This window comes from Lathamus discolor, chromosome 6 (genome assembly GCF_037157495.1).
Source record: "Lathamus discolor isolate bLatDis1 chromosome 6, bLatDis1.hap1, whole genome shotgun sequence".
Lineage (NCBI taxonomy): Eukaryota > Metazoa > Chordata > Aves > Psittaciformes > Psittacidae > Lathamus > Lathamus discolor.
This window is the reverse complement of record NC_088889.1, coordinates 3118290-3188416: the sequence shown is the minus strand read 5'-3', so window position 1 is coordinate 3188416 and position 70127 is coordinate 3118290. Positions and strand designations below refer to the sequence as shown.

The 70127-nt window shown below is 47.6% G+C and overlaps 6 protein-coding genes and 2 long non-coding RNA genes across 8 annotated transcripts; 4 read left to right on the top strand and 4 right to left on the bottom strand.

Annotated features, from left to right (window-relative positions):
• Positions 1-2208: 2208 nt before the first annotated feature.
• Positions 2209-3216, bottom strand: LOC136016859 (olfactory receptor-like protein COR4). The gene has a single exon (XM_065684559.1). It carries the CDS (start codon positions 3124-3126, stop codon positions 2209-2211), a length of 918 nt encoding a protein of 305 aa, XP_065540631.1. The 5' UTR covers positions 3127-3216.
• A 14902-nt stretch (positions 3217-18118) lies between these two features.
• LOC136016816 (olfactory receptor 8U3-like) lies at positions 18119-19078 on the top strand. Its single transcript, XM_065684486.1, has one exon. It carries the CDS (start codon positions 18119-18121, stop codon positions 19076-19078), a length of 960 nt encoding a protein of 319 aa, XP_065540558.1.
• A 7955-nt stretch (positions 19079-27033) lies between these two features.
• Positions 27034-30641, top strand: LOC136016813 (olfactory receptor 9G19-like). The gene is made up of 2 exons (XM_065684480.1): positions 27034-28028; positions 30599-30641. Exons 1-2 carry the CDS (start codon positions 27034-27036, stop codon positions 30639-30641), a joined length of 1038 nt encoding a protein of 345 aa, XP_065540552.1.
• A 1809-nt stretch (positions 30642-32450) lies between these two features.
• On the bottom strand, positions 32451-34318 carry LOC136016823 (uncharacterized). Its single transcript, XR_010613719.1, has 3 exons — positions 34157-34318; positions 33079-33181; positions 32451-32497 (listed from the first exon to the last, which is right to left on the bottom strand). It is a non-coding gene; the product is annotated as an uncharacterized LOC136016823 (long non-coding RNA).
• Positions 34319-36464: 2146 nt separating this feature from the next.
• Positions 36465-37424, top strand: LOC136016806 (olfactory receptor 5AP2-like). The gene has a single exon (XM_065684476.1). It carries the CDS (start codon positions 36465-36467, stop codon positions 37422-37424), a length of 960 nt encoding a protein of 319 aa, XP_065540548.1.
• A 3926-nt stretch (positions 37425-41350) lies between these two features.
• On the bottom strand, positions 41351-42301 carry LOC136016804 (olfactory receptor 8I2-like). Its single transcript, XM_065684474.1, has one exon. The coding sequence runs from the start codon at positions 42299-42301 to the stop codon at positions 41351-41353; it is 951 nt and encodes a 316-aa protein (XP_065540546.1).
• Positions 42302-57647: 15346 nt separating this feature from the next.
• Positions 57648-58607, top strand: LOC136016803 (olfactory receptor 5AP2-like). The gene has a single exon (XM_065684473.1). It carries the CDS (start codon positions 57648-57650, stop codon positions 58605-58607), a length of 960 nt encoding a protein of 319 aa, XP_065540545.1.
• A 5524-nt stretch (positions 58608-64131) lies between these two features.
• Positions 64132-65526, bottom strand: LOC136017845 (uncharacterized). The gene is made up of 3 exons (XR_010614113.1): positions 65311-65526; positions 65069-65215; positions 64132-64306 (listed from the first exon to the last, which is right to left on the bottom strand). It is a non-coding gene; the product is annotated as an uncharacterized LOC136017845 (long non-coding RNA).
• Between the last annotated feature and the right edge of the window lie 4601 nt (positions 65527-70127).

Sequence of the window (70127 nt, the reverse complement as noted above, 5' to 3'; positions counted from 1 at the left end):
GATGAGGTGTATCTTTGGTAAGAAGCTGTGAGGGCTGGAGCAGCTCTGCTCTGGAGCCAGGCTGAGAGGGCTGGGCTCAGTCAGCCTGGAGAAGAAAAAGCTGCTTAAGGGGAGACCTTAGAGCAGCTCCAGTGCCTAAAGGGGCTGCAGAAAGCTGGAGAGGGGCTTGGGACAAGGGTCTGTAGGGACAGGCCAAGGGGAATGGCTTGAACCTGCCCGAGGGGAGATGGAGATGAGCTCTCAGGCAGAAGCTCTTCCCTGTGAGGGTGCTGAGGCGCTGGCACAGGGTGCCCAGAGAAGCTGTGGCTGCCCCATCCCTGGCAGTGCTCAAGGCCAGGTTGGACACAGGGGCTTGGAGCAAGCTGCTCCAGTGGAAGGGGTCCCTGCCCATGGCAGGGCTTGGAGCTGGAGGAGCTTTAAGCTCCCTTCATCCCAAACCATTCCATGATTCTATGATTTCAGGGATAAAGGATGCATGAAAGAATTAATGGTGTCACTTTCTTTTTGACTTGATGCCACCAACAAGTGCTCTGTGTCTTTCATATTGCAGCTGAGGGTAAATCTGAGATTTGCTTTTGGGAATTTGCAGCATGGGAAATGCCAGTTAGAAACAGAGGGAGGGGGAAAACCCCACTGTAAGAGCAGTCAAACACTGACATAGGGGCCAGGGAGGGTGTGAAACCTCTGTCCTTGTTTGTCCCCAAGGCTCAGCAGGAAAGCAACCATTGGCTGGGTTAAACAATAACCAGGGAATTATCAGGAGGCTTTGGGAACAAAGCAGGGTTCAGCTGATTGACCCTGGGTGCCTGTTAGTTGTGTGCTGTTAAGAAGTCAGCAATCACTTTGATCCTGGCTTGATTCAATTCAACCATGGAGCTTCTCCCTCCAGCCCAGGTTATTTCATGTCTCTAGGATAGCCCTTAGGCTCTGCCATGGCTCCAGGTTTCACCATGGTCTTGGCAGAGGCAGCAGCTCTCTGGGCTCAGGTAATGCACACATTGAAGTATTTTGGGGTGTTTTAAGTATACAATGATTGCCCGTCACGCAGCAGCTCTCTGTGCAGGAAGGCAGCAGGAGAAAAATGAGGGCAGGCAAAGTCATTGCTCCAGGCTGCCATGGGCTGCCATGTATCACGTCTGAAGGCTGCTGAACAGCACCATAGCTCGTATACTCTGTTCTGGTCAGGCTGCCACGGAGATCATGGCTTTTATTGCTGTCAATAGGGGGATGGCAAGCAAAGGTGTGGAGCAGTGGACAGGGGTTCCTTGACAGTATCTGCCCTTTGGTGGGGATTCATCACTTCCACATATTAAAACTCTTTCAAAGCGTCTTCATTCATAATAAAGGTCACACAATTAACATATTTCACTTAATTTCTTTGCTGTCTGAAATGAAATGAGGTGAATGGTGCTGGAAATCATTGAATGAGGTTTGTACATCAAAACCTATAACTACTTCCTGCATGGCATCACACTTATTTGCTGTCATCTCTATTTCTCTTGCTAAAGGTGTTTTTGTCCTTTTCTTAAGGCCCTTAATCTATTTAACAACACTGTTTAGAAATGGGCTTTGATTTAGTGGAATGGTAGAATTCACTCTCTGTCTATTCTCATTTGCCATGCAAAATGGAGAGCAAAAAGAAAAAGCCCTTCAAGCTCATGCAGTACAACCATTCTCCATCACTGCCAAGGCCACCCCTAACCCATGGCACTGAGGCCTCGTCTCCACGGTGTGTGAGCACTTGCAGGGCCGATGCCTGCAGCCCTGCCCTGGGCAGCCTGTTCCAATGCCTGAGCACCCTCTGGGGCAGGAATTGTTCCTCAGCTCCATCTAAACCTGCCCTGGTGCAGCTTGAGGCCGGTTCCTCTTGTCCTATCCCTTGTTCCTAGGGAGCAGAGCCCAGCCCCTCCTGGCTCCATTCTCCTGTCAGGCAGTTGGAGGGAGTGATAACGTCCCCCCTCATCCTCAGATGAAGAGAAGTGCATGCTCGTAGTTGTCTGCCTGTGTCTTCGTTATGTGAAATTAACTACTAAACATAATTATCAAAGTTTGGAGAGTGAAATTATTTGCATTCTCAATCACATCAACCAGTGCATTATGTAAGTCTGGGGGCAGAAGACCACCAACATGTTGTCCATGCTTAACAAAAACCTGAGCATCTCCCCCACATCTCCATTCTATCTGGCCCTAAACTTAAAACATGCAAGATCATTTTATTTTCAAGAGTCTCCTCAATGCCTCCTTCACCTCCTTATTCCTCAGGCTGTAGATCAAGGGGTTCAGCATGGGAGTCACCATGGTGTAGAGCACCACAGCCCATTTATCTGCTCCTCTTGAGCTGTCTGAGCTGGGGAATAAATACATAAAAAAGGATGCCCCATAGAAGATGCTGACAGTGGTGAGGTGGGAGGTGCAGGTGGAGAAGGCTTTGCACTTGCCCTCTGCTGAATTGATGCTCAGGATGGTGGCGATGATGTCCATGTAGGACACCAGGACAACCAGGATGCTGGACACACCAAAGAGAGATGCTGCAGTGGTCAGGATGATGCGGCTGAGGGTGGTGTTGGAGGTGGAGAGAGAGATGAGAGGGGAAGTGTCACAGAAGAAGAGGTTGATGGCGCTGGAGCTGCAGAAGGACAGGGTGGACATGCTGATGGTCTGTCCCATGCCATTGGTCAGACCCATGAGGTACGAGCCAGACACCAGCTGGAAACAGCACTTTGGGGCCATGACAAGGGGGTAGAGCAGGGGATGGCAAATGGCCACGTAACGGTCATAGGCCATCGAAGCCAGCAGGAAGCATTCTGTTATCCCAAAGAGATCAAGGAGGAAGACCTGAGCCACGCACCCAACATAAGCAATGCTCTTCTTCTCTGACATCAAGTCAACCAACATCTTGGGGGTGATGATGGTGGAGAAACAGAGGTCTACAAAGGCCAGGTTGGCCAGGAAATAATACATGGGGGAGTGGAGGTGGGGGCTGGCCCTGATTAAGATGATGATGCCCACGATGGTGACAAGGTAGGTGAGCAGGAAGAGCAGGAACAAGTTGCCCTGAGTCACCGTGTCCTCTGTGAAGCCCGCCAGGCTGAACTCGGTCACTTGGGTGCAATTGCTTTGTGCCATGGGCTGGATGGTGCTTTCTGTGTGAGCTCCTGCCTGCAGGTTTCTTCTCCAACAGGCAGGGATGTCCCAGGTGGAAAAGCCTCTGTGTGGTGGGAGCTGCTCAGAGAGAGCCCTGCAGGATGTAAAGGGAGAGTTCAGGCACAGACCAATGAGGAAGAGCTTGGTGAAAGTCCTGTCCCAGCACAGGCAGAACAAAGGGGTGCTCAAGCAGTTAAACACCATGGCACAACGTGGTGCCTGCTGCTCTGGCTCTCCTTGAGATGTTGAGCAATGACCTCTGTGGAAACCAATGGGGAGGCTGCACACCCGAGTAGCTTTACCTTAGTGCTGCACTTCATCGCCTGTGTTAGTGCTCAGTCTGGGGCTTGGAGTTCATCCGGCTCAACCTGGAACACAGGGAAATGTGGTGCTTTCACAGTGCAGAGATCATCCTTCATCCCCTCATGGCCATTTGCCAACCACCCGCTTCTTCCCTCTCTGCTTGGGTTTCTTCCAAACTGGAATGAATTCCTGACCTATGGAAAGCCCAGGTTGGACAGGGCAACCTGCTCTAGTAGATTTTGTCCCTGCCAATCCCAGGTGGTTAGAACTGAGTGAGATTTAAGGTCCCTTCCAACACAAGCCATACTATGATCCTATGCAACCTTACACAATGGTTAATATTGGTTTCCCCTCCCTCCTGACACACTCTTTCAGATCTAAAACCTTTTCATGGTTCTTCAACCTGTTCCTTGAGTCTCCAATAGAAATGGACAAACCGCTGAGCTCCCCAATCTTTTCCTGAACACATGTTTTGGGGGAAAAAAGTCACTTTTGGACCTGTCTCATCTCAGCAATGGGGAGCACCCTGAGTGTCCTGTACAGGAAAGCTCTGTACAGGAGGGTGTTCCCCATGAGGGTGATCTCCAAAGCTGCCTTCTCAGCAGCAGCGTGGGGAGGACACAGCACAAGCAGCTCCCTGGGAAGCCCAGAGCATCATCAAGAAGCCCAGGACCCTGCAGTAGGGCAGGAGATGGAGACAGGAGCTGCTGCTTGTTGGCAAGAGAGAACCACAGCAGAATGATGGGCTGAAAGATGCTGCCCCCTCACTTACCTCTCAGCTCTGTCTCTGCTGCCCTCCTGATGCTCTCAGAGATGGATGTGAAGATGAACGTGCCTGGAGCTGTGCAGGGAGCCTGGGAATGAACCAGCATCAGCAACTCCCTATTTCATGTGATGTGGGGATGTGGGACTGTGAATGTCTTTGGGCCCCAGGAGGTGACAAAGCCCACAGCAGGTCATTATCTCTTCTCTGTGCTGCTTGGTTTGGAGAAGTGTACCCAGAGGAGATGACCTCAGCTTGAGTGAGCAACAGGGCTTTGGGCTCCCTTAGAGCAAACCACAGAACAACCCCACCTTTCACATCCACTTCTGGAGCATTTCTGAGGCAGTTACAGCTGCACAAGGGGCATGGTTGACGTTATTATGGCAGGGAGCTGAGGGGGCACCTCACCAATGGTAGCTGGTACCAGAGTCATCAGCAATGTCAGGCACTGCAGGCAACGAGTCAGCTTTCCACCCGTCTTCAGCTCCTTGTACTCAAAGCATAGCTCACAAGTTTGGCTGCAAAGAGCCAACAGAAGATCGTGGTAACCTTGCTATTGGTGAGGTAAATGCTGTCCACTACTTCCTGTCCAAGCAAACATCAATGCTCACATCACCCAAGGCACTCAGGTTGGCCAGGCTTAACTTACCCTTAGTACATCCATACTGGTTACTCATGGTCACTCTCCTGTCCTTCCTCTGCCTGGAGACGGCTTCCTGAGAAATTTGGTTCTTAATCTCATGGGGGACCGAGGTAGCCCCAGTCCTTGTCCTCTCCTGGATGATGACATTCACCTTCTTCTACCCATCATGCTGGAAGCACAAGAGACAAAGGAGAGCCTGAGGGAGAGGTGCCCAAATGTAGAAGGAAGGAGATGTGAAGGAAGAGATGAGGAGTGTGGTAAAGGAGTGAAGTGGGCAGCAACAGGGGAAAAGGGCCCTTCTGAAGGGATGCTTTAGGGTTGCCCCTGTCGCTGGTGGCTCTAATGGATGCTCCCAAGCCCATCACAGAATCCCAGAGAGGTTTGTGTTGGAAGGGACCTTAAAGCTCCTCCATTTCCAAGTCCTGCCACGGGCAGGGACCCCTTCCACTGGAGCACCTTGCTCCAAGCCCCTGTGTCCAACCTGGCCTTGAGCACTGCCAGGGATGGGGCAGCCACAGCTTCTCTGGGCACCCTGTGCCAGCGCCTCAGCACCCTCCCAGGGAAGAGCTTCTGCCTAAGAGCTCATCTCAGTCTCCCCTCTGGCAGGTTAAAGCCTTCTTGAGGGTTGTGAGGAAACTCCTTCTACACCCAAATATGAAAGCAAAGTGCATGCTTACAGCGGGAGATGGATGGGACCAAGCTGGCTCTGCAAGGCATGGGATATGTGATGGACACAGCTGGGTGTGCACAGAGATGATCCCTCCTTTGCATGAGTCCTGGTCCCAAATCCTTTAGTGCTCACACAGCCCCCATGGCCACCCTGCAGCACATGGGGGAGTGAGGGTCTCCTCTCTGCTATGATGGCCATAGGAAGGATTTAAGCACTGATCCCTAAGAAGTGAAAGCTGAGTCCCAGTTTGGAGCCAGCTCCATGCAGAGCAGGGAGGAATTTCAGTCCAGTGCCTCCATCACCAGGGTACCAGCAGGGCAGAAGCCACCAGCATCCCCATGAGAATGTCCCCTGTTTTCTGCAGAGCCCCAGGATCCTTCATCCTGCCCCATGGTGTGCAGTGAGGTGGTGGAGTTTGCAGTTTGAAGGGGACTATGGAGCAGCCCCTTTGCTCTCTGCCCCCTCCAGCCTTTATCCCTGTGTCAATGACCTCCCTGCACACATCCCTTGTTCCGGAGGTGACAGCTTCTCCCCATCCATCTCTTGCTGTCAGGCTGGGATTGAGCATGGAGATGGGATTTGAGGGACAAGATGAGAGATTCCTGGTGCCAGCACAGAGACAGGACCAGCATTTGGGATGGGTGCAAGGGAAAGGGGACCACATTCCACATTTCTTTTCCCTATTCCTTAGCTATACAGGTTTTGCACGATCAGCCACAACACTGCGGATGCTTCAACACCTCCTTGTGCTTTTTAAGATAAAGTGTTGATGGCTGAGCTGATGGTACCCAGAGGGGCTTTGACCAGGGGAGGGGGCGACAGCAACCCCTATGTCCCTTCAATCAGATGTATGACATCACATTTTCATTCCTTGTAAGGAAACCAAGAGGAGAAGGAGCCTCAAACTTCATTGCAATTCACAGTCACCAACCTGGAGGAAGAAATTACTCTCAATTATCCCAGGCCTCTTTCCCTCACAGCAAACACCAATTAACTTCATTGAGTTATAGCCTTGGTCACTGATAACTATCTATTATTCTTGCAAGATTCCTGACCTTGTCCCTCAGCTCCAAGAAAATTTTCTCACTCTTACCTGCGAGCTCTTTATTAAAGCTGCTGGGGTGGGAGGGAAGAGGAAGTGCAGTTTTACATTTGCTTGCTGAAAAAGAGTCAGAGAAAAGGATTCAAAAGCTTCATTGCATTTGTTTGTGCCTTTCAAAGAGCAGAAGCTGGTGGGAATCAAGGTCTCAAGCTGCATTTGGAATATCGAGGGGAATCCCTCCCCAGGCTGCAGCTTCACAAGGGATTTCACTTCAAAGAATGGAATTGGAGACAATACAATTCTTAATACAGAATGATGAACTGTGCTGAGACCACCCAGTGGTTAAGAGAATTTGGGCATATCAGGGGCTCGTTCCATTCATATTAAGGGGAGTTTTACTTTCATCTTAAGTCCTATCTACTTTAATGGTGAGATAAATGGAAATAAGCTGGCAATAAGCACCCATATCCCATGTCCATGCCCAGCTCATGCTAAAGCACACCAGGGAAAACCAAATTGTCTATGTCACTTACAAATTAAGCCTGTTGATGGTGACTTAGGTCTGGGGCAAAAGTGTCTTTTACTTGTGGTCAACGAAGGAGCCATGATCAATGCAATTAAATGTTGAAAAGTTAGGAAAGACAGAGGCCTTTGAAATCGGACCAGGAGATAACACTTGAATGTAATGTTCAATTTCTCACTCTAATTTCCCTCCCTGAATAGACTATCTCCTAAGTTGCCCATGTAGTGATATGGTCTGGATGGAGAGGGACTGGCAGAACAGTGAGCACTGTTCTGTTCTGGCTGTTGGGTGCAGAGGGTGAGGGATTCTAGTCTGCAGGAGCCTAGACACTGCCACAGAGGTTTGTCTCCTAAATCTATGTAAACAGAACCAAAGGAGAACACCATGGGGTGCAGGACCCATCCCACAGTACCTGAGCAAGAGCAATAGGGCAGGAACAGAGACCTGGGCTAAATTCAACCAAGACTGCAGAGCATCAAGCAAGTGGGGGATTATGAGGCAGATCCAAGACCAAGCCAAACCAAGCCAACACAGGTCAAATCAATGCCCTGATCAGGGTCAGGTCCAGCAATTGCTAGGAAGATACATGAGCAAGCTTTGCTCACCATCAAAGGATTCCATAGATGTGCACAACTCCTCCTAAACTGGAAACCAAAACACAAAAATAGCCTAATATCCCTGGGCTGAGATTAAATAGAGGTGGGGGACAAATGGGCAGAGGGTGGGGATGGAGCCCCAGCTGAGGCTGCTCAGGGGGATAAAGGCCTATTAGTTCACCCTGGGACAATTCATTAATGCCTCAAATGCCCATTTCTCACCCTTGAATACAGTGGAAACCCTAAAGCACCAGCTCAGGTGTTGGACATCCAGGCACTATATGTGGATAATCCCACTGGAGATGGAAAACTGGGCATGCAAGGCTTCACAGAAGGATATCAGCAAGTCCAGAGAAAGAGTCACTTGTGCTTCATGTCGCATTTAGGGACTCTCTGCAAGATCTGAAATGTCTCTAAACCCATTCTCATTCTGTTGCCAAGGTGAGCTGAAAACCTTTGCATGGTCCACAAGTATGTCAGAAGCATCCTATGAGCTGCTCATCACTGCTGCTGTGTATCTGTGCTCAGGTTTGGCTCATTCACACCGTGCCTCTCAGATGCAAAAGCACCACAATGCCTTTCAGAGGTGATTTCACACCCTTTCCTTTGTTTTCCTCTGGTAAAGCATAAGCAGCCCTGGAGGCTTCCTCCCAGGAGAGCACATGCAGCTGTATTTACAGCCCCAGCACCACAAGCTGGGCTCTTGGAGTCTGGCAGGAGCTCATCTCTCTTCACATCAGGTGCTTCACAGAGGTGATGCCGATACATAGATGCTCTCTGCTGCACTGGGGATAAACCTTTGGCTCCCATCTCTCGGTGGCAGAAGGAAGGCACAGGAGGTAACACAACAAAAAAGCAGAGCCTCACCTGCATTGAAGCAGTCGGCTTTATTCTCCATGTCCTCAGGAAGTCTTTTTTCTGTCTTTGTCAGAGAACAGCCTTATCAATGTGGGTTTTCTTTGTAAGAAGGGGGAGCAATGTCTGATGCAGGTTGTGTTTCTTTTACATAGGCAGCTAAAGCAAGATGCGCTGATTTACTCAAGAGTTAAATGAGCATGAATCTTACATTCTTATGAAGAAATTCAACATTCCAGATTGTCAGAAGAATATAGTCAGTAACAAATCGGCCTTTGGAATTAGGCTGGTATAACATCAACTCCTTTGTAGAGCAAGCAACTTAAAGCTCATGGGTTTAGGATGGTTCAGCGTGCTGTAGCTCAAAAAAGTTAGAAATCATTAATTTACCAGTGTGAGTGCTATCTATTGTGAATAAGCTCAAACAGTTTGATAAATGTGGTTTGGTGACCGAATGAGAATCAAAACCCAAGGGAAAATGCCTGGAGGTCATTCATCTGTAAGCTGTGGTTTGACTGGGACTGGGACTGGGTCTTGCTCCACATTTATGTGCTATCCTATGAGGTTCCTCTGAGGTGTCTTCTGACACAAATTTCCTTCAAACTGGAAGTGAATAAAGATCTGATTCTTTGCTCAAACCGGAAAACACGTGTGCTTGACTAAATACAGAGTTTTAATTGTTCCAGCATAGAAAAAAATAATGCCATTTGCTGCTTCACCAAACTGCCTGATATTCTCTAAATACCTTATTGGGAAAACATAAGATACATATAATTTAGGTAAGAAAATATCTTGGAATATTCTAAAATGTGGCAGTTAAAATGGTCATTGATTGGCGTTAGATACATTCCGAAAGTGGATCTTTATTCTTGATCAGTTTGATGTTTCTCTTCTTTTTGCCTCAGCGGGGAACACCTGGTCATGGCAGGAAATCACACCCAGACTGAATTCATCCTGTTGGGAATCACAGACAGCCCATTTGCGCAGACTCCTCCTTTTGTCGTCGTTCCCCCCCCCCCCCCCCCCCCCCCCCGAAGGGGAATGTGCCGCCGGAATGGAGCCCAGCGGAGCCGAAGCTAGCCGAAGGGGGCGGGTACCCCGAAGAGCCCGAGCGGCTCCGAGGGGGTCCCAGAGGAGCCGACACCTAACATTGCACACCTATCACGCTCCATTTCCTCCCATTACCCTCCATGTGCTCATGGCCAGGTTGGATGGGGCTTGGAGCAAGTTGCTGTAGTGGGAGGTGTGCCTGCCCCTGCCTGCGGGACTGGAACCTGCTGAAGAGAGAGCCTCTGCCCTCCTTGTAGCTATCCTTTAAGGACTGGAATGCTGTGAAGAGCTCCCCCAGCTTTTTTAACGCATGCTCAGACATATTCCACTCCACTCCATTCCATTCCGTTCCATTCCATTCCATTCCATTCCGTTCCATTCCATGCCGTCACCTGGCAACGCAGCAGTCACAATGTCCCGGGACAGTATAAAAGGGAGCAGGCTCCTGTCTCCTCTGGCCTCCTGTGCCCTACTGGGTCAGGGAAGCCCAGGACTTCCTACAGGAAGTCCTTGAGGAGCTGCTGCAGTTCCTTGTTTGGAGGTTCTAGCAGGAGAGCGCAGCTACTGTATAGCCGTGAGTGAGGAAGGGGAGCGCAGCTACTGTATAGCCGTGAGTGAGGAAGGGGAGCGCCTGTGTCGGGGAAGGTTGTCCTCTTGCCGAGCATGCAGTCTGGGGAGGGACGCGTGTGGAGTGCCAAGGGAGGAAGGGGACACGTGCGTAGCCCGCCAGATGAGCTGAATCAAGCCCAGCGATCAACAGGGTGACAGATATCGCAGGCAGACGGCCCTGAAATGCAGGCAGAGCTAGAGGCTGGGCAGAGAAGAGCTTCAGAATTGTGCGCTGCAAGGCCAGCTCCTGGCAGGGCCAGCTTCTTAGCTGGCGGCAGGGATAGCAGTCCTTTTCAGCTGGATAGGCAGGGCTAGATGCTGGGAATGCCTTTTTGAGGAGCACCGCAGAGCTCCCCATTCTCATCCCCCACGGAGCCGGGGGCAGCAGCCATAAGCAATGGGATGCAGAGGTGCTTCCAGAGATGCCAGCGCTTTGGAGCAGCCACTGATGCCCTGCCACGTGTAGGAAGGATGGATTCTCGCCCCCAGGCTGGATGGGGCCGGGGGCCTTTGGCCACTCTCAGCAGCCCCTGAGGTGGCTCCAGATTGAGGGAGAATACGGCTTGGGCATCTGCGGGGAGGCGCGAGCAGCCTGTGGACCAGGAGCAGGTCCTGCTGCCATGCTCAGGGATAGCTGATTGCCAGTGCTGGGGTCAGGAAGGAATTTTCCCCCGGGCCATATTGGCACTGGTCCCGGGGGTTTTTTGCCTTCCTCTGAGCATGGAGCAGGACCACTTGCCAGGGCTCCTCTGCTCCATTCTGGCTGCGGTACTGCCTGCTGCTCATGCACCATGAAGGTGGCCCCTGGTGTCCTGCAGCTGGGGGGGGAAGGCCTTTTTTCCCCCATGGAGGGCCTGCCAGTGTCCCCGCGGGTTTTTTGCCTTCCTCTGCAGTGGTGAGCCAGCCCCTTGACAGGGCTCCTTTGGGCTCTTGTGGCCCAAAGGCTGCTGCTCCTGCTCCACGCAGGTGGCCCCTCATGCCCCCATGCGGGGGGAGGAAGCTCTCACGACTCCCGGGGTAGCCCCTGGACGTTGCTGCTTGTCCTCTGTAGCACTGAGCACAGCCCCTTGACAGGGCTCCCCTTTGGGCTCGCTTCTTGCCCGCTGCTCAAGCTCGCAGAGGGAGCCACTTCTGCTCTTCCCTCGGCTCCATGTCCCCAGGGGCTCTGGCTTCTGCACAGCAGCCTGTGCTTGAAGGGCTTGATGCTTGTGAGCACCCGCTCTGAAACCAACCCAAAACAAGACCCCATGACATCATGGAAAATTCGGTAAAAAGAAGATAAAGTAAGGCAAAAGATAAGAAACCAAACTAAAATCAAACGGAATCCTAAAATAAAACCTTTTTTGCACTGTAAGCTTTGTGTTTCGTGTCCTTGAAAGTGGTTTTGGAGCTGAAAAGCCCTGGCATTGCAGGGGAATAGCAGTGCCACTGTTATTCAGGTTGGGGTGGGTGTAGGGAATGGAATGGCATGGGATGGGAGGGAATGGATTGGCATGGAATGGAGGTTGCTACTTTTCATCTTTAGTATTGATCACCTCCCCATGTCAGGGCTCGTCTTTGGGTTTCCTTCTTGCCTGCTGCTCTCGCATCTACAGGGCCCTTGAGTAAAAAATTATGTTCATCTAGAATCTTCAAGCATGACCTGGTTCTAGAGCTGGGTCACAGCTACTGGCTACCTGCAGATGTAGGGTTGTGGTTGGGGAGCCCTTAAAGAAAAGGTAGTACTGAACTGGGAACCTGATGTCACAGGAGTGCAGTGCCCTTCTGTGAATGTCTTTTGGAAGTGCCTGTCTGGGATTCAGCAGCTTCTGGGCGAGATGCCCCTTTTTACCACGTCAGCAGTGACCAAACCACTCAGTATTTTAGTGTTCCATCTGTTTAAAGAAGTGTGTTATTTAAAGCAAGCTTATTATCCAGCAAAGTGAAGAGGCACAGGATCAAACTTCTTTCTATACGAAATGAACATCATGGCACATACTTACTGGGTGGGAATAGGGAATACTCTTCCAAAGGACCAAGAAACTCTTTACTGTTCTCGTAATAGTCTTCCCAGGTGACCTCCTTGGGTGCTTCTTAACTTTGCTACTGTGAAATAAGGTTGCTGTGGCTTTTTTCTTCCTGTGGATACCTGCAGTTTGTAGATGGTCTAAAGCAGCAGCTCTTTAGTTAGAACATATTAAATACGTTTAAAGAAGAAGGCCTCTAAGACATGTTAACACATACCTGCACGACTGCTTTGTACACTGGAGCAAAGCATGTGCTCTTCCCATCATCCTGAGGCATTTGCTGTGTTTCTCTGTGTGCTAAATTGCAAAAAGCTGGGGTTTTGCAGCTCTTTTTGGTGCAGGTGTAGCACAAACTTTTATGATTGAGGGAAATGAGTTTGATTTGGTATCAGGCTAATACACAGTAAGTGCTTGTTGATTTTTCATGTGCCACTGTACCCTTCAATTGAAATGTATTTATTTAAATCCTCCCATCTGAATATTAGTATGAAATCAGTGTCTTACTTTGCAGTAATACCTGACAGAACCTGGTTATTTTTCAGGTGTTCAGTCACATTTGCAGGGCAAATATTTCTCCTGGACTCAGTCACAGGAAAATCCTACAACAGTGTTAACAGCAGAGCAGGATAAATGTCACTTAATGCCCCTGCACTGCCTGCAATTGGTGCTACCTTGTCTGTTCCTCTGGCACATGTGGGGCTGCAGCAGTTTGCTGAAGGCCAGCAGATGTTGGCATCAATAGATGTGAAGCCTCAAACAAGCACTCCCTGTGCTCAGCAGGTTTCTGGGCTCTTCCTCCTTCATGCAGCTGTTTGTTAGTGCCCTTTTCCCATTTGTCGCTCAACCCAGGTTTCTACAGTCAGCACAGCTTTGCAGGTTTACAGGTTTACAGCAGTGCCCTGTTCAAGCTTTTCCTTCGTGGAGAAGGTTCTTTTCCAGAACCCGGTCTGATGCTAAAGCTGGAACCTGGGTCATAGAGAACCTACTTATTTACCTTCCCCCTGTACAGACAGAGCAACAGGTCTCAAATGTTTGATCTTCCTATTGGGTTGTCTTACCTTTGGACTACAGCCCCCATAAAGAGCACACCAGCATTTCCCTGCAGGCTCCTGAGTCGAGACAGTTTCTGCTATTTAATGGCTACTGAAGGTCTATTTAATGCTAGATAAAGAACAAAATCTCTGTGGAAGAGTGCAGTGTGTAACTAATTTAAGGTTGACTCCCAGCTGAAGTACATCAGGCTGTAACACTGCTGCTGTGAAGAAGCAAGGAACTCATGTCTACAGCAATACCAACCCCATTACGTATTTCTAGACAGATGAGAGGCTTAAAAGAAGTGGCAAAGAGGTGAGCAGGGCCTCATTCTGCTTGAATTCATGGGCATTTAAAATAGAAATCCCATACGCCCAGCACCTGCAGGGCTGTCCCATTTCAGGACGGGGCCATTGCTACAGATGGCAGACATTAAGCACAAACCCAAACTCTGTAAGAGATCAGTGTCATTAGAGCAATGGTGAAGTTTTATCCTTCCGTTTTTCTAAGCTGTTCTCACACCAAGTGAGTTCCTTCAGGTATGTACATTGTGTCCTCCCCGCTTCCTGCCCCAGCCTCAGCCTGGGGCACTCACACATGCCCCAAGTTGACAACGTGGAGAAGTGGCTCTTTTCCAGCAGCAGACATCAGCCCCTGTCAGATCAGAATGTGCTCAGGCACCTGCACCAACACAAGTCAGAACCCCCTGGCACGGGGAGGTTTTCACAGCCAGACTTGCACGTGTGACCCCCCCAGGCAGCCCCACGGGTGACACTGGGTCACTGCTCCCTGGTCACTGTGGCAGGCCTCAAGGCAGCAGTTCCTCCTCATGGTCGCTCTGCCTGTGGCCAGCCCGTGCTGCAGGGCACCAGGAAGCCACGGCACCAACCCAGGGCTCAAGCTTCAGCACCAAATTGAGCTTCCCCTTCCCCATCTCAACAGCTTCCTCCCACTGCGAGAAGAAACTTCCCTGGGCCAGAAAGATGCAGCTTCCTTCATCACGTGTCTGATGCTTCTAGGAGCTTTCAGTTCTATTCCTTCCCCTGTGAGATCCAAGCTCTCAGCCCCTGCAGCCCCTGCCCAGGCAACAGCAGCTTTGCTCAGCTGGGCTGGGCCCCATGGCTTGAGGGCTGGCTGGGACAGAAATGCAATGCTCACACCTGCCAGCATTTGGCAGAGCAGCCCCTGACCCCTGACAGCAGCACAGCAGCAGTGTTCCTGGCCTGACATTTGCTTATTAGCCTTGGGTTTGGGTTTATTTTCTTGTCAGAGGTATACACGTTACTACATCCTCTGAAAGAGCTTTCCTTCCCCAGCCCCTAGAGAAAGTCACCATCCATCGACTCCAACCTCCTGCCCTTCTCTGTCTTCACAGCACGCACCTGCAGAGCAGAAGCACAGGCAGCAGATACCTGGCACCTCATCGATCAGGTCAACAGATTGGACCCCAATTTCACCTTAGTGAGGGATATTAGTTCTCATTTTAGTCCACCCTTGGAAGATCAAGAGGAGAAACACATGTAAGAAGGCAGATACATTACTGCAACTTTAACTATACGCAACCACCTCCTTCACCGGATTTGGGGGGGGGGGGGGGGGGGGGGCGGGAATGAGGAAGAAGTGAGATGTCCTGAACATAAAAAGGACATGGAACTGTTGGAACAAGTCCAGAGGAGGCCACGAGGATGATCAGGGACTGGAGCACCTCCTGTATGAAAACAGGCTGAGGAAGTTGGGGCTGTTCAGCCTGGAGAAGAGAAGGCTGCGTGGGGACCTCATAGCAGCCTTCCAGTATCTGAAGGGGTCCTATAGGGATGCTGGGGAGGGACTCTTCGTCAGGGACTGTAGTGACAGGACAAGGGGTAACGGGTTCAAACTGAAACAGGGGAAGTTTAGATTGGATATAAGGAGGAAATTCTTTCCTGTTAGGGTGGTGAGGCACTGGAATGGGTTGCCCAGGGAGGTTGTGAGTGCTCCATCCCTGGCAGTGTTCAAGGCCAGGCTGGACAGAGCCTTGGGCGACACGGTTTAGTGTGAGGTGTCCCTGCGCATGGCATAGGGATTGGAACTGGATGATCTTAAGGTCCTTTCCAACCCAAACTATTCTATGATTCTATGATTTTATATGCGTGACAGAGGAGTACAAATAAAATGTATAAAACTGGTATTACAAGTGACACACACAGACTTGGACTCAGTGTGTGGATCTGCATGACTGTACTGCACAGAATCCTCTCTATCTTGAGAAAAGACTTTTCTCACCTTCTGGCTTGTTTTATAAGTCAGAGCTTCAGAGAAGTAAATCCTTAAAGTCTCTGTTTGGCTACATCTACCAGAGACTCCTGTATTTACTGTTTATTACTTTCTATCTTAGATGGTTGGGATACGCTGCCAGCAGCCTCATTGGGCACATAACCCCATGGCAATCTTGTTTTCTCTCCCCTTCAGATGTAACTGAAGAATTTCTTCAGGGAGTTCATAAGTTAAACATCTGGAGCTGTTAATTCCTCAGCCTTTGAGATGGGTTGTCTTCTGGGACACAGAAGAGAACAAAATCAGAAACGCTCTGAAGTTATTGAGAAAGAGCTTTTCTTAGGGAAGGCACCTCAGCATCTTCAAAGAAAAGAAACAATCAAGCTGGAAAGAATAAAGAGTCTTTACTAAGACTTGAAAGCCATTTCCAAACAAAAGTGCTGCCCACCTACTAAGTGCCATAATTCTAATATCATATTTGGAAATGGAGGAGATACTAATGACCAGAGAATAACACTGAATAGAATGCTCAATTGATTACTCATTTGCCTCACTGAGAAGACTGTCTCCTCATTTGCCCATGCAGGGACATGGTCTGAATGGAGAGGGACTGCCAGAGCAGTGAGCCCTGGCTGGGCTGTTGGGTGCAACCAGAGAGAGTTTGTAATTTGCAAAAACCTGGCCAGTACCACAGGGGTTTCTCTCTTTAAAGGGAGCCAAAGGGGAGCACTCTGGTGTGCAGGGACCATCCCACAGTACCTGAGCAAGAGAAGTAGGGCAGGAACAGAGGCCTGGGCCAAGTTCAGCCAAGACTGCAAATCATCAGGCAAGTTGGTGATGAGAAGACAGGTATGAGATCAGGCCAAGTCAGATCAAGTCAATCCCTGAATCACGGTCAGGTCCAACAATTACTAGGAAAGTCTATGGGCAAAACTAGGTCTTCATCAAAGGATTCCATAGGTGTTCACACCTCCTGCCAAACTGGAAACCAGAACTCATCTTGTGAAGTTCAACCTCCTGGGCTGAGCTTAAATAGAGAAGGGGGACAAATGGGTAGAGAGTGGAGATGGAGCCCCAGCTGAGGCTGCTCAGGGGGATAAAAGCCTACTAGTTCACCCTGGCACAACTCATCATTACCTCAAAATGCCCATTTCTCACCCTTCAATACAGTGGAAGCCCAGAGGCACCAGCTCAGGTGTTGGACATCCAGGCAATAAATGTGGATAAGCCCACTGGGAATGGAAAACTGGGCTCCAAGTGTGCACAGAGGGACAGCAGCAGCTCCAGAGAAGGAGTCACTTGTGCTTCATGTCCCATTTGGGCACTCTCTGCAAGATCTGAAATGTCTCTAAACCCATGCTCATTTCATTGCCAAGGTCAGACCAAAACCTTTGCATAGTCCACAAGTATGTCAGAAGCATCCTATGAGCTGGACATCACTGTTGCAGTGTAGCTGTAGCCATCAGGGATGGCTCACGCACTCCATGTCTCTCAGATGCAAAAGCACCACAATGCCTTTCAGAGGTGATTTCACACCCTTGGCTGTTTCTTCTCTTTGTTTTCCTCTGGTAAAGCATGAGCAGCCCTGGAGGCTTCCTCCCAGGAGAGCACATGCAGCTGTATTTACAGCCCCAGCACCAGAAGCTGGGCTCTTGGAGTCTGGCAGGAGCTCACCTCTCTTCACATCAGGTGCTTAACAGAGGTGATGCTGGCACGTAGATGTTCTCTGCTGCACTGGGGATAAACCCTTGTCTCCCATCCCTTGGTGGCAGAGGAAAGGCACAGGAGGTAACACCAGCACAAAGCAGAGCCTCACCTGCATTGAGGCAGTGGGCTTGCTTCTGTATGTTCTCGGGTCCTCTTTCGGAAAGTCGCATCAGAAAACAGCCTTACCAATGTGAGTTTTCTTAATAATAAGATGGAGCAATGTCTGATGCAGGTTGTGTTTCTTTTATACAGGCAGCTAAAACAAGATGCACTGAAATTGCTCAAGAGTTAAATGAGGATGAGTCTTATCTTGTTATAAAGAAATGCAACATTGCAGATTGTCACTAGCAAATCAGCCTTTGGAATCAGCTCATTTTAACATCAACTCAGTTTTCAAGCAAGCAAATTAATGCCCATGAGTTTAGGATGCTTTAGCGTGATGGAGCTCAGAGAGGTATAAATTATATATTTATTTATGTGAATGTTATCTGTTGTGAATGATCACAAATAGCTTGATAAACGTGATTCAGTGATTGGAATGATAATTAAAAGCCAAGTGAAAATGTGTGCAGGTCATTAATGTCTAAACTGGGATTTCACAGGGAATGTGCCTTTCTCTTGCTTCAGGTTTACGTGCACTCTTATGAGGTCCCCGAGTTGTCTTCCAACACAAATTGCCTCCAAACTGAAAGTGAATAGAGATCTGATTCTTTTATTACAACTCAAAGCACAAGTGTTAAAAGAAATTCACAGTTTTTAATGTTCCAATATATAGAATTGGGGTTAGAAAATATAGTAGAACATACTGAAACATGGCTGTTAAACTACTCGCTGGAGTACAAAAACGGTCCAGAAGTGCATATCTATATTTAATCAGTGTGATATTTCTCTTCCTTTTTTTCTCAGAAAGCAATACCTGATAATGGGAGGGAATCAGACGCAGACTAAATTCATTCTGTTGGGAATTACAGACAGCCCATGTGCACAGACCCCTCTTTTTCTCTTGTTTCTATTGATTTACATTGTCACTTTGGTGGGGAACATTGGCATTATCAGCTTGGTGAGGATGTCTCCCAGCCTCCACACTCCCATGTACTTCTTCCTCACCCATGTTGCCTTCATTGACATCTGCTATTCCACAGTCATCTCCCCGAGGATGCTGGCAGACCTGTTATCAGAGGACAAAACCATTTCTTTCACTGGCTGCATGATGCAGTCTCAAAGCTTTACACACTTTGCTGTTGTTGAGTGCCACCTCCTGGCCATGATGGCCTACGACCGGCACGTTGCTATCTGCCAGCCCTTGCTTTATGCGACCATCATCTCCAGCCGTGTCTGCTGGCAGCTGGTAGCATCATCCTACCTATTCGCCTTCCTCAGTGCCATCCTGTGCACATGGTGCACGTTTGGAGGTTCCTTTTGTGGTCCCAACCGCATTGACCACTTCTTCTGTGACGTTGTTCCTGTGCTGAAGCTCGTGTGCTCTGACACCCGCAGCAGTGAGATGGTCATCTTTGCCTTTGTCACCATCAATGTGGTGGGCACGAGCGTGGTCATTTTGCTCTCCTACATTTCTATCATCCGCACGGTGCTGAGGATGTGCTCAGCACAGAGCAGGGCCAGAGCCTTCCACACCTGCGCCTCCCATTTGACAGCTGTTGTCTTGTTATATGGGTCAGCTTTCTTCATGTACCTACAACCTTCCTCTAGCCACAGGAGCCTGGATAAGGTCTCTTCTATCCTCTATGCCGTGGTCAACCCCATGCTTAACCCATTTATTTACAGCCTGAGGAATAAGGAGGTGAAGGGGGCTCTGGTCAAGTACAGGAGAAGGCTTTTCAGCCACTGGCAACACAGAACAGTTGTGTCATCCAGGACATGAAGATTTCATGTCAAGTGAGAAAGCCTATGGGGCACTGAAACAATGGGATATTCTACTAATCCTCATGACTTTATGGAAGTTCTTACACAGCTCCTGCACAAAAGCCAATGACAGTATTGAATGAGAAAGAGATCCCCCCAAATCACATCTGCACTGGAAGGAACCCAAGAGGAGCAAGAACCTCAAACTTCATTACATTTTGCTGTTATCTGCCTGTAGGAAGAATTTACCCTCAATTATCCCAAGCCTCTTTTCCTCACAGGAAACAAGAAACACCTTCATTCATTTGTAACTTTTGTCACTGATAAATACCTATTTTTCTTGCAAGATTACTGACCTTGTCCCTCAGCTCCAATAAAATTCCTCACTCTTACCTGTGAGCTCTTTGTTAAAGCTGCTGGGGTGGGAGGGAAGAGGAAGTGCAGTTTTACATTTGCTTGTGGAAAAAGAGTCAGAGAAAAGGTTTCAAAAGATTGATTGCATTTGTTTGTGCCTTTCGAAGAGAAGAAGCTGGTGGGAATCAAGATCTCAAGCTGCACCTTTGAATATGAGGGGGAATCCCTCCCCAGGCTGCAGCTTCACAAGAGGTTTCAGATAAAGGAAGAAATTGTAGACTTAATTAATATGTTATAACTAATGTCAATATAATTAATTACTATATTTCATTAATGTTAATATGATATATAATAAAGGGTGAACTGTTCTGAGACCACCCAGTGTTAAGGACATTTTGGGCACATCAGGGAGTCCTCCCATTCTTCTTAAATGCACCATACTTAAATGGTGAGATAAATGGAGTTCCAGCTGGAGATAAGCACCCACCTCCCCTGTCCATGCCCAGTTCATGCTAAAGTACACCAGGGAAAACAAATGGTGTATTTCACTCACAATGAAGCCTACGGCATGTTTCCATAAATGAAAGGCAATCTTGAGCACAGAATAGATAGTAACTGAGAGCTGTCTGGGTCTGAAAGAAGCCAACACACACAGATGGGGCACAACAGCTTTGCTTTACCTGTTGTGAGTGGGAATTAACTTGTATTAGATATGTATGTGGATGGTGAACAGCCTCTTTGTGCTTTGCCAAACCACAGCAAGAGAGGAGATGTTGTCTAAGGTCTCAGGGAAAAGTGGTTTCTACCTGTGGCCAGTGATGGAGACAGCAGAAATGTAATTAAATGCTGAAGAACTTAAGGTGTCAGAGACTTTTAATACCAGAGAGCTTCCTTGAAAACCTTCACCATAACTTCTTCTCCTCCTTCTAGTTAGTTGGATGTCTTTTCTTTGCTTAGACTATACATACAGAATGCTGTGCTTAGACTGTACATACAGAATCATAGAGCCACAGAAAGCCCAAGCTGGATCTCAAAAGATCATCTGATGCAAGCTTTTGTGGGAAAGGGAGCCTAGATGAGAAGTGTGATGTGTAGGACTCATCACTGCTTGATGAATCACCCCACTCTGGTGTCCTTATTTCCTGCTCGGTTTAACATATTTTCCAAAGCAGAGGCAACTGAAATGCTCAAAGGTTTACCCACACTTGTTGCCATGTTCCTAAGAGAGCTCTGGATAGCCCTAGTCTTGTGTGTGGTGGATCCAACTCAGTGAACCGGCAATAGGAACCTCAGTCTAACATGCAGGGGAGGCAGAATAGTGAATTCCAGCAACACAGGAAACAGGCTTGAGGTTTTGGAAATACATTTTATACTGAGACAATCATTGCATGATTCTGCTTCAATCTTTGCATAGGAATGATCTGCAAAATGCAGAAATCCCTGGGGGTGGACAGAAACTTCCCACATCACATACATAAAAAGAAGTCCTCTCCATAAAAGTCTAATATCACCCTTGGTAAAGGAGAAAGCACTAAGGACAAGATAATGATACTTGAACTTAGTGTGCACTTGGTTACTCAACTTCCCTAACTGAGAAGACCATCTCCAAATTTGCCCATCCAGGTACATGGTCTGGATGGAAAGAGACTGCCAAAGCAGAGAGCCCTGGCTGGGCTGTTGAGTGCAGTGTGATGGGTTCTACTCTGCAGAAGCATGGGGAGTGCCACAGGAGTTTCTTTCTTTAATCTCTTCAAGGAGAGCCAAAAAGGACCACTGTGGTGTGCAGGGAGCCTTCCACAGTGCTTGAGCAGGAGAAGTATGGCAGGAACAGAGACCTGGGCCAAGTTCAGCCAAGACTCCCGATCATCAGGCAAGTTGATGATAATATGAAAGATTCAGGTCCAGGACTAAGCCAAAGAATGTCAGATGAAGCCAAGTCAATCCCCTGTTCAGGATCAATTTGGGCAAATGACAGGGAGATCCATGAGCGAGCCTAGATCACCAAGACTCCATAGATGAGCACACTGACTGATGACATGGAAACCAAAACTTCTCTTATAAAACTCAACCTCCCTGAGCTGAGCTTAAATAGAGATAGGGGGCAAATAGGCAGAGGGTGGGGATGAAGCCCAGCTGTGGCTGCTCAGGGGGATAAAGGCCTATTAGTTCACCCTGGGACAATTCATCACTGCCTCAAAATGCTCATTTCTCACCCTTGCATACAGTGGAAGCCCACAGTCACCAGCTCAGCTGTTGGAAATGCAGGCAATAAATGTGGATAAGCCCACTGGGGCTGGAAATCTGGACTCTCAAGTATGCACAGAGGAACATCAGCAGCTCCAGGGATGGAGTCAGTAATGCATCACGTCCTCATTTGGGACCCTGTGGAAGATCTCAATTGTCTCTAAGACCAGTTTAATTCTGTTGCCAAGGTCAGACCAAAAGTTTTACGTGGCCCACAAGTATGTCACAAGCATCTTATGATGCTCCTATGAGCTGGTCATCACTGCTGCTGTGTAGCTGTGCTCAGGGATGGCTCATGCACTCCATGACTCTCAGATGCCCAAGCACCACAATGCCTTTCAGAAGTGATTTCACACCCTTGGCTATTTCTTCTCTTTGTTTTCCTCTGGTAAAGCATGAGCAGCCCTGGAGGCTTCCTCCCAGGAGAGCACATACAACTGTATTTACAGCCCCAGCACCACAGGCTGGGCTCTTGGAGTCTGGCAGGAGCTCACCTCTCTTCACATCAGGTGCTTCACAGAGGTGATGCCAGCACATAGATGTTCTCTGCTGCACTGGGGACAAACCGTTGGCTCGCATCTCTTGGTGGCAGAGGAAAGGCACAGGAGGTAACACCAACAAAAAGCTGAGCCTCACCTGCATTGAGGCAGTGGGCTTGCTTCTGCATGTTCTAGTGTCCCCTTGTTTGGGTGTGTGTCATAAAATAGCCTTACCAATGTGGGGTATTTTTATACTAAGAAAGAGCAATGACTTATGCCATTTGCTTTCTTTTACATAGGCAACTAAAGCAGATGCACTAATTTGTTCAAGAGTTAAATGAGGATGAATCTTATTTTGTTGTAAAGAAATTCAGCATTCCAGATTGTCAGCACAATATGGTCACTCACAAATCAGCCTTTGGAATCAGCATGTTTTAAATATCATAGAATCATAGAATAGTTAGGGTTGGAAAGGACCTCAAGGTCATCCAGTTCCAACCCCCCTGCCATGGGCAGGGACACCTCGCACTAAACCATCCCACACAAGGCTTCATCCAACCAGGCCTTGAACACCGCCAGGGATGGAGCACTCACAACCTCCCTGGGAAACCCATTCCAGGGCCTCACCACCCTCACAATAAAGAACTTCCTCCTTATATCCAATCTAAACTTCCCCTGTTTAAGTTTGAACCCGTTACCCCTTGTCCTGTCACTACAGTCCCTGACGAAGAGTCCCTCCCCAGCATCCCTATAGGCCCCCTTCAGGTACTGGAAGGCTGCTCTGAGGTCTCCACTCAGCCTTCTCTTCTCCAGGCTGAACAGCCCCAACTTCCTCAGCCTGTCTTCATACGGGAGGTGCTCCAGTCCCCTGATCATCCTCGTGGCCTCCTCTGGACCTCTATTATAAAAGAAAATTCTTGGAAAGCATTTTAAGATGAATCCCCACCAAAGGGCAAATACTATCCAGGAACCCCTGTCCACTGATTCACACCTTTGGTTGCCATCCCGCTGTTGACAGCAATAGAAGCCATGATCTCCATGGCAGCCTGACCATAACAGAGCACAGGAGCTGTGGTGTTGCTTCAGACTTGATACACGGCAGCCTGGAGGGAAGGCATTGCCTGACCTGATGTTTTTCCTGCTGCCTTCCTGCACAGAGAGCTGCTGGGTGATGGGCAAACATTGCATACATAAACCACCCCAAATTACTCCAATTATTTGCCTCCACTCATACAGCTGTAGCCAGGACCATGGTGAAACCTGGAGCCATGGCTGAGCCTAAGGGCTATCCTAGAGACATGAAATAACCTGGGCTGGAGGGAGAAGCTCCATGGTTGAATTGAATCAAGCCAGGATCAAAGTGATTGCTGACTTCTTAACAGCACACAACTAACAGGCACCCAGGGTCAATCAGCTGAACCCTGCTTTGTTCCCAAAGCCTCCTGATAATTCCCTGGTTATTGTTTAACCCAGCCAATGGTTGCTTTCCTGCTGAGCCTTGGGGACAAACAAGGACAGAGGTTTCACACCCTCCCTGGCCCCTATGTCAGTGTTTGACTGCTCTTACAGTGGGGTTTCCCCCCTCCCTCTGTTTCTAACTGGCATTTCCCATGCTGCAAATTCCCAAAAGCAAATCTCAGATTTACCCTCAGCTGCAATATGAAAGACACAGAGCACTTGTTGGTGGCATCAAGTCAAAAAGAAAGTGACACCATTAATTCTTTCATGCATCCTTTCTCTGTCCCTGAAATCATAGAATCATGGGATGGTTTGGGATGAAGGGAGCTTAAAGCTCCTCCAGCTCCAAGCCCTGCCATGGGCAGGGACCCCTTCCACTGGAGCAGCTTGCTCCAAGCCCCTGTGTCCAACCTGGCCTTGAGCACTGCCAGGGATGGGGCAGCCACAGCTTCTCTGGGCACCCTGTGCCAGCGCCTCAGCACCCTCCCAGGGCAGAGCTTCTGCCTGAGAGCTCATCTCCATCTCCCCTCGGGCAGGTTCAAGCCATTCCCCTTGGCCTGTCCCTACAGACCCTTGTCCCAAGCCCCTCTCCAGCTTTCTGCAGCCCCTTTAGGCACTGGAGCTGCTCTAAGGTCTCCCCTTAAGCAGCTTTTTCTTCTCCAGGCTGACTGAGCCCAGCCCTCTCAGCCTGGCTCCAGAGCAGAGCTGCTCCAGCCCTCACAGCTTCTTACCAAAGATACACCTCATCTCATATTTACAGCTCACTTACACACAATGATGTTCCCAGCTTTCCATAACAATTTATGTCTAAAAGGACAAAAGCAATATTTTCTGACAGGTATCTAAGGTAAGGAAAGCGTCATCAGCTTGAAGCATCATGAAGTCTGCCTGATTGTGTCTGAGTTATTGGTTTTAATCATTCTCCTTATTCCACTCATTAAATCTTAGTCACTCAGGAGCTATATAAAAACTCAGTCTGAGCTCGAGTGTGCCATTATGCCAAGATCCTCCAGTGAATCTTCATGTAAAGGCATACAGAAAGCAAAACCTACCCCAAAAAATAAAAGTCTATTGAGTCTGTGAGGTTTCTCTCCCTAAATAGACAACATTTGGGTCCATAACACCCTAACATTTGTCCTGAGAATGAGAGAAGACACCCAGACAAATGCCAATGCCCAAGAGAACACTCATCAGCTGCACTTGAAGCTTCATTTCTTTCCATTCAAGTCTATATCATTTCAACACTGACTTGATGAGCACTGAGGTGCCCAAAAGGGGATGAAATGAATCATTCAGTGGCTTTAGCATGTGATGCAGAGGCCAGTCCAATGCATTGGGATGGGATTTCTCCCGGTGACTCTCAGCCTGCAGGACTCCAGGAAGAAATGCCAATATTCAATAGGAAAGAATATTTGGGGTTGCTCTGCTTGTTTTTTTCTCTAACAGATCACTTATAACTACCTCAGTGCTTACATTGAGCATACCAGCTAAATCTGAGCATGGTTTAGCTGAATGTTGTCATCTACAGGCTTGGTTCTTCATCTGACCATTCTCACCCTATTGTTGCTGGGTCCTCTAAGAAGCAGTGCACCTTACTCCAAAACAACCGTCCTAAATAGCTTAATTGAGTACCACCGAGAAATCCCCACTTCTCAGTGTTGACTGCAGAGCCCAAGTTATTCTCTGCACCAGGACAAAAGGGTGTCATAGAATCATGGAATGGTTTGGGTTGGAAAAGACCTGAAAGCCCAACCCCCTGCCATGGGCAGGGGTGCCTCACACTAGGCCAAGTCACCCAAGACTCTGTCCAACCTGGTGCCTGTTGACTTCACCCTGATAATCCCCATGCTAAGAGCCCAGACCCATATCTGAAGGAGCACAGAGCTGAAGGATGCTCTGGGGAAGACTCCTAGGAAGAGTTCTTGTTTCCTCCCACATTCATGCTAGTAAAAACATACAATCAGCTCATTGTAAAGAGCATGGATGTTCTTGAGATTGCATCTTTGTTCTGCAGCTACAGAAACAGTGAGCACGTAACATGGAGAGCTATGAAAGCTCTGAAATTGTCTTTCCGGGTGCAGGGAGTAACTGAGGGCATCTCTGGGGGATGCACAACCGTGCAGCAGCACTTCATTGGGTGCAAAGGCCACACTGGGTACCTGCTTCAGGGACCTGCTCCTTAAGGAAACACAGAATGAAGCAGTGGATAAATATCCCCAACCACACACCACAGGCAATGCTGGGACAGGAGAGGACGAACCTGCTTGCTCTGCCCTGGGAGATGAGGTGGTGTGGGGCTCTCACACAGAGATCTTCATCGTGCTTTTGTTCTTGTGGTCTCTAAACTTGTGATCCCATGCTGGACCCTCATGGTGGTGACATGCTCTAGCTCACGGCTCCATGGGACACATGGGATCTTGATGGACAAGACCATGAGTGAGAATTCCTGGGTTTAAAGGGTCAGCAAAGGGATACAGCACCACAGTAGCCAAGAAGGTAAATCTTCAAGGGGAGTCATCTTTCTTTTCTTTGTCTCCTCATCTCTCTGCCCATCCCTTGTGGTACCTGATGACAAACATTAGAATGAACATATGAGGCCAGACAAGAAAATCATCAGGACCATTGAGGAGCATCCAGCACAAGAGGCAATTGAGAGAGTCCTGCAAACCTGACTGGAGCATAGAGGAAGCTGCAAGGAAGCAGCAGGGCACAGCTCATCTTCTGGTCTTCCTATGGAAGAGTCTATCGCTTGTATTGGCTATGGAAGAGCTGAAGTAACTCATTGTTAGGCTGGCAATGTCAGGTGAGATGAATTCCAGCTTCTGTGCCTGTACTCAGCTGTGCAAACACACTAGCAATGAATAACTGCTGCTTTCAATAATATGCCGAAACCCAGAGGATCTAACATACACACACTTGTAATTAAGGCTTTTAGGTGCACATCCAACCCTTCAGCGCTTGCACATGCAAAAAGGAAAGCTCAATGAGACAATGCTTTTACTGGTGGGACCGATGACAATGAATCTAATCAAACTGTGTTGGGCTGTAGCAGATGGTGACTCTAACATGCATTTGTCTTCAGCCTCTATCTCCAGTTTCTCCATGTGAAATTCAAATTAAGGAGTCTTAATGTATGAGCAATTTAATGTGACACCAAGATTGAGATTTCCCATTCATAGAAGTCAGGGAATGCAAGGAAGTGTTCAAGGCCAGGTTGGATGGGGCTTGGAGCAACCTTCTCTAATAGAAGGTGTCCCTGACTTGGACAGGGGATTGGAACTGGATGAGGTTTAGGGTCCCTTCCAAACCATTCCATCATTCTCCGATAAAATAGCTCAAACAAAGCATAACAGTACAGCCTTTCTCAATACAAAATTTACTCTGCTTTTCTCTTTTGTGTGTGCAGCTGTGTTTCAGTACAGAGAGCAATGCCAGCACCATGGAAGCCCTTCTCTTAGCCCATGATCAAGACCCCACACTGCAGCTATGTCTCCAGTTGAGTACCTTCACCACGGAAGACAGCAACCACAGTTCAGTCACCAGCTTCATCCTTCTGGGGCTCACCACTGACACAAAGCTGCAGCTTCTCTTGTTCATGGTGTTCACCTTAGCCTACATCACCACCCTCATGAGCAACATCACCCTCATGCTGGTGATATGCCGTAGCTCACGCCTCCATACCCCAATGTACTTCTTCATTGGCAACTTGTCCTTCCTGGACCTCTGCTATTCCTCCATCTACACCCCCAAGTTCCTTCTGAACTGCATCTCTGAGGACAAGAGCATCTCCTTTGCTGGGTGTGCTGCTCAGTTCTTTGTCTTCGGTGGCTTGGCCTGCACTGAGAGCTACCTGCTGGCAGCAATGGCCTATGACAGGTACGTGGCCATCGCCAACCCACTGCTCTATGCTGCTGCCATGTCCAAGAAGCTCTGCATAGGGCTGGTGGTCACCTCCTACCTCAGTGGCTTTGCCAGCTCTACCCTCATTACCAGCTACATGTTCACCCTCAGCTTCTGTGACTCCAACGTCATCGATGACTTCTTCTGCGACCTGCTCCCACTGGTGAAGCTCTCCTGTGATGTGACAGACAGCTACCAGTCCCTCCTCTACTTCATCCTGACCTTCAACATCATCCTCCCCTCCGCACTCATCCTCATGTCCTACGTCTCCATCCTGGTTGTGATCCTGAGGATGTGCTCGACCAAGGGGCAGCGCAAAGCCTTCTCCACCTCTGCCACCCACCTCACCACCATCACCCTTTACTATGGCTCCATCCTCTTCATTTACACTCGGCCCAGCTCCTCTTATGTCCTGGAGAGGGACAAGGTGGTCTCTATTCTTTACACGGTGGTGACTCCCATGCTGAACCCCTTCATCTACAGTCTGAGGAACCAGGAGGTGAAGGAGGCACTGAAGACACTGCTGAAGAGACAGACAGCTTCCTAACAGAGGAAACCCAGGGGTTATGGCCCCAAGGAAGGACACAGCAAGAAGCGCACTGACCTTGTCTTGCTTGTGTTTCCCTTTGTTGCTTTTCACAGTACGCGCAGGAGCATCTCTTCTGATCCTGAAGTGCACCATGATGGACAGGAGATGGCACTATGCAGACAGAACCCCTTCCCACCTCTCCCCATATGCAATTTATATCTGCTAAAAAATGAGAAGTTAGCAGTAGCTGAGTTTGTTACACATCACGTTCACACTGTGCTTTATCTGAATTAAACATTCATTCCTTATGCCCAAAGCAGTAGCTCAGCTGGAGCTCCATGTGTCAGAGAATCATAGAGTGGTTTGGGTTGGAAAGTACCTTAAGATCACCCAGTCCCAACCCCCTGCCACGGGCAAGGACCCCTTCCACTGGAGCAGGGTGCTCCAAGCCCCTGTGTCCAACCTGGCCTTGAGCACTGCCAGGGATGGAGCACTTAGCACTGCTTTGGGCAACCAGAAGTCATGAAGTAACACGTGCCTGTTCCTGAGCTGTACCAGTCATTTCTTCACAATGCTGTATTGAACCACACAGACATAATTCCATACTCCTAGACTATTATCTCAACAAAACATTAACATGAGCATGGGTAGAGCAGGTCAGATTGGATGAGCCCATGTCAGGAAGCATAAAGGCATCTGGGACTGAGTTCAGTTGCCTGAACATTGACTGCTAACACCCTGGAGGGGCCCCTGGGTCTCCCTCTGAGCTTTCAGATGTTGCTCCAGAATGACCCAACCCTTCTGAAGGTTGCATGATGTACATGTCAAGTGCATGGTGATGTCATGGGCCCTTCAGGACAGAGCAAATTGCACCACATTTCTATATGAGTGCAATCAAACCTGACCTGGGGCATTTCACTGCATCTGTCTCCTTCCCTGCAACTTAAGCGATAGTTTCCACCACCACGTAAAAGGAAACATGCAAAAAAAAGGGGTTTCTTGGTTCTTAAATTACCTTTTTTTTTTTTCCTATATGAAATTTTAGTCCAACTGAAAGGAAAACTAAAATAAGGCTTTTAAGACTGTTGGGAGGAGGGATTAGGAGATCTGAAGTAGTTTCACCCCCTTCAAATTTAGATAAATAAAGCTTGAGTCATTAAATCAGTTTTGTGTCTCCATCTGTGCTCAATGAAGGTGTGTTTCCATATCTCTAGTATTTGTTCAGATAAAGAGAGCAGTTTCAAGAGTTCAAGGCTGAACACACACACACACACACACACACACACACACACACACACAGAGCTTTCTCCCCTCCCTGTGTTCCCATCCCCATCAGAGGCTGGGCTCAGGCTGCATGAACTGGGCTCCTTTTAGACTCATTGAAACAACCAGGCTGGAAAGCCCTTTAAGCTCATCCAGTCCAACCATTCCCAGCACTGCCAAGGCCACCCCTAACCCATGGCACTGAGGCCTCGTCTCCACGGTGTGTGAGCACTTGCAGGGCCGGTGCCTGCAGCCCTGCCCTGGGCAGCCTGTTCCAATGCCTGAGCACCCTCTGGGGCAGGAATTGTTCCTCAGCTCCATCTAAACCTGCCCTGGTGCAGCTTGAGGCTGGTTCCTCTTGTCCTGTCCTTAAGATTAACACAAACTGGAATTAGGTTTGAGGGGAGCAGCTGATCCAGTCTGACCTCCAGGAGGCCTTCAGATCCTGACTGGAATTAGTTTAATCCAGAGAAAGCTATTCTGAGATGCATATACCACGGACAGAGGGTGCATGGTACAAGTCCTTCTCATGTTCAGACCTGCTCTCCACCACATCCATCCTCACCAACTGCCCTAGGATGTGATAAAACATCCTCTTATTCCCATCCATTCTAGAAGGGACCTGACTATCTGGTAACTAGACAATGAATTCTAGATGTTGAGTCAGGTGATCCCATTCCCATGCTTATTCTCCAATCCCAAATTCATAATGGTAGGAAAACCACAATTTATGAAAGCAAGTGAAGCATGGAGGATGGATGTAGTGGACTTCAACTTGCCTCAGAGCTTAAGAGGCACAAGCAAATCCATCCCGAGGCAAATAATGACAAGAAATTTAAAGTATGAGGTTTCATTGAGGAGGCCCAGATGTGAGGAGAAATGCAATGAGCTTCCCCAGCTCCCTTTATTAGGGGGTCAAAAGCAGGAAGGGACAAAGCACCCCATTAGCAAGAACCACATTATCTGCACATGTCATGAAGACAAGGATGTGTCTTTAAAGAGAGAGCATGACCAAGCTTGTATGGGCACAGCAAGCCCTCCAGCAGGCCCGAGATCCAGCCCTTCACAATACAAGCAGTCACAGCTATTTCCATCACAAGTGATGCTGCTCACTTTGCCAAAGCAAGAAGTGGTCCTTGGGGACCAACCGCCCTTCCAGGAATCATCAGCTTTAACAAGAGCTTCTGGGGTTTACCAAGGAAGTTTCCTCATCACCACCAAAGCTTCTCAGAAGACTTGGATGGGACTTACCTCATTGTTCATAACAAGCCATCAGAGATTCATTAGCTGGGGATAACAAGAAAGAAACTTTCTTCTTTGTGAACAAAGTTCACTCCTACAGCCGCCTTGCTTGACAGAGATGGCTCATGCCCAAAGCCAGTGAGTTGGAGGGTCAGTGTGTTGGCATGTTTGTGTATTAAGGGCAATCTCATGGGCCTGGATCATAGAATCCCAGCTTGGTTTCGGTTGAAAGGGACCTTAAAGCTCCTCCAGCTCCAAGCCCTGCCACGGGCAGGGACCCCTTCCACTGGAGCAGCTTGCTCCAAGCCCCTGTGTCCAACCTGGCCTTGAGCACTGCCAGGGATGGGGCAGCCACAGCTTCTCTGGGCACCCTGTGCCAGCGCCTCAGCACCCTCCCAGGGAAGAGCTTCTGCCTAAGAGCTCATCTCAGTCTCCCCTCTGGCAGGTTCAAGCCTTCATGGGGGTTGTGGGGAACCTCCTTCTATACCCAAACATGAAAGGAAAGTGCATGTCACACGGATTCCCACCAGAGATCAGCCAGATCCCCTGGCAGTGCACACTGGGAGCAACCCCCCACAATCTGAGCATCATTTGGGGTTCCATCTCCTTCCAGAGCCACATCCTCCCCTTCCTTTCTCTCTCCAGCAGTAAAACCATTCACAGGAGCTGCAGGACACGGTGCGATGCTGCGGATGAGCCCCCTCCATCCTGCTCCTGCTGTCAGCTCTGCCTCTTGCACCTCCTCATCTCCCTGCTCAATACCAGCCCTGCAGCCACAGCCCAGCTGACAGCAGGAGATGGGTGGGACCGAGCTGGCTCCACAGGGCATGGGATATGTGTATGGATGTGTATGGATGTGATGGACACAGGGGGGTGTGAACGGATATGGTCCCTCCTTTCTTTGCATCAGTCCTGGTCCCAAATCCTTGCACCGCTCACAGCCCCTGTGGCCACCCTGCAGCACATGGCGGGCAGAGGGTCTCCTCTCCATTATGATGCCCATAGGAAGGATTTAAGAACTGATCACTAAGAAGTGAAAGCTGAGTCCCAGTTTGGAACCAGCTCCATGTGCAGAGCAGGGAGGGATTTCAGCCCTTGTCCAGTGCCTCCATCACCAGGGTACCACCATGGGCAGAAACCACCAGCATCCCTATGAGAATGTGCCCTGTTTCCTGCAGACCTCCAGTATTCTTCATCCTGCCCCATGGTGTGCAGTGAGGTGGTGGAGTTTGCAGTTTGAAGGGGACTATGGAGCAGCCCCTTTGCTCTCTGCCCCCTCCAGCCTTTATCCCTGTGTCAGTGACCTCCCTCCACACATCCCACATCCCCACAGCCATGGCTTCTCCCCTCTATCTCTTGCTGTCAGGCTGGGTCTGAGCATGGAGATGGGAAGTGTGGGACAAGATGGGAGGTTCCGGGTGCCAGCAGAGAGACAGGACCAGCGTTTGGGATGGATGCAAGGGGAGAGGGGACCGCATTCCACATTTCTCTTCCCTATTCCAGAGCTGTAGAGGCTTTGCACGATCAGCCACAACACTGTGGATGCTTCAACACCTCCCTGTGCTTTTTAAGACAAAGTGTTGATGGCTGAGCTGATGGTACCCAGAGGGGCTTTGACCAGGGGAGGGAGTCAGAGTAATCCCTATGTCCCTTTAATCAGATGTATGACATTACATCTTCCTTGTAAGGAAACCAAGAGGAGAAGGAGCCTCAAACTTCATTGCAATTCACAGTCACCAACCTGGAGGAACAAATCACCCTCCATTATCCCAGGCCTCTTTTCACCACAGAAAACACCAATCAGCTTTACCCAGTTATAGCCTTCGTCACTGATAAATACCTATTTTTTCTTTCAAGATTCTTGACCTTGTCATTCAGCTCCAATAAAATTCCTCACTCTTACCTGCGAGTTCTTTATTAAAGCTGCTGGGGTGGGAGGGAAGAGGAAGTGTAGTTTTTCATTTGCTTGCTGAAAAAAGTAAGAGAAAAGGTTTAAAAAGATTCATTGCATTTGTTTGCGCCTTTCAAAGACAAGAAGCTGGTGGGAATCAAGGTCTGGTGGGAATCAAGGTGTCAAGCTGCACCTTTGTATATCGTGGGGAAACCCTCCCCAGGCTGCAGCTTCAGAAGAGATTTCACTTAACAAAAGAATGTGTAGACAATATAATTCATAATAAAGGATGACGAATTGTGCTAAGGCTACACAGTGTTAAGGACAATTTGGTCACATCAAGCCCTCTTCCCATTCATTTTAAGGGGTGTTTTACGTTCACATGAATTGCCATTTACTTAAAAGTCGTGATACATGGAATTCCACCTAGAGGTAGGCCCCCACATCCCATGTCCATACCCAGCTCATGCTAAAATACACTATGAAAACCAAACGGTGTGTTGCACGTATAACTTAAGCATGGCAAGTTTCCACAGATGAAAGACAATTCTGAACACAGAATTGATGGTATCTGAGAAGCATCTGGGTCTGAAAGAAGCTAAAACACACTGATGTGAGAAAATCTTTCCTTTACCTGCTGTGAGTGGGAATTAACTTACATTGGAAAAGTATATGGACGGCGAACAGTGTTTTTTGTGGGCTCTGGCGAACAGCAGCAAGAGAGGAGATGTTGTCCTTTGTCTCTGGGAAAGTGGCTTCAACCTTTGGTGAATGAAAGAGCCAGAATCAATATAGTTAAATGATGGAGAGCTCAGCAGGACAGAGACCTTTGATATCAGAGAGCTGCCTTGAAAAACTTCACCACACCTTGTATTCTTCCTTCTATTTTGTTGGATATTTCTGCTTAGACTGTACATACAGAATCCTAGAGCCACAAAAAGCCCAAGTTGGGTCCAAGCTTTTGCGGGAAAGGGAGTCTAGATGAGCAGTGTCATGTGCAGGGCTCATCACTACTTGATGAATTACCCCACTCTGGTGTACTTATATTCTCTTGGCTTTAATAAAGTTTCCGTGGCAGAGACAACTGAAATGGTCAAACATTTACCCACACATGGTGCTACGTTCCTAAGAGAGGTCTGGATTGCCGTAGGTTTGTATGCAATGGATTCAACTTTGTAAATGTCCAAGAGGAACCTCAGTCTAATGTGCAGCAGCGGCAGAATTGTGAATTCCAGCAACACAGGAAAGAGTCCTGAAGTTTTGGAAATACATTTTATACTGAGAGCATCATTGCATGATTCTGCTTCAATCTTTGCAGACAAAGGGTCTACATAATGCAGAAACTCCTGGCTGTAGACACAAAATTCCCGTATCAGGTAGATAACAGCGGTTCTACCATAGAAATATAACAACATACTTGGTAAAAGAAAATTAAATAATGACCAGAGAAAAATACTGGGACATAAAGTTCCCCTTCCTACTCTATTTCTGTCCCTGAGAAGAATAACTGCTTTTTTACCCATACAGGGCTATGGTCTGAATGGAGGGGGACTACCAGAGCAGTGAGCACTGGCTGGGCTGTTGGGTGCCAAGGGTGATGGGTTCTACTCTGCAGGAGCACGGGGACTGCCACAGGGGTTTCCTTAATCTCTTAAAACAGAGAGAAAGGAGAACACCACCGTGTGCAGGGACCATCCCACAGTACCTGAGCAAGAGAAGTAGAGAAAGAACACAGACCTATACCAACTGCAGCCAAGACTCCAGAGCATCAGGAAAGTTGGTAATCATGAAGCAGAGACAAGACTAAGGCAAGTCAATCTCCTTGTCAACATCCTGTCCAACAATTGCTAAACAGATCCATGATGAAGCCTATGTCACCACCAAAGGACTCCAAAGATATGCACAACTCCTGCTAAACAGGAAACCAGAACTCCTCTACCAAAGCCCAACCTCCCTGGGCTGAACTTCAATAGAGATGGGGGGCAAATGGGCAGAGGGTGGAGATGGAGCCACAGCTGTGGCTGGTCAGGGTGATAAAGGCCTATTAGTTCAACCTGGGACACTTCATCACTGCCTCAAAATGCCCATTTCTCACCCTTCAATAGAGTGGAAGCCCAGAGGCACCAGCTCAAGTGTTGGACATCCAGGCAATAAATGTGGATAACCCCACTGGGGCTGGAAAACTGGGATTTCAAATGCGCACAGAGGGACATTATCAGCTTCAGAGAAGGAGTCACTTGTGCTTCATGTCCCATTTAGGGATCCACTGCAAGATCATAAATGTCTCTAAACCCATTCTTATTCTGTTGCCAGAGTCACACTGAAACCTTTGAATAGTTCACAAGTATGTCACAAGCATCCTATGAGCTGCTCATCACTGCTGCTGTGTAGCTGAGATGTTCTCAGCTGATGAGCTCAGGGGTGGCTCACCCACACCATGACTCTCAGATGCCCAAGCACCACAGTGCCTTTCAGAGGTGATTTCACACCCTTTGCTTTTCCTTCTCTTTGTTTTCCTCTGGCAAAGCATGAGCAGCCCTGGAGGCTTCCACCCAGGAGAGCACATACAACTGTATTTACAGCCCCAGCACCACAAGCTGGGCTCTTGGAGTCTGGCAGGAGCTCACCTCTCTTCACATCAGGTGCTCCACAGAGGTGATGCCGGCACACAGATGTTTTCTGCTGCATTCGGGATAAAGCCTTGGCTCCCATCACTCAGTAGCAGAAGGAAGGCATGGGAGGTTTTTAGCTTGCAAAAGAGGAGACTGAGGGGTGACCTCATCAATGTTTACAAATATGTGAAGGGTAGGTGTCAGGATGATGGAGCTAGGCTTTTTTCAGTGATATCCAGTGATAGGACAAGGGGCAATGGGTGTAAACTGGAACATAGGAAGTTCCACGTTAACATCAGGAAGAACTTCTTTACTGTAAGAGTGACAGAGCACTGGAACAGGTTGCCCAGGGGGGTTGTGGAGTCTCCTACACTGGAGATATTCAAGGCCCGCCTGGACAAGTTCCTGTGTGATGTACTGTAGGTTACCCTGCTCTTGCAGGGGGGTTGGACTAGATGATCTTTTTAGGTCCCTTCCAACCCTTGGGATTCTGTGATTCTGTGATTCTGTGAGGTAACAACAAAAAAAAGCAGAGTCTCACCTACACTTAGGTTCTGCATGTCCTTGTGTCCTCCTTGGTAAAGGTGTGTCAGAAAACAGCCTTACCAACATGGGTTTTCTTTATGATAAGAGGGAGCAGTGTCTGATGCAGGTTGTGTTTCTATTACATAGGCTGCTTAAGCCAGATACACTGATCTAGTCAAGACTTAAAAGAGGATCTTATTCTATTATACAGAAATGCAACAGTTCAGATTGTCAGCAGAATATAGTCACTAACAGATCAGCCTTTGGAATCAGCCTGTTATAGCATCAACTCATTTTTAAAGCAAGAAACTGAATGCCCATAAGTTTAGGATGTTTCAGCGTGCTGGAGCTCAGGAAGGTATAAATCATGAATTCAACAATGTCATTGTTATTTGTTGTAAATGATCTCATAGATTTTGTTAAATGTGACTTGGTGACTGGAATGATAATCAAAAGCCAAGAGAAAATGTCTGTAGGTAATGTGTGTGTAAGCTGGGCTTTCACTGGGACTGAGAAATTCTCTTGCTCCATGTTTATGTGCAATTCTATGAGGATCCTCTGAGGTGTCTTTTGACACAAATTTGCTTCGAACAGAAAGTGATTAAAGATGCGATTCTTTGCTCAAACCTGAAAATACACGTGCTGGACTAAACCCATAATTTTGACTATCCCAGCATAGAAAAATAAAAATGCCATTTCCTTCTTCAACAAACTGCCTGTTCTTTTCTGAATACCTCATCTGAAAAACTTTATTTTATTTTTTTTTTTTTGAAAATATATTCCCATAATCTAAAATGTGGCAGGTATAGTGGTCATTGACTGTAGATAGATATGGGCCAGATCTGAATCTCCATTTCTGATCAGTTTGATGTTTCTCTTCCTTTTGCCTCAGCAGGTAACACCTAGTCATGGGAGGAAATCACACCCAGATTGAATTCATCCTGTTGGGACTTACAGACAGCCCAGGTGCACAGACTCCTCTTTTTGTCTTGTTTCTGTTGATTTACATCGTGACTTTGGTGGGGAACATTGGCATTATCACATTGGTGTGGGTGTCTCCCAGCCTCCACACCCCCATGTACTTCTTCCTCACCCATTTTGCCTTCGTTGACATCTGCTATTCCACAGTCATCTCCCCCAGGATGCTGGCAGACCTGTTATCAGAGGACAAAACCATTTCTTTCACTGCCTGCATGATGCAATTCTTCACATTAGCTTTTTTCAGTACTATTGAGTGTCACCTGCTGGCCATGATGGCCTATGACCGGCACACTGCAATCTGCCAGCCCCTGCTTTATGTGACCATCATCTCCAGCCATATCTGCCGGCAGCTGGTAGCATCATCCTACCTATTCGCCTTCCTCAGTGCCATCGTCTACACATGGTGCGTGTTTGGAGGTTCTTTCTGTGGTGCCAACTCCATTGACCACTTCTTCTGCGACGAAGTTCCTGTGCTAAAGCTCCTGTGCTCTGACACCCACAGCAACGAGATGGTCATCTTTGCCTTCATCACCATCAATGTCGTGGGCGCTAGCATGATCATTCTGCTCTCCTACATCTCTGTCCTCTGTACCGTGCAGAGGATGTGCTCAGCACAGAGCAGGGCCAGAGCCTTCCACACCTGCACCTCCCATTTGATGGCTGTTGCCTTGTTCTTCGGGACAGCATTCTTCATGTACCTGCAACCTCCATCTAGCCACAGGAGCCTGGATAAAGTGGCCTCCATCATCTACACAATGGTCACCCCCATGCTTAACCCATTCATCTACAGCCTCAGGAACAAGGAGGTGAAGGGGGCTCTGATCAAGTGCACGAGTAGGTTCTTCAGCTGCTGGCAACATAGAAGAGTTCTGTCATTCGGGACATGAACAGTTCATGTCCAGTGTGAAAGCCTATGGGGCACTGAAATACTGAGTTTTTCCACTGATACTCATGACCTTATAGAAGTTCTTCCACAGTTTCTGCACAAAAGTCTATGACAGTATTGAATGAGAAACAGACCCCAAAATCACACCATTCTTGGAAAAAAACAAGAGGAGACTGATCCTCAAAGTTCATTTAACTTCGCAATCCCCAGCCTGGAGGAAGAAATTACCCTCAATTATCCCAGGCCTCTTTTCCTCACAGGAAACAAGCATCACCTTTATTCATTTACAACTTTTGTCACTGATAAAGATGTGTTTTTCTTGCAAGATTCTTGACCTTGTCCCACAGCTCCAAGAAAATTCCTCACTCTTACCTGCGAGCTCTTTATTAAAGCTGCTGGGGTGGGAGGGAAGAGGCAGTGTAGTTTTACATTTGCTTGCTGAAAAAGAGTCAGAGAAAAGGTTTCAAAAGCTTCATTGCATTTGTTTGTGCCTTTCAAAGAGCAGAAGCTGGTGGGAATCAAGGTCTCAAGCTGCATTTGGAATATGAAGGGTAATCTGTCCCAAGGCTGTAGCTTCACAATAGATTTCACTTAAAGGAAGAAACTGTGGACAATATCATTCATAATACAGGGTGGTGAACTGTGCTGAGGCTGCCCAGTGTTAAAGGCAAGCTGGGCATATAAAGGGTTCCTCCCATTCAGTTTAAGTGGTGGTTTACATTCATCTTACATGCTGTTTACTAAAATGGAGAGATAAATGGAATTCTACCTGGGGATGAGCACCCACATCCCATGTCCCTGCCCAGCTCATGCTAAAATACACCAGGAAAACATAATGGTGTATTGCACTTGCAGTTTAAGCATAGCAATCTTCCATAGAGGAAAGACAATCCTAAATATAGAATCAATGGTAACTGAGAGCTGTCTGGGTCTCAAAGAAGCCAAAACACACTGATGGGGGAAAATATCTTTCCTTTACCTGCTGTGAGTGGGAATTAACTTCTATTGGGAAAGTATATGGACGGTGAACAGCACAGAGACAGGACCAGCATTTGGGATGGGTGCTATTCCTTACCTATACAGGCTTTGCACGATCAGCCACAACACTGCGGATGCTTCAACACCTCCCTGTGCTTTTTAAGATAAAGTGTTGATGGCTGAGCTGATGGTACCCAGAAGGGCTTTGACCAGGGGAGGGGGCCACAGCAACCCCTATGTCCCTTCGATCAGATGCATGACATCACATCTTCCTTCCTTGTAAGGAAACCAAGAGGAGAAGGAGCCTCAAACTTCATTGCAATTCACAGTCACCAACCTGGAGGAACAAATCACCCTCCATTATCCCAGGCCTCTTTCCCTCACAGCAAACACCAATTAACTTTATTGAGTTATAGCCTTGGTCACTGATAAATATCTATTATTCTTGCAAGGTTCCTGACCTTGTCCCTCAGCTCCAAGAAAATTCCTCACTCTTACCTGCGAGCTCTTTATTAAAGCTGCTGGGGTGGGAGGGAAGAGGAAGTGCAGTTTTACATTTGCTTGCTGAAAAAGAGTCAGAGAAAAGGTTTCAAAAGCTTCATTGCATTTGTTTGTGCCTTTCAAAGAGCAGAAGCTGGTGGGAATCAAGATCTCAAGCTGCATTTGGAATATCGAGGGGAATCCCTCCCCAGGATGCAGCTTCACAAGGGATTTCACTTCAAAGAATGGAATTGGAGACAGTACAATTCTTAATACAGGATGATGAACTGTGCTGAGACCACCCAGTGGTAAACAGAATTTGGGCACATCAAGGGCTCATCCCATTCATTTTAAGGGGAGTTTTACATTCATCCTAATTCCTGTTTACTTCCATGGTGAGATAAATGGAAATAAACTGGCAATACGCACCCACATCCCATGTCCATGCCCATCTCATGCTAAAGCACACCAGGGAAAACCAAATTGTCTATGTCACTTACAAATTAAGCCTGTTGATGGTGACTTAGGTCTGGAGCAAAAGTGTCTTTTACTTGTGATCAACGAAGGAGCCACGATCAATGCAATTAAATGCTGAAAAGTTAGGAAGGACAGAGGCCTTTGAAATCAGACCAGGAGATAACACTTGAATGTAATGTTCAATTTCTCACTCTAATTTCCCTCCCTGAATAGACTATCTCCTAAGTTGCCCATGTAGTGATATGGTCTGGATGGAGAGGGACTGGCAGAACAGTGAGCACTGGCTGGGCTGTTGGGTGCAGAGGGTGAGGGATTCTAGTCTGCAGGAGCCTAGACACTGCCACATGGGTTTGTCTCCTAAATCTATGTAAACAGAACCAAAGGAGAACACCATGGGGTGCAGGACCCATCCCACAGTACCTGAGCAAGAGCAATAGGGCAGGAGCAGAGACCTGGGCCAAGTTCAGCCAAGACTGCAGAGCATCAAGCAAGTGGGGGATTATGAGGCAGATCCAAGACCAAGCCAAACCAAGCCAACACAGGTCAAATCAATGCCCTGATCAGGGTCAGGTCCAGCAATTGCTAGGAAGATACATGAGCAAGCTTTGGTCACCATCAAAGGATTCCATAGATGTGCACAACACCTCCCAAACTGGAAACCAAAACACAAACATAGCCTAACATCCCTGGGCTGAGATTAAACAGAGGTGGGGGACAAACGGGCAGAGAGTTGGGATGGAGCCCCAGCTGAGGCTGCTCAGGGGGATAAAGGCCTATTAGTTCACCCTGGGACAATTCATTAATGCCTCAAATGCCCATTTCTCACCCTTGAATACAGTGGAAACCCTAAAGCCCCAGCTCAGGTGTTGGACATCCAGGCACTATATGTGGATAATCCCACTGGAGATGGAAAACTGGGCATGCAAGGCTTCACAGAGGGATATCAGCAAGTCCAGAGAAGGAGTCACTTGTGCTTCATGTCGCATTTAGGGACCCTCTGCAAGATCTGAAATGTCTCTGAACCCATTCTCATTCTGTTGCCAAGGTGAGACCAAAACCTTTGCATGGTCCACAAGTATGTCATAAGCATCTTATGAGCTGCTCATCACTGCTGCTGTGTATCTGTGCTCAGGTTTGGCTCATTCACACCGTGCCTCTCAGATGCAAAAGCACCACAATGCCTTTCAGAGGTGATTTCACACCCTTTCCTTTGTTTTCCTCTGGGAAAGCATAAGCAGCCCTGGAGGCTTCCTCCCAGGAGAGCACATACAACTGTATTTACAGCCCCAGCACCACAGGCTGGGCTCTTGGAGTCTGGCAGGAACTCACCTCTCTTCACATCAGGTGCTTCACAGAGGTGATGCTGGCACATGGATGTTCTCTGCTGCACTGGGTATAAACTGTTGGCTCCCATCTCTCGGTGGCAGCAGGAAGGCACAGGAGGTAACATCAAGATGAAGCAGAGCCTCACCTGCATTGAGGCAGTCGGCTTTTTTCTTCATGTCCTCGTTTCCTCTTTGGGAAAGCTGTGTCAGGAAAACAGCCTTACCAACGTGGGTTTTCTTTATGAAATGGGGAGCTATGACTGATGTAGATTGTGTTTCTTTTACATAGGCAGCTAAAGCAAGATGCACTGATTTACTCAAGAGTTAAATAAGGATGTATCTTACTGTGTTATAAAGAAACGTAACAGGTTCAACTGTTAGCAGAATAAAGTCGCTAAGTAATCAGCCTTTGGGATTAGCACATTTTAACATCAACTCAGCTTTCAAACAAGCAACACGTTTAAAACCACCTGAACCTATTTGGAGAGAACCATTCATTGTGCTGGTTCTCCATACTCTGCACTTGCTGTGTGATCTCCTCATCTGTAAGAATGACCAAAAGTGAGCAATAATGACCAGTAATGGCCAGTAATGATCAGTTCCATAATCACATATTCCACATATTCTTTCCTTACCTCCACAGTAACAGAGAGTTCCAAATGTGCTTTCAAAACCTGGATAGATGTGGCAGCAGCTTTCTCTCCCACAGCCTCCTCACAGCCCCCGTCACCTCCTTGTTCCTCAGGCTGTAGATGAGGGGGTTGAGGGTTGGGGTGAGGATGGAGTAACACACCGACACCAGCTTTGCCTGATCCCATGAGGATGCCTCATGAGGCTGGACACAGGTGAGGACCCCGGGTGCGTAGAAGATGATGATGGCAGCCAAGTGGGAGGCGCAGGTAGAGAAGACCTTCAGCCTCCTCGTGGCCAAAGGGATCTGCAGGACGGTGTGGAGGATGTGGGTGTAGGACACCAGGATCATCAGGAGAGAGACCATGGCGTTAAACACTGCATGGTAAACCTGCAAGAGCTCATTTGTGCTTGTGTCTGAGCAGGAGAGCTGCAGGAGCGTGGGCAGCTCACAGAAGAAGTGGTTGGTGCTCCTGGCCTGACAGAAGGACAACCTCCCCGCCAGTGTGATGTGCACCAGGGAGTTGAGGAACCCGATGGTGTACACCAGCACCACCATGCCATAGCAACGCGCCCTGGTCATGGTAGTGGTGTAGAGCAGGGGCTTGCACACGGCCGTGTATCGGTCGTAAGCCATTACCCCAAGCAGGAAGCACTCACGGCCAGCCAGAGCCATGAAAATATACATCTGGGCAAAGCAACCCCAAAAGGAGATGTGGCTTCTCCCCAGCAGGAAAGTCTCCAGAGCTTTTGGGGTGATAGCAGAGGAAAGGCAAAAATCCATGCAAGATAAGTGGCTCAGGAAGAAGTACATGGGGATGCGGAGGTGGGGTTCAGTGTTGATCAGCAGGATCATCGTCAGGTTCCCCAGCACCATTAAAACATACAGGGATAAGAAGATAGTGAAGATGGTGGTTTGTAGCTCTGGGGCATCAGAGAAACCCAAGAGGATGAAGCTGGAGAGAACAGTGAGGTTTCCTGCATCCATCATTTCAGTAAGTTGATGGATTTGGATTGAGAAATAATGTGTCAGTTTAGTCGGATTTTAAACCATAAAGTAAATGCCATAGAAAATGTTGTCTTTTTAGTGGTGCATTTCTGTCTGTAGCCCCAGATCTGAAGTCAAAGAGGTGAAGGAGGTCATTACACAGCCTGAAATTAAAGGAGAGTAATTCTACCATGATTGATATACACTGCAGTAATGATACACAGAGAAACATCCTGTCCACCCAAGAGTAAGACAATAATATCGAATAAACACATCCCCAAATCTAGAAAACAGAAAAGATTTAGCATTTTCTTCACTGATTTCTGGGTATTTTAAGGATTTTATTATCTTATTTGTATTTTTCAGACTGTATCAATGCTCTTCTATACCTTCTTTAGTTGTGGTGCATCTTTTTCATCACAACACAAAGCCATGTATTTGAAATTTGCTTTAAGTTCTAAGCTTATCTGCTTTTAAAGAACCCCCACCCTGCATAAGATGAAGGGAAAGCAGTGGTCTTGGCTCCAGCAGAGCTTTGCTGTGATTGCAGTGAGTTTCCTATGACCAACCCAAATATCCACCTAAAGGTGTTAAAATACAAAATATACCATATATAAACCGAAATTTTCAGGCTTTAGCTTGGATTTTCTCATGTCCCCCATTCAGCCCCGCTGCAGATGAGTTACCTGATGGAATATCTATCTACAGATGGCTACATATCTGGTGAAATATCCGTAAGTAAGACAGTTGTAGATGAGGTCAGGAGAATAGTTTTTTTGAAACAAAACTCCTAACCAAATGACAGGGCACTTGGCTTCATGGCTTGGATCATCAAGATCCAGTTTGGACTGAAGGGACCCTAAAGCTCATCCAGGCTCAACCCCCTGCCATGGGCAGGGACCCCTTCCACTGGAGCTGCTTGCTCCAAGCCCCTGTGTCCAACCTGGCCTTGAGCACTGCCAGGGATGGGGCAGCCACAGCTTCTCTGGGCACCCTGTGCCAGCACCTCAGCACCCTCACAGGGAAGAAATTCTTCCTTATCTCCAACCTAAACTTCCCTGCTTTAGTTTAAACCCATCACCCCTTGCCCTATCACCACAGTCTTTGAAGAAGAGTGAAATTCAACATGCCATCAAGCATGTGAGAGGCAGCACGACCAGGGTCAAACTGGACCCATCACCCATCAAACCCTTTTGTACCTGCTTCTTCAAAGAGGAAGGTGGTGGTGGATGTAGTGCTTGCATCTCCTTCTGGAGCCCATGTGATGGGTTGAAGGAGAGATGCTTGGGAGCAGGATGCTCCAGGCTGGCTGGTGGAGGGGTTTTATCTCACAGGAGGCATTACCTCAGAGGCTTGTGTTGTGCAAACTGTTCTCCCAAAGGACCCTCCTCCATCGGATAATTAGTTTGACTTGATCAGCAGAACAACCTCTCAGTTCCTCTCTCCCCAAAGTCTTTCTGGCTGCATCAACACCTCCAAGACCAGTTCTCCTGCAGAGATCTACCCAGGAAGAGAGGCCCAGGACAGTTTGCTTTGTATTTCCCCATCTATCACATACCTCTTCCTTTCAGTGTTTCCTTGAGGAAGCCCTTTACATCCACAAGGATCATCTAATATTGCATTGAAGGGAGCTGGAAACAAGCACAACAAAGCATCCTCTGTGTGGATGCTTTGAGGTGGTGTTAAGGAGTCCTTTCCATCAGATGCATTTATTTCCATACACTTTACTAGAGATTGTACAACAGTTTGGTCAAAAGCATTGGCTCAAAACATGGCTGCTTTGAGGATATAACAGGATGAAGTCAGATTTCCCAGTCTTCCTCTGAAGAATCGTGAGTGCCGGCGTGTCCTGAATGCTTCTCCTAGAGGGGGAGACATTATAAAACCCTTGGGAGAAATACTGAATGATAACCTTGCCCCAGACATTTAGAAAACAGAAAGGATGGGGCAAACAGGGGAGAAAACTGAACTATGAAAGTGTGGGGAAGGAAGAAGTAGAAGTATACAGGTGGCTTTAGATGTTTTCAATGTAAAACTTGTTTTTTGCTGGAAGGCACCAGACTGACTGTTCAGGAGATGCACTGGAGGAGGGTAGAAAAGGATTTCTGAGTGGTTTGGAATGTTTTTCTTCCCCATTGGGTACTGGGTGAAACCCAAAGTTTGTGAAGTGGGAAAATCAATGTAACAGTGGGAGAAATAACCCTCAATCAAATATCGGAAAGAAGAGAAATGTGTAACTCGAAAGTTATTTAAAAGAACTACATGAAGGCCAAAAGAGCCACTAAGAATACCCGGGTGCGCTTGTGCAGGGTGAACAATGCAGCTTGAGGTCCCAGATGCAGACAGCTGGGTATTGCACTTGCTCCATCAGCTTCATCAGTGACGCAGGCAGGCAGCACCTTGGCTGCTCAGGCTGGAGAAGGACCCCAAATCCTCCCTCTCACCAGCACTCAGGCTCTTTGCACCCCTACTGAAATTCACAGCAGAGCAGAGGCTCAGATATGACTTGTCCCCATTTCCCACAAGGGCTTTGTTGACCAACAGACTGTCACAGCTTTATTTCACAGAATCACAGAATCACAGAATCCCAAGGGTTGGAAGGGACCTAAAAAGATCATCTAGTCCAACCCCCCTGCAAGAGCAGGGTAACCTACAGTACATCACACAGGAACTTGTCCAGGCGGGCCTTGAATATCTCCAGTGTAGGAGACTCCACAACCCCCCTGGGCAACCTGTTCCAGTGCTCTGTCACTCCTACAGTAAAGAAGTTCTTCCTGATGTTAACGTGGAACTTCCTATGTTCCAGTTTACACCCATTGCCCCTTGTCCTATCACTGGATATCACTGAAAAAAGCCTAGCTCCATCATCCTGACACCTACCCTTCACATATTTGTAAACATTGATGAGGTCACCCCTCAGTCTCCTCTTTTGCAAGCTAAAGAGACCCAGCTCCCTCAGCCTCTCCTCATAAGGGAGATGTTCCACTCCCTTAATCATCTTTGTGGCTCTGCGCTGGACTCCTTCAAGCAATTCCCTGTCCTTCTTGAACAGAGGGGCCCAGAACTGGACGCAATATTCCAGATGCGGCCTCACCAAGGCTGAGTAGAGGGGGAGGAGAACCTCTCTTGACCTACTAACCACTCCCTTTCTAATGCACCCTAAGATGCCATTTGCCTTCTTGGCCACAAGAGCACATTGCTGGCTCGTGGTCATCCTCCTATCCACCAGGACCCCCAGGTCCAGAATCCCAGCCTGGTTTGTGTTGGAAGGGACCTTAAAGCGTCTCCAGGTCCAACCCCTGCCACGAGCAGGGACTCCTTCCACTGGAGCAGCTTGCTCCAAGCCCCTGTATCCAACCTGGATTTATATCCACTGCACTAATGATACACAGAGAAACATCATTTCCACCCAAGCATAAGACAATAAAATCAAATAAATACATCCCCAAATGTAGAAAACAGAAAAGATTTTGTATTTTCTTCTCTGGTTTCTGGGAAATTTTAGGATTTTATTTCTCTCTTTTTTGTAGGTATTTGTGAGAGGGTGGCAAATGCCAGCACACCAATCCCACAATTACCATCCCTGGGAACTTCCACTTAACTGAGGAAAGAGACATATCACCGAGGAAAAAAAAACCCAAACCCAAACATTTGGGAAAGGAAATGGTATTTTATTGACAAAAAATAAAAAAAGAAAAGAAAAGAAATAAAATAACTGCGTTTCACTTATACACTGTGAAAATACTGAGTTGTGTGTTATTTTCATAAGAAGAGGTCAAGACTTTCACAAGTAAACCACATTCTTTCTTACAGCGTTATTCCACGAGATGAGGCTCTGGTGGCATCTGCACTGGGCGTTTTCACTAAACAGTAGAGCAGGACTAAATGTGCCTTGGGCAAAACCCCTAAATATTGGCCTCTTCCAGGTGCTACCCCATTGAAGACACCCACTTGGTCAATATTGAATTATTTCTGCATTAGAGACAAATCTCAAGATTTCCTCCCTTGGATATTGGGCAAATTAACGGCTATCCCTCCCCTCCATTTTCTCAGTCTGGATTTGGATTTCCCATTCGACCGGCTGAAAGCCTGTCAAAACAGCATACAGGCTGTCCCCTCCCATCTGCCAGAAAGAAAACAGTACTGAAGGGGATATATTATACAAACAATCACTAACAGCAAAGGGGCAAGATCACTGGATGCTGCTAAATTCTCCAGTGCTTCCATCCAGCATTGCGTGTCCAGCAGCAAGCCCTGCAGTTTTCTTCCCTAGCAAGGCTTATATTCGCGTATAGCACATACTAGGCACGTGAACAGGTGCTGTACTAAATACAGGCCACAGGACAGGAGTACCTGTCTACAGGTGGTATCCAACAGGGCCGTGTGTTTGAAGCTGCTGTGCTCCAAGCCAGCTGTGACAGGCTCTATCACATCACTCGGCAAGGGCTCTTCTCAAAAAACCTGATGAAAGAGAGAGCTTCAGTCTGGCAAGATTTAAAAATCTGTAGGCAAAAAAGCAATACTAATGCCACTTCAATTCCTTATTTATTTACCTATTTATGTGATTTCTTCCCTACTTAAAGGGTCCAGGAAGGAACAGAGCTAGACCTAGACCTGGACAATTCTGACACCATGCAAGTGCTTTGCAAGTGGATTTGAAGCTTTCTCCACCTGGATCTTCCTCCTAAGTTCCCTAGTGAGATAACAGCTTTATTCTGTGCAGTTTTCTACTCTGCACGAGCGTCGCACAGATCATTAAGAACAGTCACACAAACTCTTTTAGTACCATAATGTTTTTGCAATACAAGGGATGGGCTGGATTGAGAACACCAAACTCTGATTATGAAGCCTGCAGCTCTTTTTGCAAGTACTCATCTGACAAAGACTTCTTTTACCACTCACAGCGCAGCTTTGCCATTAAGTTCTGCTTATCCAGCATCTCCCTGCCAGGAAAAGACGCAGCCCCATGCTCCCTCATTTGTCTATCTGCACATTCCCAGCCACTCCCCAGCAGCAGCACAAGCGTTCCCCGGATGAGGTAGGGAACTAAAGGAGTCGAAAACCTCGGGGGCGGGGGGAGGGAAACCCGGGGGGGGCGGTGGGGGGTGGGGCGAAATGTGGCTGCATAAATTTCCCATTGGTCCTAGCTCCTTCTCTTCACTGTCCCGCAGGGGAAAAAGAGTACTAGGACTGGCTCCCTGAAATGCCTGTACACCAATGCACGCAGCATGGGGAATAAACAGGAGGAGTTAGAAGTCTGTGTGCGGGCTAAAGGTTATGATCTAGTGGCGATTACAGAGACATGGTGGGACAGTTCACATGACTGGAATGTGGTCATGGATGGCTATGTCCTTTTTAGGAAAGAGGTCAGCGAAGCGAGGTGGTGGAGTTGCTCTTTACGTGAGAGAGCAACTAGAATGTATTGAGTTCTGTCCGGGGTCGGATGAGGAGCAAGTGGAATGTCTGTGGGTACGAATCAAGGGGCTGACTGGCACAGGTGATACAGTTGTGGGGGTCTATTACAGACCTCCTGATCAGCACGAAGGAGTTGATGAGGCTTTCTACAGGCAACTGGAAGTAGCCTCGCGACTACATGCCTTAGTCGTCGTGGGGGACTTTAATTACCCCGATATTTGCTGGAAGACTCACACAGCCAGTCATTCACAGTCTAGGAGGTTCCTCGAGTGCATTGATGATAATTTCTTAATGCAAATGGTGGACGTACCAACTAGGGGAGCAGCGCTGCTAGATTTAGTACTCGCCAACAAGGAGGGTTTGGTCGAAGTGGTGACGGTCAATGGCAGCCTTGGCTGCAGTGACCATGAGATGGTGGAGTTTAGGATCCTGTGTGGGAGGAATAGAATACCTAGCAAAGCCACAGTTCTGGATTTCCGAAGGGCCAACTTTGGCCTCTTCAGTCAACTGCTAAGGGAAGTCTCATGGGAAAGTGTACTAGGCGGTAAAGGGGCTCAAGATAGTTGGTTAGCATTCAAGGACCGCTTCTTCCAAGCTCAGGATCGGAGCGTCCCAATGAGTAGGAAGTCAAGTAAGGGATCTAGGAGACCGGCGTGGTTAAACAAGGAGCTGCTGGGCAAACTCAAGTGGAAAAGGAGAATCTATGGATTATGGAAGGAGGGGCTGGCCGCTTGGGAGGAATATAGGACAGTTGTTAGAGGATGTAGGGAGGCAATTAGGACAGCTAAGGCCTCCTTGGAACTCAATCTTGCTAGTCGGGTTAAAGACAATAGAAAGGGCTTCTTCAAATACATAGCAAATAAAACTAAAACAAGAGGCAATATAGGCCCACTGCTGAACGAAGTGGGTACCCTGGAGACAGAGGATATAAAGAAGGCAGAGGTGCTGAATGCCTTCTTTGCCTCTGTCTTTACTCCTGCAGACTCTCCCCGAGGGCCCCGGATTTCTATAGCCCCAGAAGGAGTCAGGACAAAGGAGGAGTTTGCTTTGGTAGATGAGGATTGGGTTAGGGATCAGCTATGCAAACTGGACATCTGTAAATCGATGGGTCCGAATGGAATGCACCCACGGGTGCTGAGGGAGCTGGCGGAGGTCATTGCTAGGCCACTTTCCATCATCTTTGGTAAGTCGTGGGAAATGGGCGAGGTGCCTGAGGATTGGTGGATGGCAAAGGTCACACCAATCTATAAGAAGGGCAAGAAGGAGGACCCGGGTAATTATAGACCGGTCAGCCTTACCTCCATCCCTGGAAAGATGATGGAACAACTTATTCTTGACTCCATCACTAGGCATATCAAGGATGAGGGGGTCATTAAGAACAGCCAACATGGTTTTATGAGGGGGAAGTCATGTATGACCAACCTTATAGCCTTCTATGAGGAAGTGACTAGGTGGAGGGATGATGGTAGAGCGGTAGATGTAGTTTTTCTTGATTTCAGTAAGGCATTTGATACTGTCTCCCACAGCATCCTCATAGATAAGCTAAGGAAGTGTGGGCTTGACGATCAAGTAGTGAGGTGGATCGAGAACTGGTTGAAAGGAAGAAGGCAGAGAGTTGTGGTCAATGGCGCAGAATCTAGCTGGAGGTCTGTGACTAGTGGAGTTCCTCAGGGGTCGGTGCTGGGACCGGTGCTGTTTAATATTTTCATCAATGACCTGGATGAGGGAACTGAGTGCACCCTCAGCAAGTTTGCTGATGACACAAAACTGGGAGGAGTGGCTGACACACCAGAGGACTGTGCTGCCATTCAGCGAGACCTGGACAGGCTGGAGAGTTGGGCGGGGAGAAACTGGATGAAATTTAACAAGGGCAAGTGTAGAGTCTTGCATCTGGGGAAGAACAACCCCATGTACCAGTACAGGTTGGGGGGTGACCTGCTGGAAAGTAGTGAAGGGGAAAGGGACCTGGGGGTCCTGGTGGATAGGAGGATGACCATGAGCCAGCAATGTGCTCTTGTGGCCATGAAGGCAAATGGCATCTTAGGGTGCATTAGAAAGGGAGTGGTTAGTAGGTCAAGAGAGGTTCTCCTCCCCCTCTACTCAGCCTTGGTGAGGCCGCATCTGGAATATTGCGTCCAGTTCTGGGCCCCTCTGTTCAAGAAGGACAGGGAATTGCTTGAAGGAGTCCAGCGCAGAGCCACAAAGATGATTAAGGGAGTGGAACATCTCCCTTATGAGGAGAGGCTGAGGGAGCTGGGTCTCTTTAGCTTGCAAAAGAGGAGACTGAGGGGTGACCTCATCAATGTTTACAAATATGTGAAGGGTAGGTGTCAGGATGATGGAGCTAGGCTTTTTTCAGTGATATCCAGTGATAGGACAAGGGGCAATGGGTGTAAACTGGAGCATAGGAAGTTCCACGTTAACATCAGGAAGAACTTCTTTACTGTAAGAGTGACAGAGCACTGGAACAGGCTGCCCAGGGGGGTTGTGGAGTCTCCTACACTGGAGATATTCAAGGCCCGCCTGGACAAGTTCCTGTGTGATGTACTGTAGGTTACCCTGCTCTTGCAGGGGGGTTGGACTAGATGATCTTTTTAGGTCCCTTCCAACCCTTGGGATTCTGTGATTCTGTGATTCTGTGACTCGTTATGGGACAGGCAAGTACCAGGGAAAGCACAAGTGATGGGAAAGGAAGGCTAGGGCAGGGCAGGGGTTTCTGGTATAGCTGCGCCCAACAGGTCAGTTCTATCACAGCAGCCAGTAATTCTCTACCTTTCTTTTCCAAAGAGCAAGAGCCAAGCCTAAATCATGTGAATAACTCACTTTCAGAGTCTCATACTCCACGGCCTACAAACGAAGTCTTGGCGAACTACATGCCTAAGCTAGGTTCCTACAACAGGGAGAATGAATATCCTACCAGCTTACGCTGCCGCCTTGAGAGCGGTGTGCTGTTCATCACACACTTTAAAGTGCAGAGCTGTGCTAAACCAGAGCATTGATCTCAATGCAATTTTTCTCGCTAACTCGGCAAAGCAGATCTTTCCTTTTAACATATCCAGAGCTCGGGAAGTCTTGAGGGAAAAAACCAGGTTTGTTCCAGTCTCTTGGCCTGTCCATTTATATGTTGCTATCCAGCACATGTAAGGTCCCCATGTCTTACTTAATTATAGAAACAGATCCCTCATCGCATACTTTGAACCTGCCCTAGATGTATTTGATAGTTTATTCCGGTGCAAAAGCTGAATTTCAGGCCTATGCCACAAAACTCACCTGATTTTATCATGGATAAGGGACCAAGATTTAGGGTTTTCTTTTATTAAAGAAGTGTGGTATCTACCATCCTATTGCCCCTCTCTACAATCAAGCGGACAAGCCTCAGCGCAGGAAGAATACAACTCGTAACTGCCAACCAGAAAAATACACAAGCACTACAAAAGCCTACAGTTTCATCGGAAATGAAATCACTTGCTACTACACAGAACTGCATCGGTTTTCTGTCGTAAACGTCATTAAATTACTACATACGCCTCGAAGACAATCATTAAGAGGTGTAAACGTGTAACAGGTCTACGTAGTCAGTACAAAGCACCACACCAAGTACATAGAAAGTCTGCTCATAAATACTTCTTTAACAAGTTAGCACTAGAAAAATGGTACTTTAAAAGGCATCTTTTATGAAGTTATTCAGTTTGTCCAGGGCTGCTGGGCTTGTTCTATCCCTACTATATTACAGCCACCTGACTCTCTCTCCAAATCCTTTGACTATTCTGGAACAAAAGGCTACATGTGGCTGGGATCTGCCAGACTGATTGCTGCTGCTAATGAGCAGCCCTGATTCAAAGCTCTTCTTTTCTGTCCGTAACAGTACTCCGCAGCAAGTTCCTCTAATCAATCAGCTCTGGAGCAAAGTGATCACTAGCGGCTGTAGGTCTCTAAAGTATAGCCGAAAGCTGGTAAAACGGGGTAGAGTTGAACAGACTTTTAATGAATTCAGGGTGAAAGAGCCTCTGGGGTGTCAAAGTGATCTGTCACTATCATCATTCCCCCCAGTTACACCTGCAAGAACCAGGTGAGAGAGGCCTCAGGATTTAGGAGCAGTGGCAGGAGGTAGGTAGCTGTTGCATTGCTAAAGAAGAGCTCGCGGAGGGCAGCATGCAGAGCTCACACCAGCCTGCAGAAGGTGTGCAAGCACAAACCGCTGGGCTGCCTTTGCTTGGGTTGCCACAGGCTTCTTTCTTCAAAGCCTCTGAGAAACATTGCGGGTGCCAGAAGGCTGCGGGGGGCTGACTGGGTCTCGCAGCACTTAAAGCCCCATGGATCAGCAAGAACAATACAAAGTGGGAGACGTGTAACGGTAAAGAGCTGCAGGCCTGACACCATCTGTAGGTACAGCACAGATCTCAGAAATGTGGACAGCAACACCAGGGAGTTGCTCAAAAGAAATTGAGAGCTTTAGGCAACTGTTGGTATGGGAGGTACCACTATGGAGCTGAAAACCCTCAGGGAAACAGGAGAGATCTACAGGAGAGGACCACTCCTATGCCTGACTGCACGGGGCCAGCTCTTCTTGCCAGACTTGCTGTAGTCACAGCTTTACCTGGGCTGCCTAGAACACATTTATTACAGGGCTGCAAGCGGCCATAAGAACGGGCAGTGCCTACCAGGACCTCAACGCCCACAGGGACAACGTTATCAGCTCCTAGATGCTTCTACTGATGCTGCAGGTGAGGGGGTACGTGCAACACCGCAGCTCTGTTGTCCGAAAGAGCACCAAGGCAATAAGCAGTTTGCAGGGGTAAGCAAAGCCCTCGGGGAGGCAGGAGCAGAACTCGCTCTGCTCTGCTCTGCCCCTACCAAAGGCTCCTTCTTCTATGCTGCTGCAGCAGCTGCAGCAGCTGTGAGGGGAGCCAGGACTGGGAGCCCAACCGTGAGGCTCGGCAAGTTGCTCTCCAGGGAAAGGATCTGCTTGCTCCTTATTTGCTCTTGCTTTTCTTCCTCAGCAGAGGCAGTTGCAATGAGACCATTACTAGATAAGCCTTGATTTGGAGAAAACTCCAGGAACAAACTCGCCAACAGAGTTTCAAGTTGACAAGCAGGTATTCTTTCTTGTGGTGCCGGGAGACACGGGGCATAGCTCCTCCTAACGTGTGTCCCCGTATGGCTATACAGGCCATCCTTATATATGAGGCTACACATGCATGACACCATTTTCCAAACACCCACAGACTGCCGGGGAGGAAAAGCCAGGCACAGCAAAGCATGCAAAGCATGGCTGTTCCCTTCCGTAGCCTCTCATCTCTACAATGCATTTATTGAAGGGTATATATTATACAAATAATCGCTAACAGCAAAGGGGCAAGATCACTGGATGCTGCTAAATTCTACAGTGCTTCCATCCAGCATTGCGTGTGAAGCTTTTTCAAACCGAATCAATGCTCATCTGTACCCTCCTTAGATGTGGTGCATCCTTTTCATCAGAAAATTTGCTTAAGGTTCTAAGCTTATTTGCTTCTGAAGAACCCTCACCCTGCATAAGGTTAAGGGAAAGCAGTGGTCTTGGCTCCAGCAGAGCTTTGCTGTGATTGCAGTGAGTTTCCTATGACCAACCCAAATATCCACCTAAAGGTGTTGAGTATATGATATATAAACCAAAATTTTCAGGCTTTAGCTTGGATTTCTCATGTACCCCGTTAAATACATCTGCATATGAATTATCTGATGGAAAACCTATCTATGAATGGCTGGGACTGAGCACGGAGATGGGAGGTGTGGGACAAGATGGGAGGTTCCAGGTGCCAGCACAGAGACAGGACGAGCATTTGGGATGGATGCAAGGGGAGAGGGGACTGCATTCCACATTTCTCTTCCCTATTCCAGAGCTGTAGAGGCTTCGCATGAGCAGCCACAACTCTGTGAATGCTTCAACACCTCCCTGTGCTTTTTAATATCGGGTGTTGATGGCTGAGCTGATGGTACCCAGAGGGGCTTTGACCAGGGGAGGGAGTCAGAGTAATCCCTATGTCCCTTCAATCAGGTGCATGACATCACATCTTCCTTCCTTGTAAGGAAACCAAGAGCAGAAGGAACGTTAAACTTCATTGCAATTCACAGTCACCAACCTGGAGGAGCAAATCACCCTCCATTATCCCAGGCCTGTTTTCCTCACAGAAAACACCAATCAGCTTTACCCAGTTATAGCCTTCATCACTGATAAATACCTATTTTTCTTTCAAGCTTCTTGACCTTGTCATTCAGCTCCAATAAAATTCCTCACTCTTACCTGCGAATTCTTTATTGAAGCTGCTGGGGTGGGAGGGAAGAGGAAGTGTAGTTTTTCATTTGCTTGCTGAAAAAAGTAAGAGAAAAGGTTTAAAAAGATTCATTGCATTTGTTCGCGCCTTTCAAAGACAAGAAGCTGGTGGGAATCAAGGTCTGGTGGGAATCAAGGTCTCAAGCTGCACCTTTGTATATCGTGGGGAAACCCTCCCCAGGCTGCAGCTTCAGAAGAGATTTCACTTAACAAAAGAATGTGTAGACAATATAATTCATAATAAATGATGACGAATTGTGCTAAGGCTACACAGTGTTAAGGACAATTTGGTCACATCAAGCCCTCTTCCCATTCATTTTAAGGGGTGTTTTACGTTCACATGAATTGCCATTTACTTAAAAGTTGTGATACATGGAATTCCACCTGGAGGTAGGCCCCCACATCCCATGTCCATACCCAGCTCATGCTAAAATACACTATGAAAACCAAACGGTGTGTTGCACGTATAACTTAAGCATGGCAAGTTTCCCCAGATGAAACACAATCCTGAACACAGAATTGATGGTATCTGAGAAGCATCTGGGTCTGAAAGAAGTTAAAACACACTGATGTGAGAAAATCTTTCCTTTACCTGCTGTGAGTGGGAATTAACTTACATTGGAAAAGTATATGGACGGCGAACAGTGTTTTTTGTGGGCTCTGGCGAACAGCAGCAAGAGAGGAGATGTTGTCCTTTGTCTCTGGGAAAGTGGCTTCAACCTTTGGTGAATGAAAGAGCCAGAATCAATATAGTTAAATGATGGAGAGCTCAGCAGGACAGAGACCTTTGATATCAGAGAGCTGCCTTGAAAAACTTCACCACACCTTGTATTCTTCCTTCTATTTTGTTGGATATTTCTGCTTAGACTGTACATACAGAATCCTAGAGCCACAAAAAGCCCAAGTTGGGTCCAAGCTTTTGCGGGAAAGGGAGTCTAGATGAGCAGTGTCATGTGTAGGGCTCATCACTACTTGAAAGAATTACCCCACTCTGGTGTACTTATATTCTCTTGGCTGTAATAAAGTTTCCGTGGCAGAGACAACTGAAATGCTCAAACATTTACCCACACATGGTGCTACGTTCCTAAGAGAGGTCTGGATTGCCGTAGGTTTGTATGCAATGGATTCAACTTTTTGAATGTCCAAGAGGAACCTCAATCTAATGTGCAGCAGCAGCGGAATTGTGAATTCCAGCAATACAGGAAAGAGTCCTGAAGTTTTGGAAATACATTTTATACTGAGAGCATCATTGCATGATTCTGCTTCAATCTTTGCAGACAAAGGGTCTACATAATGCAGAAACTCCTGGCTGTAGAAACAAAATTCCCGTATCAGGTAGGTAACAGCGGTCCTGCCATAGAAATATAACAACATACTTGGTAAAAGAAAATTAAATAATGACCAGAGAAAAATACTGGGACATAAAGTTCCCCTTACTACTCTATTTCTGTCCCTGAGAAGAATAACTGCTTTTTTACCCATACAGGGATATGGTCTGAATGGAGGGGGACTACCAGAGCAGTGAGCACTGGCTGGGCTGTTGGGTGCCAAGGGTGATGGGTTCTACTCTGCAGGAGCACGGGGACTGCCACAGGGGTTTCCTTAATCTCTTAAAACAGAGAGAAAGGAGAACACCACCGTGTGCAGGGACCATCCCACAGTACCTGAGCAAGAGAAGTAGAGAAAGAACACAGACCTACACCAACTGCAGCCAAGACTCCAGAGCATCAGGAAAGCTGGTAATCATGAAGCAGAGACAAGACTAAGGCAAGTCAATCTCCTTGTCAACATCCTGTCCAACAATTGCTAAACAGATCCATGATGAAGCCTATGTCACCACCAAAGGACTCCAAAGATATGCACAACTCCTGCTAAACAGGAAACAAGAACACCTCTACTAAAGCCCAACCTCCCTGGGCTGAATTTCAACAGAGATGGGGGGCAAATGGGCAGAGGGTGGAGATGGAGCCACAGCTGTGGCTGGTCAGGGTGATAAAGGCCTATTAGTTCACCCGGGAACACTTCATCACTGCCTCAAAATGCCCGTTTCTCACCCTTCAGTACAGTGGAAGCCCAGAGACACTAGCTCAAGTGTTGGACATCCAGGCAATAAATGTGGATAACCCCACTGGGGCTGGAAAACTGGGATCTCAAGTGTGCACAGAGGGACATTATCAGCTTCAGAGGAGTCACTTGTGCTTCATGTCCCATTTAGGGATCCACTGCAAGATCATAAATGTCTCTAAACCCATTCTTATTCTGTTGCCAGAGTCAAACTGAAGCCTTTGAATAGTTCACAAGTATGTCACAAGCATCCTTTGAGCTGCTCATCACTGCTGCTGTGTAGCTGAGATGTTCTCAGCTGATGAGCTCAGGGATGGCTCATCCACACCATGTCTCTCAGATGCCCAAGCACCACAATGCCTTTCAGAGGTGATTTTACACCCTTTGCTTTTCCTTTCCTTCGTTTTCCTTTGGTAAATCATGAGCAGCCCTGGAGGCTTCCACCCAGGAGAGCACATACAACTGTATTTACAGCCCCAGCACCACAAGCAGGGCTCTTGGAGTCTGGCAGGAGCTCCCCTCTCTTCACATCAGGAGCTTCACAGAGGTGATGCCGGCACACAGATGTTTTCTGCTGCGTTCGGGATAAAGCCTTGGCTCCCATCACTCTGTAACAGAAGGAAGGCATGGGAGGTAACAACAAAAAAAAGCACAGTCTCACCTACACTTAGGTTCTGCATGTCCTTGTGTCCTCCTTGGTAAAGGTGTGTCAGAAAACAGCCTTACCGGCATGGGTTTTCTTTATGATAAGAGGGAGCAGTGTCTGATGCAGGTTGTATTTCTTTTACATAGGCGGCTTAAGCCAGATACACTGATCTAGTCAAGACTTAAAAGAGGATGAATCTTATTCTATTATACAGAAATGCAACAGTTCAGATTGTCAGCAGAATATGGTCACTAACAGATCAGCCTTTGGAATCAGCCTGTTATAGCATCAACTCATTTTTAAAGCGAGAAATTGAATGCCCATAGGTTTAGGATGTTTCAGCGTGCTGAAGCTCAGGAAGGTATAAATCATGAATTCAACAATGTCATTGTTATTTGTTGTAAATGATCTCATAGAGTTTGTTAAATGTGACTTGGTGACTGGAATGATAATCAAAAGCCAAGAGAAAATGTCTGTAGGTAATGTGTGTGTAAGCTGGGCTTTCACTGGGACTGAGAAATTCTCTTGCTCCATGTTTATGTGCAATTCTATGAGGATCCTCTGAGGTGTCTTCTGACACAAATTTGCTTCAAACAGAAAGTGATTAAAGATGCGATTCTTTGCTCAAACCCGAAAATACACGTGCTGGACTAAACCCATAATTTTAACTGTCCCAGCACAGAAAAATAAAAATGCCATTTCCTTCTTCAACAAACTCCCTGTTCTTTTCTGAATACCTCATCTGAAAATTTTTTTTTTTTTTTTTTTTTTTAGAAAATATATTGCCATAATCTAAAATGTGGCAGGTATAGTGGTCATTGACTGTAGATAGATACGGGCCAGATCTGAATCTCCATTTATGATCACTTTGATGTTTCTCTTCCTTTTGCCTCAGCAGGTAACACCAGGTCATGGGAGGAAATCATACCCAGATAGAATTCATCCTGTTGGGACTTACAGACAGCCCAGGTGCACAGACTCCTCTTTTTCTCTTGTTTCTGTTGATTTACATTGTGACTTTGGTGGGGAACATTGGCATTATCACATTGGTGCGGGTGTCTCCCAGTCTCCGCACCCCCATGTACTTCTTCCTCACCCATTTTGCCTTCATTGATATCTGCTGTTCCACAGACATCTCCCCCAGGATGCTGGCAGACCTGTTATCAGAGGACAAAACCATTTCTTTCACTGGCTGCATGATGCAGTTCCTCACCTTTGTTTTCTTTGCTACTGTTGAGTGTCACCTGCTGGCCATGATGGCCTACGACCGGCACGTTGCTATCTGCCAGCCCCTGCTTTATGTGACCATCATCTCCAGCCATGTCTGCCGGCAGCTGGTAGCAGCATCCTACCTGTTCGCCTTCCTCAGTGCCATCATCTACACATGGTGCGTGTTTGGAGGTTTCTTTTGTGGTCCCAGCCACATTGACCACTTCTTCTGTGAGGAAGTTCCTTTGCTAAAGCTCGTGTGCTCTGACACCCACAGCAGTGAGATGGTCATCTTTGCCTTCGTCACCATCAACCTGGTGGGCATGAGCGTGATCATTTTGTTCTCCTACATCTCTATCATTTGCACGGTGCTGAGGATGTGCTCAGCACAGAGCAGGGCCAGAGCCTTCCACACCTGCGCCTCCCATTTGATGGCTGTTTCCATGTACTTTGGGACAGCATTATTCATGTACCTGCAACCTCCATCTAGCCACAGGAGCCTGGATAAGGTGGCCTCCATCTTCTATGCTCTGCTCATCCCCATGCTCAACCCATTCACCTACAGCCTGAGGAACAAGGAAGTGAAAGGGGCTCTGCTGAAGTGTGGGAGAAGGATTTTTAGCCACTGGCAACATAGAAGAGCTGTATCATCCGGGACATGAACATTTCATGTCAAGTGAGAAAGCCTATAAGACATTAAAATAAAGGGATTTTTCCACTAACCCTCATGATTTTATGTGGACCCAGCCATCACATCTTCCCTGTAAGAAATCAAAAGGAGAAGGAACCTCAAACTTCAATTTACTTCACAGTCACCTGTCTGTAGTAAGAAATTACCTGAATTATCCCAGGCCTCTTTCACTCACAGAAAACACCAATCACCTTTATTCAGTCGTAACTTTTGTCACTGATAAAGATGTCTTTTTCTTGAAAGAATTTTGACCTTGTCCATCAGCTCCAATAAAATTCCTCACTCTTACCTGCGAGCTCTTCATTAGAGCTGCTGGGGTTGGAGGGAAGAGGAAGTGTAGTTTTACATTTGCTTGCTGAAAAAGAGTCACAGAAAAGGTTTCAGAAGATTCGCTGCATTTGTTCGTGCCTTTCAAAGAGCAGAAGCTGGTGGGAATCGAGATCTCAAGCTGCATTTTGAATATAAAGGGGAATCTGTCCCGAGGCTGTAGCTTCACAATAGATTTCACTTCAAGGAAGAAACTGTAGACAATATCATTCATAATACAGGGTGATGAACTGTGCTGAGGCTGCCCAGTGTTAAAGGCAAGCTGGGCATATTAAGGCTTCCTCCCATTCAATTTAAGTGGTGCTTTACATTCATCTTAGATGCTGTTTACTCAAATGGAGAGATAAATGGAATTCCACCTGGGGATGAATACCCACGTGTCTCTGCCCAGCTCAGGCTAAAATACACCAGGAAAACAAAATGGTATATTGCACTTCCATTTAAAATGTAGCAATCTTCCATAGGGGAAAGACAATCCTAAATACAGAATCAATGGTAACTGAGAGCTGTCTGGGTCTCAAAGAAGCCAAAACACACTGATGGGGGAAAACGCCTTTCCTTTACCTGCTGTGAGTGGGAATTAACTTATATTGGGAAAGTATATGGACAGTGAACACTCTTTCATGTGCTCTGGGAAACAGCTGCTAGAGAGCAGACATTGTCTCAGATCCGGGAGAACAGTGGCTTTTCCTGCAGAGAATGAAGGAGCAAGGCTTGGTATAATTAAATGCCAAAGAGTTTGCAGGACAGAGATCTTTGGTATCAGAGAACTTCCTTTAAATCCGTCACCAAACCTTCTTTCCTCACTTCTAGTGAGATGGATATCTTTGCTTTGACTATACATACAGAATCATGGAGCACCAGACAGCATAAGCTGGACCTCAAAAGATCATTTGTTTCAAGCTTTCAAGGGAAAGGGAGCCTAGAAGAGAAGTGTCACGTGCTGGGCTCATCGCTGCTTGATAAATTGCCCCACTCTGGTGTCCTTATTTCCTCTTGGCTTTGATAAAGTTCTCAAAGCAGAGACAACTGAAATGCTCAAACATTTATCCAGACTTGGTGCTACGCTCCTAAGAGAGCTCTGGATTGCCATAGTCGTGTATGTGGTGGATTCAACTCAGGGAACTGCCCAGAGGAACCTCAGTCTAACGTGTGGGGGAGGCACAAGTGTCAATTCCAGCAATACAAGAAACAGGCTTGAGGTTTTGGAAATACATTTTATACTGAGAGCATCATTGCCTGATTCTGCTTCAATCTTTGCAGAGAAGGGATCTACAAAATTCAGAATCCCCTGGCTGAAGACACAAACTTTCCACATCAAACACATAATAGAGGTCTTCTCCATAAAACTCTAACATCATACTTGGCAAAAAAGAAGACACTATAGATCAGAGAATAACAGTTGTATAAAATGTGCACTTTACTACACTATTTTCCTCATTCAGAAGACTATCTCCTATATTACCCATGCAAGGACATGGTCTGGATGGAGAATGACTGCCAGAGCAGTGAGCACTGGCTGGGCTGTTGCATGCAGAGAGTGATGGGCTCTACTCTGCAGGAGCCTAAATATTGCCACAGGGGTTAGTACTTTAAATCTTTTTAAACAGAGGCAAAGAAGAGCACCCTGGTGTGCAGGGACCATCTCACAGCAGCTGAGCAACAGAAGTAGGGCAGGAACAGAGACCTGAGCCAAGTGCAGCCAAGACTCCAGAGCATCAGACAAGACGGTGACAATAAGGTGGGTCCAAGATGAAGACAAGTCAATTCCCTGGTCAGGTCCCCACTCAGATCTGGCAAATGTCAGGCAAGTAAATGAGAAAGCCTAGATCACCATCAAAGGATTAAATAGATGTGCACACCTACTGCTAAACTAGAAACCAGAACTCCAGCATCCTGGGCTGAAATAGAGATGAAGGACAAATAGGCAGAGAGTGGGGATGGATCCCCAGCTGAGGCTGCTCAGGAGAAGAGAGGCCTATTAGTTCACCCTTGGACAACTCATCATTGCCTGGAAAAGCCCATTTCTCACCCTTGAGTACAGTGGAAGCCAGGAATACAGTGCTGTTGGACATCCAGGCACTACATGTGGATAACCTCACTGAGGATGGAAAACTGGGCTCTCAAGTGTCTATGGAGGAACATCAGCAGCTCCAGTGATGGAGTCACTTGTGCTTCATGTCCCATTTGGGGACCCTCTGTGAGATCTGAAATGTCTCTAAAACCATTCTCATTCTGTTTGCAAGGACAGACAAAAACCTTTGCATGATCCACAAGTATGTCAGAAGCATCCTATGAGCTGCTCATCACTGCTGCTGTGTAGCTGTGCTCAAGGATGGCTCATTCAGGCCACGATTTTCAGATGTCCAGACACCACAGTGCATTTCAGAGGTGATTTCACACCCTTTGCTGTTTCTTCTCTTTGTTTTTCTCTGGCAAAGCATGAGCAGCCCTGGAGGCTTCCTCCCAGGAGAGCACATGCAACTGTATTTACAGCCCCAGCACCACAAGCTGGGCTCTTGGAGTCTGGCAGGAGCTCACCTCTCTTCACATCAGGTGCTTAACAGAGGTGATGCCGACACATAGATGTTCTCTGCTGCACTGGGGATAAACCTTTGGATCCCATCACTCGGTGACGGAAGGAAGGCACAGGAGGTAACACAACAAAAAAGCAGAGCCTCAACTGCATTGAAGCAGTCGGCTTTATTGTCCATGTCCTCAGGACGTCTTTTTTCTGTCTTTGTCAGAGAACAGCCTTATCAACGTGCGTTTTCTTTGTAAGAAGGGGGAGCAATGTCTGATGCAGATTGTGTTTCTTTTACATAGGCAGCTAAAGCAAGATGCACTGATTTACTCAAGAGGTAAATGAGCACGAATCTTACATTGTTATAAAGAAATTCAACATTCCAGATTGTCAGAAGAATATAGTCACTAACAAATTGGCCTTTGGAATTAGGCTGGTATAACATCAACTCCTTTGTAGAGCAAGCAACTTAAAGCTCATGGGTTTAGGATGCTTCAGCGTGCTGTAGCTCAAAAAAGTTAGAAATCATTAATTTACCAGTGTGAGTGCTATCTATTGTGAATAAGCTCAAACAGTTTGATAAATGTGGTTTGGTGACCGAATGAGAATCAAACCCCAAGGGAAAATGCCTGGAGGTCATTCATCTGTAAGCTGTGGTTTTACTGGGACTGGGACTTTCTCTTGCTCCATGTTTATGTGCTATCTTATGAGGTTCCTCTGAGGTGTCTTCTGACACAAATTTCCTTCAAACTGGAAGTGAATAAAGATTTGACTCTTTGCTCAAACCCGAAAACACGCGTGCTTGACTAAATACAGAGTTTTAATTGTCCCAGCATAGAAAAAAATAATGCCATTTGCTGCTTCACCAAACTGCCTGATCTTCTCTAAATACCTCATTGGAAAAACATGAAATACATATAATTTAGGTAAGAAAATATCTTGGAATGTTCTAAAAAGTGGCAGTTAAAATGGTCATTGATTGGAGTTAGATACAGTCCGAAAGTGAATATTTTTTTATCAGTTTGATGTTTCTCCTCTTTTTCCCTCAGCAGGGAACACCTGGTCATGAGAGGAAATCACACCCAGACTGAATTCTTCCTGTTGGGAATTACAGACAGCCCATTTGCGCAGACTCCTCCTTTTGTCCCCCCCGAAGGGGACTGTGCCGCCGGAATGGAGCCCAGCGGAGCCGAAGCTAGCCGAAGGGGGCGGGTCGGATGGGGCTTTGAGCAAGCTGCTCTAGTGGGAGGTGTGCCTGCCCCTGCCTGCGGGACGGGAACTTGCTGAAGAGAGAGCCTCTGCCCCCCTTGTAGCTACCCTTTAAGGACTGGAATGCTGTGAAGAGCTCCCCCAGCTTTTTTAACGCATGCTCAGACATATTCCGCTCCACTCCATTCCGTTCCGTTCCATTCCATTCCATGCCGTCACTTGGCAACGCAGCAGTCACAATGTCCCGGGAGGGAGCAGGCTCCTGTGTCCTCTGGCCTCCTGTGCCCTACTGGGTCAGGGAAGCCCAGGACTTCCTACAGGAAGTCCTTGAGGAGCTGCTGCAGTTCCTTGTTTGGAGGTTCTAGCAGGAGAGCGCGGCTACTGTATAGCCGTGAGTGAGGAAGGGGAGCGCCTGTGTCGGGGAAGGTTGTCCTCTTGCCAAGCATGCAGTCTGGGGAGGGACGCGTGTGGAGTGGCAAGGGAGGAAGGGGACACGTGTGTAGCCCTCCAGATGAGCTGAATCAAGCCCAGCGATCAACAAGGTGACAGATATCGCAGGCAGACGGCCCTGAAATGCAGGCAGAGCTAGAGGCTGGGCAGAGAAGAGCTTCAGAGTTGTGCGCTGCAAGGCCAGCTCCTGGCAGGGCCAGCTTCTTAGCTCGCAGCAGGGATAGCAGTCCTTTTCAGCTGGATAGGCAGGGCTAGATGCTGGGAACGCCTTTTTGAGGAGCACCGCAGAGCTCCCCATTCTCATCCCCCACGGAGCCGGGGGCAGCAGCCATAAGCAATGGGATGCAGAGGTGCTTCCGGAGAAGCCAGCGCTTTGGAGCAGCCACTGATGCCCTGCCACGTGTAGGAAGGATGGATTCTCGCCCCCAGGCTGGATGGGGCCGGGGGCCTTTGGCCACTCTCAGCAGCCCCTGAGGTGGCTCCAGATCGAGGGAGAATACGGCTTGGGCATCTGCGGGGAGGCGCGAGCAGCCTGTGGACCAGGAGCAGGTCCTGCTCCCATGCTCAGGGATAGCCGATCGCCAGTGCTGGGGTCAGAAGGAATTTTCCCCCGGGCCACATTGGCACTGGTGCCGGGGGTTTTTTGCCTTCCTCTGAGCATGGAGCAGGACCACTTGCCAGGGCTCCTCTGCTCCATTCTGGCTGCGGTACTGCCTGCTGCTCATGCACCATGAAGGTGGCCCCTTGTGTCCTGCAGCTGGGGGGGGAAGGCCTTTTTTCCCCCATGGAGGGCCTGCCAGTGTCCCCGCAGGTTTTTTGCCTTCCTCAGCAGCGGTGAGCCAGCCCCTTGACAGGGCTCCTTTGGGCTCTTGTGGCCCAAAGGCTGCTGCTCCTGCTCCACGCAGGTGGCCCCTCATGCCCCCATGCGGGGGGAGGAAGCTCTCACGACTCCCGGGGTAGCCCCTGGACGTTGCTGCTTGTCCTCTGTAGCACTGAGCACAGCCCCTTGACAGGGCTCCCCTTTGGGCTCGCTTCTTGCCCGCTGCTCAAGCTCGCAGAGGGAGCCACCTCTGCTCTTCCCTCGGCTCCATGTCCCCAGGGGCTCTGGCTTCTGCACAGCAGCCTGTGCTTGAAGGGCTTGATGCTCGTGAGCATCGGCTCTGAAACCAACCCAAAACAAGACCCCATGACATCATTCGATATTCGGTAAAAAGAAGATAACGTAAGGCAAAAGATAAGAAACCAAACTAAAATCAAACGGAATCCTGAAATAAAACCTTTTTTGCACTGTAAGCTTTGTGTTTCGTGTCCTTGAAAGTGGTTTTGGAGCTGAAAAGCCCTGGCTTTGCAGGGGAATAGCAGTGCCATTGTTATTCAGGTCGGGGTGGGTGTAGGGAATGGAATGGCATGGGATGGGAGGGAATGGATTGGCATGGAATGGAGGTTGCTGCTTTTCATCTTTAGTATTGATCACCTCCCCATGTCAGGGCTCGTCTTTGGGTTTCCTTCTTGCCTGCTGCTCTCACATCTACAGGGCTCTTGATTAGAAAACTTATGTTCATCTAGAATCTTCAAGCATGACCTGGTTCTAGAGCTGGGTCACAGCTACTGACTACCTGCAGATGTAGGGTTGTGGTTGGGGAGCCCTTAAAGAAAAGGTAGTACTTAACTGGGAACCTGATGTCCCAGGAGTGCAGTGCCCTTCTGTGAATGTCTTTTGGAAGTGCCTGTCTGGGATTCAGCAGCTTCTGGGCGAGATGCCCCTTTTCACCATGTCAGCAGTGACCAAACCACTCAGTATGTTAGTGTTCCATCTGTTTAAAGACGTGTGTTATTTAAAGCAAGCTTATTATCCAGCAAAGTGAAAAGGCACAGGATCAAACTTCTTTCTATACGAAATGAACATCATGGCACATACTTACTGGGTGGGAATGGGGAATACTCTTCCAAAGGACCAAGAAACTCTTTACTGTTCTTGTAATAGTCTTCCCAGGTGACCTCCTTGGGTGCTTCTTAACTTTGCTACTGGTGAAATAAGGTTGCTGTGGTTCTTTTCTTCCTCTGGATACCTACAGTTTGTAGATGGTCTAAAGCAGCAGCTCTTTAGTTAGAACATATTAAATACATTTAAAGAAGAAGGCCTCTAAGACATGTTAACACATACCTGCAGGACTGCTTTGTACACTGGAGCAAAGCATGTGGTCTTCCCATCACCCTGAGGCACCTGCTGTGTTTCTCTGTGTGCTAAATTGCAAAAAGCTGGGGTTTTGCAGCTCTTTTTGGTGCAGGTGTAGCATAAACTTTTATGACTGGGGGAAATGAGTTTGATTTGGTATCAGGCTAATACACAGTAAGCGCTTGCTGATTTTTCATGTGCCACTGTAGCCTTCAATTGAAATGTATTTATTTAAATCCTCCCATCTGAATATTAGTTTGAAATCAGTGTCTCACTTTGCAGTAATATCCGACAGAACCTGGTTATTTTTCAGGTGTTCAGTCATATTTGCAGGGCAAATATTTCTCCTGGACTCAGTCACAGGAAAATCCTACAACAGTGTTAACAGCAGAGCAGGATAAATGTCACTTAATGTCCCTGCACTGCCTGCAATTGGTGCTACCTTGTCTGTTCCTCTGGCACATGTGGGGCTGCAGCAGTTTGCTGAAGGCCAGCAGATGTTGGCATCACTAGATGTGAAGCCTCAAACAAGCACTCCCTGTGCTCTGGGCTCTTCCTCCTTCAGGCAGCTGTTTGTTAGTGCCCTTTTCCCGTTTGTCGCTCAACCCAGGTTTCTACAGTCAGCACAGCTTTGCAGGTTTACAGGTTTACAGCAGTGCCCTGTTCAAGCTTTTCCTGCGTGGAGAAGGTTCTTTTCCAGAACCCGGTCTGATGCTAAAGCTGGAACCTGGGTCATAGAGAACCTACTTATTTACCTTCCCCCTGTACAGAACAAAGACAGAGCAACAGGTCTCAAATGTTTGATCTTCCTATTGGGTTGTCTTACCTTTGGACTACAGCCCCATAAAGAGCACACCAGCATTTCCCTGCAGGCTCCTGAGTCGAGACAGTTTCTGCTATTTAATGGCTACTGAAGATCTATTTAATGCTAGATAAAGAACAAAATCTCTGTGGAAGAGTGCGGTGTGTGACTAATTTAAGGTTGACTCCCAGCGGAAGTACATCAGGCTGTAACACTGCTGCTGTGAAGAAGCAGGGAACTCATGTCTACAGCAATACCGACCCCGTTACGTATTTCTAGACAGACGAGAGGCTTAAAAGAAGTGGCAAAGAGGTGAGCAGGGCCTCATTCTGCTTGAATTCATGGGCATTTAAACTAGAAATCCCATATGCCCAGCACCTGGAGGTCTGTCCCACTTCAGGACAGGGCCATTGCTACAGATGGCAGACATTAAGCACAAACCCAAACTCTGTAAGAGATCAGTGTCATTAGAGCAATGGTCAGGTTTTATCCTTCCGTTTTTCTAAGCTGTTCTCACACCAAGTGAGTTCCTTCAGGTATGTACATTGTGTATGAACAGTTCATGTCCAGTGTGAAAGCCTATGGGGCACTGAAATATTGAGATTTTCCACTGATACTCATGACTTCATGGAAGTTCTTCCACAGTTTCTGCACAAAAGTCTTTGACAGTACTGAATGAGAAACAGACCCCCAAAATCACACCATTCTTGGAAGAAAACAAGAGGAGATTGAGCCTCAAACTGCATTTCAGTTCCCAGTCCCCAGCCTGGAGGAAGAAATTACCCACAATTATCCCAAGCCTCTTTTCCTCACAGGAAACAACCATCACCTTTATTCATTTACAACTTTTGCCACTGAAAAATATGTATTTTTCTTGCAAGATTCTTGACCTTGTCCCTCAGCTCCAATAAAATTCCTCACTCTTACCTGTGAGCTCTTTATTAAAGCTGCTGGGGTGGGAGGGAAGAGGAAGTGCAGTTTTACATTTGCTTGCTGAAAAAGAGTCAGAGCAAAGGTTTCAAAAGATTCATTGCATTTGTTTGTGCCTTTCAAAGAGCAGAAGCTGGTGGGAATCAAGGTCTCAAGCTGCAACTTTGAATATCAAGGAAAATCCTTCCCCAGGCTTCAGCTTCGGACTAGATTTACCTTCAAGTAAAGAACTGTAGAAAATATACTACCTAATACAGATTGATGAACTGTGCTGAGATTACCCAGTGTTAAGGACAATTTAGGCACTTCAAGGGATCCTTGCATTTATTTTAAGTGTGTTTTACACTCTTTTTAAGTGCCATTTACTCAAACGGTGAGATAAATGGAATTCCAGCTGGAGATAAGCACCCACATCCCATGTCCATGCCCAGCTCACACCAAAGCACACCAGGAAACACCAAGTGGTGCATTGCACTTATAAATACAGTAGGAGGCAAGTTTCCATAGGTGAAAGATACTCCTGAACCCAGAACCAATGGTAACTGAGAGCTGTCTGGGTCAGAAAAACGTAAAAAAAAAACCCCACTGCTGTGGTGTCCTGGGTTCAGCAGTTGCAGTCATTTTTTCTCCTTCTTAGTAGCTGGTGCAGTGCTGTGGTTTTGACTTTCAGACTGGGAACAGCCCTGATAACACCGATGGTTTTAGTTGCTGCTCAGTAATGCTTACTCTGACCAAGGACTTTCTGAGCCTCATGCTCTGCCAGGGAGGAGGGGAAGCCGGGAGGAAGCAGAGACAGGACACCTGACCCAAACTGACCAAAGAGGTATTCCATAGCACAGCACATCATGCCCAGGAGGTTAACTGGGAGTTACCTGGAAGGGCTAATTCACTGCGGGGTGGGGCAAGGTATGAGTCTGCAGGTGGTGAGGTGTTGTATTGTCTTCCCTTACAATTTCCTTTATCATTATTATTATTGGTGGTAGCAGCAGTGGTTTGTGTTATACCTTAGTTACTAAACTGTTCTTATCTCAACCCATAGGAGCTGCCTTCTTTCCATTCTCCTTCCCATCCTTCCAGGAGCTGGGGGAAGAAAGTGGTGGGGAGGGAGTAGACTGCGTGGTTCTGATTTATGGCCTAGGCTTAAACCACGACATGTGGGAAAATATCTTTCCTTTACCTGTTGTGGAGGAGAATTAACTTCTATTTGGGAAGTATATGGGTCATGAACAGTGCCCTGTGTGCTCTGGAAAACAGCAGCGAGAGAAGAGACACAAAATTCCCATATCAGGTGAATAACAGAGGTCCTGCCATAGAAGTTTAATATCATACTTGGTAAAACAGAATTAACTGATAACCAGAGAAAAATACTGGGAAATAAAGTTCCCCTTACTACTCTATTTCTGCCACTGAGAAGAATAACTCTATTTTTACCCATGCAGGGACATGGTCTGTACAGACAGGGACTGCCAGAGCAGTGAGCACTGGCTGGGCTGTTGGGTGCAGAGGGTGATGGGTTCTACTCTGCAGGAGCCTGGGGGCTGCCACAGGGCTTTGATTCCTTAATATCTTTAAACAGAGACAAAGGAGAACACCACCGTGTGCAGGGCCCATCCCACAGTACCTGAGCAAGAGAAGCAGGGCAGGAACAGAGACCAAGGACAAGTTCAACCAAGATTCCAGAGCAACAGAAAAGTTGGTGGTGAGGAGGCAGATACAAGTCCAAGCCAAGTCAATCCCCTGGTCAGCATCCAGTCTAAAAATTGCTAAACAGATCCACAACAAAACTTAGGTCACCATCAATGGATACCTCAGATGCGCAGAACTCCTACTAAACTGAAAACCACAACTGCTCTAATAAAGCACAAGCACCGTGGGCTGAACTTAAATAGAGATGGGGGACCAATGGGCAGAGGGTGGGGATGGAGCCACAGCTGAGGCTGATCAGTGGTACAAAAACCTATTAGTTCACCATGAGACAATTCATCCCTGCCTCAAAATGCTCATTTCTCACCCTTGAATACAGTGGAAGCCCAGAGTCACCAGCTCAGGTGTTGGACATCCAGGCACTACAAGTGGATAACCCCACTGGGGATGGAAAACTGGGCTCTCAAGTGTCCATTGAAGGACAGCAGCAGCTCCAGAGAATGAGTCACCTGTCTTTCATGTCCCATTTGGAGAACCTCTGCAAGATCTGAAATGGCTCTAAACCCATTCTCATTCTGTTGGCAATGACAAACAGAATGCTTGGCATAGTCCACAAGTATGTCAGAAGCATCCTGTGAGCTGCTCATCACTGCTGCTGTGTAGCTGTGCTCAGGCATGGCTCATCCACTCCATGTCTCTCAGATGCCCAAGCACCACAGTGCCTTTCAGAGGTGATTTCACACCCTTTGCTGTTTCTTCTCTTTGTTTTCTTCTGGTAAAGCATGAGCAGCCCTGGAGGCTTCCTCCCAGGAGAGCACATGCAACTGTATTTACAGCCCCAGCACCACAAGCTGGGCTCTTGGAGTCTGGCAGAAGCTCACCTCTCTTCACATCAGGTGCTTCACAGAGGTGATGTCGGCACACAGATGATCTCTGCTGCATTGTGGATAAATCTTTGGCTCCCATCACTCGGTGAGAGAGGGAAGGTGCAGGAGGTAACACCAACACAAAGCAGAGCCTCACCTGCACTGAGGCAGTGGGCTTTTGTCTTCAGGTTCTAGTGTACTCTTTGGTAAAGGTGTACCAGAAAACAGCCTTACCAACATGGGTTTTCTTTATAGTAAGAGGCAGCAATGTCTGATGCAGGTTGTGTTTCTTTTACATAGGCAGCTAAAGCAAGATGCACTGATTTACTCAAGAGGTAAATGAGCACGAATCTTACATTGTTATAAAGAAATTCAACATTCCAGATTGTCAGAAGAATATAGTCACTAACAAATTGGCCTTTGGAATTAGGCTGGTATAACATCAACTCCTTTGTAGAGCAAGCAACTTAAAGCTCATGGGTTTAGGATGCTTCAGCTTGCTGTAGCTCAAAAAAGCTAGAAATCATTAATTTACCAGTGTGAGTGCTATCTATTGTGAATAA

Bases quoted from the DNA above. Each gene is read 5' to 3' on its own strand.
- LOC136016859 (XM_065684559.1), bottom strand. From the start codon at position 3,126: ATGGCACAAAGCAATTGCACCCAAGTGACCGAGTTCAGCCTGGCGGGC.
- LOC136016806 (XM_065684476.1), top strand. From the start codon at position 36,465: ATGGGAGGAAATCACACCCAGATTGAATTCATCCTGTTGGGACTTACA.
- LOC136016816 (XM_065684486.1), top strand. From the start codon at position 18,119: ATGGGAGGGAATCAGACGCAGACTAAATTCATTCTGTTGGGAATTACA.
- LOC136016813 (XM_065684480.1), top strand. From the start codon at position 27,034: ATGGAAGCCCTTCTCTTAGCCCATGATCAAGACCCCACACTGCAGCTA. The intron at 28,029-30,598 runs GACAGCTTCCTA...GAAAGAAACTTT, and splicing joins AAGACACTGCTGAAGAGACA to CTTCTTTGTGAACAAAGTTC.
- LOC136016803 (XM_065684473.1), top strand. From the start codon at position 57,648: ATGGGAGGAAATCATACCCAGATAGAATTCATCCTGTTGGGACTTACA.
- LOC136016804 (XM_065684474.1), bottom strand. From the start codon at position 42,301: ATGGATGCAGGAAACCTCACTGTTCTCTCCAGCTTCATCCTCTTGGGT.